At 41.8% G+C, this 60,948-nt stretch overlaps 2 protein-coding genes across 2 annotated transcripts; one reads left to right on the top strand and one right to left on the bottom strand.

The window, feature by feature from the left end:
• Positions 1-20,667: 20,667 nt before the first annotated feature.
• On the bottom strand, positions 20,668-23,024 carry LOC130704104 (uncharacterized protein K02A2.6-like). The gene is made up of 3 exons (XM_057525586.1): positions 22,927-23,024; positions 22,538-22,872; positions 20,668-22,445 (listed from the first exon to the last, which is right to left on the bottom strand). Exons 1-3 carry the CDS (start codon positions 23,022-23,024, stop codon positions 20,668-20,670), a joined length of 2,211 nt encoding a protein of 736 aa, XP_057381569.1.
• Positions 23,025-31,295: 8,271 nt separating this feature from the next.
• On the top strand, positions 31,296-32,437 carry LOC130704102 (jerky protein homolog-like). Its single transcript, XM_057525585.1, has 3 exons — positions 31,296-31,598; positions 31,650-31,921; positions 32,173-32,437. Exons 1-3 carry the CDS (start codon positions 31,296-31,298, stop codon positions 32,435-32,437), a joined length of 840 nt encoding a protein of 279 aa, XP_057381568.1.
• The last annotated feature ends 28,511 nt before the right edge of the window (positions 32,438-60,948 follow it).

The raw sequence follows: 60,948 nt of genomic DNA, 5'->3' as shown, positions 1-60,948 counted from the left end.
TCGGCTGCTATCACAGTTTTTATTCGACATCAATATTGGACTGTTTGAAATGGGTTGCATGTAATTTCAGGATGTATTTGAAACGTCTGGTGTATTATTATTTCCACTGCAGCCTACATAATAAACAGCGCATAAAATCGGAATCCAAAACATAAAAACAGAATATATAAGTTTGAATAGTTCATACTACCATTGTTTGTTCCTAACTCTATTTCCCTAGTACTGCGTAAATTCTTGCCATTGCCAGCTAATAAAGGTGAAGAATCACGCAATGAGGATGCCGAGCGCCTAACTAGTGTGTAAGCGGAACTGCTGGGAATACTGAAAGAAAAGATTTTTTGTTTTCTTAATTATGTTCATGTTACTTAGTTACCTAGCATGTTCATTACGTATAAGGCACAAACCTTTTGAAGAAAGAATCCACACGGTGACATAGAAAACAAGGAAGCTGATGAAAGATCCAGTCTTTCTAGTGAATTCCCTAGGTATACATGCCCTTTTTATTTCTAATCGATAGCTAATCGTTTCTAGCAAAGTTCTAGACAGCCTATTTCCAGAGGAACACGAATCCATGTCAGAAGCAATTTCCGAGTTACATCTAAATCTATTAAATGCATCGGATCATTCGGAAAATCAAAAACCATGTCAATATCAATATTTTCCAAAGTTGAGTTACCATTGTAATGCTCTTCATAAATGTGGTTGGGAAAAGAATAATTAGTTCGAAGAGATGAGTCATTTTCTTAAAAAACATCCTTCCTTCATAACCATCCTGTAGGATACACCTTGAACACCCAAAATACGCCGTGTGACCTTTAATATTGTCACGTGGATTCGGGGGACATCCACGTGTTAACGATGGACACGGAGAGTACGAGGACATCCACGTGCCGGGGACGCCTCGTGCATCAGCCCCTCAACCCTTTCCTCTGCTTTCACTTCCGTAAGGTCAAGTAGAGTTATCTACTTGACCATCGTATCGGAATAGCTTACCCCTTCCCAAGCGCTTTCTAATCGACGGTCACGTAGAGGTTACCTACGTGACCATCTTCTTTCTACTTCCCGCGTCACCCTTGGCGGGTAACGATCTTTCCTTTAAATAGGAGAGCCTACGAGTGACACGGGGCTCTCAGTAGACAGTTGGATTTGGAGTGTTGAGTGTGGCAGAATCAATACATCGGGTCCAAAAGCGCTGTAGAGTCAGTTATTTAGTGAATTACGGCAGTAGCCGTCATAATTGGTGGAGAAGCAGGTCGATCCCCTAAATAAACTTAGTAATTTTGATTCCGTGTTGATCAATCGCACTTCCCGTAGATTCGTTGTTTTCTGTGCATCACATTTTTTCGTTTACCGCAAACTGGTACGAGCGGTGGCCAGCAAGGCGGAAGTTGTTCGTTGGGAAGTGTCCCATTCGAGACTATTTGGGTTCTCCAGTGTCGCGTCGATTGATGAGTAAGCAGTCAGGGAGATATCCTACGTGCGACCGGGCGCCAAGCAGACGGTTACATCCGGAACTATTCGATCAATCTGAACTGGTGGAAGTGCCTAATAGTAGTGTCATTGTTGATTTAACACCTCCCACACGTGACAGTGCGACAGTGCCTATAGAAGACGTTCGTGGGGTAGAGCTTGCAGTAACCAGTGAACCACGAATCTCGACCCCAGAACAACCTCGACTCAATTTTTACACACGGCCCAACAACATGGCGGTAAGCGTACAAAAATTTATAGCTCCGCCGATTCTTTCGGCAAGCCCGGGGGAAGACCGTATGGATTGGCTAGAACGTTTCGAGCTAGTGGCAGCTTACAATCGATGGTCGGATGCAGACCAAGCTCGGAATTTTGTTATGTATTTGGAAGGGGCAGCCAGAAAGTGGTTTCTGGTGCATCCTCACCCTGACCACTGGGAGGATCTTCCGTCCCGTCCGAACCCCGAAGACCCAACGCGGCCCAATCTGCCAGCAGCGACAGGGCTAAAAGCTCAATTCATAGCGGCCTTTCGACAAGCTAATTTCACGCTAGTGCAGGAGAGCAAGCTTCGTCAACGAGTACAGGGCGTAGAGGAAGACATAGTGTCGTATTTTTACGACGTAACTAATATGTGCAGGTTGGTAAACCCGACAGTGTCACAGGAACATCAGCTAGAACATCTATACTGCGGTCTAAAACCATCGTTATTGCAAAAAATTTACCCACATAAGCCGGCTTTTACGGCTTACTTTCTAGAACTGGCCAAGTTACACACGGAGGCCATGGCTCTCGCGAACCAGAAAGTGTGGGCTCAATCTTTGATGGCACTAGCTGAGGAGCCGGAAAATACGAAACTGAACAAGAAGGTGACTCAACCGACATTAACAGCAGAAATTACGAGTGTGCTGCAACAACTAAACGAGACAGTGAAGCAGCTACACTTATCTACAGGACCAGCATTCCAAATGACAAAAATGGGTCAAAATAAAATCAGTAATAATGGATTCGACAGAAATAGAAGGATGACCGAAGGAAGAAACGTATGCGGATTTTGTTCAAAAATAGGCCACCTTGACTATAGATGCTTCCAGAACCCAGCGTCAGCATTATACAAAGGCCCAAGACAGAATCAGATGAGGCAGCAGGGCGAACAACAACATGTCAGGCAAGGACAGTATCATCAGTCGGAAAGACACAAGCAAGCAGGAACGGTGAACAGTGTGACATTACATTCCAATGCAGAAGAATTACCGAACTTGGACCAGCAATTTTATGTTAACAAGATTAACATGCCTAACAAAACGGACCAGGGAGCGGCACAGACAACGCAACCATTGTCAACACAGGAAGATCAAGGTGGCGAAGAGGCAAGCGGGATTAAAAGACAAAAGTTGGAGGAGAAGGTACCAATACTATTGTCGGACATATCCCGTTTAATCAAAATGACGGTGGGATGTGGAGACATCACAGCGACGGCAGTGGTGGACACGGGTGCAGCAGTAAGCGTCATATCGCCAAGATTGTTGGGGCGCACACAGTATGTGATGGAGGATTGGAGCGGCCCGGATATTGTATTAGCGAATTGTTCAAAAGTGACGCCACTAGGAGCATCCCGGGTAACAATAACCCATAAAAACACAACAGGTCAAGGAAGGGCAGTAATTATGGAGATGGACGGAATCGAGTTGTTGCTGGGTAATGATTTTTTAAAGCAATTCGGAAAACTTCAAATTGAATACACCGGTGATACAACGCGAGTGACATTGGGAGAACTACCGTTTAAAGATGATCACGATCAAGAAGAGAGCCGTCAGGTTCGCAATAAAATTAGTAGCACAACTAGTTACATGATTCCGGCATTTTCGGTGATAACAGTAAACACGAGTCCTGACGAGAACAGCCCATCAACTGGTTTGTTCTCTCCTTCGACAGAGTTGTTGGCATCTAAAAGGCTATCGACAGGTCACGCTATTCTGGCGGCAGATTCGAAGTGCATACCAGTGGCCAATTTATCGGCTGTGCCAGTGTGGCTAAAGGAAGGATCAACTTTGGGAACGTTACAGCCATATACAAATGAGATAGTGAGGTGTGAGTGGGAGGAGCATCCACAAGAAAAGGACGGAAAAATCAAAGGCAAGCTGACATTGGAGGAGAAAAACCGATTGGATAATTTAGAACAACAAATTAATGGTGAATTAACAGACGAAAATCGAAAATCGCTACTAACACTACTTAAAGGACACCTATCGTGCTTCGCAAAGGATGACAAAGATATTGGAATTTGTACGACAGCAGAACATCAAATCAATATCAAAGAGGGAGCGCTGCCGGTATATCAACGACCAAATGCAAGCGCGTGGAAAGCGCGGAAAATCATACAAGGATTATCAGAAGACATGATAAAAGCTGGCATCATAGAAAGATCAGAGAGCCCCTGGGCAGCACCAGTGGTACTGTTTAAGAAAAAGGATGGATCATGGCGGTTTTGTGTAGACTATCGGGGATTAAATGAAGTCACAGTTAGAGATGTATATCCCCTACCCCGTATCAACGATATTCTAAGCAAACTGGAAGGTGCGGAATATTTTTCCATAATGGATTTACAATCAGGATATCATCAACTCCCATTGCGGAAGGAAGACAGAGAAAAAACGGCATTTATCACAGCAGACGGATTATATCAATTCAAAGTCCTGCCATTCGGACTAACGAATGGGCCCAGTGCCTTTCAACGGGCAATGGACGTCATTTTGGGAGGACTGCGTTGGAATTTATGTCTAGTTTACCTAGATGACGTAGTGGTGTATGCACCAGATTTTCAAACTCACGTGCATCGCTTACATTTGGTATTATCGTGCTTAGCCAAAGCAGGGCTTAAACTGAAAGGAAACAAATGCCAATTCGCAATGACGACGTTGAAAGTCCTAGGACACGTGGTTTCTAAACAAGGCATATCACCAGGTCCGGAGAAAATCGCAGCAGTAGCAGACTTCGCAGAGTGCAACGAAGGTAAAACATTAGTAGAAAAAATCAGACGCGTCCAAAGCTTTGTCGGGCTGTGTTCGTACTACAGACGCCACATAAAAAATTTCGCCAAATTAGCTCAACCTTTGACGAGATTAACCAAGAAAGGTACACCTTTCATTTGGGAAGAAGCCCAGCGAACAAGTTTCATAAAACTGAAACAACTGTTAACAGCGGCCCCGATATCGGCTCACCCAGATTATGAAGCACCGATGATGATCATGATGGACGCGTGTGGATACGGCATTGGGGCGGTATTGTCACAGTCCAAGGACGGAAAAGAACAGCATTGGCTTACGCCAGTCGGCTGATGTCGAAAGCAGAAGTGAACTATTCGATTACTGAAAAAGAATGCCTGGCTCTCATCTGGGGTTTGAAAAAATTTAGAAGTTTTGTGTGGGGCTGCAAAGTAGTAATTGTGACCGACCATGAAGCTCTCTGCTGGCTAAGGACAAAGAAGGATCTAGCAGGGCGACTAGCGCGCTGGAGTTTTTGTCTGCTAGAATATGACGTAGAGATCAGATATAGGAATGGTAAACTACATTCCAACGCGGACTGCCTGTCTCGCCACCCAATTCCCATCACAGAAACAGAGACAGAGGATCGGTGCATAGCCATCGGAGCACTGCAATATGACCAAGCAGACTTTATGTCAACAGACACATTATTGGATCTGACACAGAAACAACGTGGAGTAAGCAAATGGAGAAAACTTATTGAAAAACTGGAATCACAAAGATCGGCCGGAAGGTTTTCTTTTCACTGGATGAAGGTAAATTGTATAAAAAGAAAACGAAATGGGGAAAACAATGGCTACGATTATGTGTCCCCCCTGAGTATAGCCACATGGTGTTAACAGCATGTCATAATGACCCGTATTCAGGACATATGGGAAGCCAGAAAACGCTACAGAAAATTACGCACCGTTTTTTTTGGGAGGACATGGAGAAAAACGTGATGGAGTACGTCAGATCATGCCCACAGTGTCCAACACGGAAAAGCCCAAAACTCATTCCAGGTGGGATGCTGCAATATATCAAAGTAGCCAGACCGTTCCAAAACGTGGGGGTGGACCTCCTAGGACCGTTTACGTTATCGGATTCAGGGAATAAAATGATTATCGTAGCAGTGGATTATTTAACAAAATGGGTGGAATTGAAAGCTTTGCCATCGGGCAAGGCAGAAGAAGTCACTAGATTTCTGGTGGAATACATTGCACTACGTCATGGAATGCCTGAAGCCATAATGACGGATCGGGGCAAATGCTTCCTAGCGGAGGTTACGCAAACCATGTTTCAAAAGTTGGGAATCAGGCATAAGACAACATCAAGTTACCATCCGCAAGCAAATGGACAGGTGGAACGTATGAACCACACTTTAGCCACAATGATGTCAATGTACGTCTCAAACGACCAAAAGAACTGGGATGAACTATTGCAGCACATTTGTTTCGCGTATAACACAGCACGTCAAGAATCCACGAGATTTTCGCCATTTTTCCTATTATACGGTAGAGAACCAGTACTCCCAATAGACTTATTAATAGGAGCCCAACCAAATCCACGACTGTCAGCGGACTTGGCGAAAAAGACATATGTTGAACAACTAATGAGTGACTTGTCAATCTCAAGAGACGTCGTGCGTACACGATTACAGCACGTACAAGAGAAACAAAAACGGCATTATGATGCACATCACCGCATGGTAACATTTCAGGCGGGAGATATGGTACTGGTATACAAGCCAATAAGGAAAAAAGGACGTTCGGATAAACTACTACATCGATGGATAGGCCCTTACGAAGTTCTACGTCAAACCACGCCAGTTAACTACGAAGTTCAACCAAAAAGAAAAGGCAGCAAAACAGAAATTGTTCATGTCGTCAGTATGAAGTTATTTCATTAAACGAGCACACTTCAGGAAGGATTTCAACAAAGATCGTCAGCGGATAACGCCCAGATGAAACATCAGGAAAACGGGAATGAATTAGCGAACACCGAAGACAAAACAACCGAGGTAATAGAGAATGAGGAGGAAGAAGAAATGTCCAGGCAGAACAACCCAAATGATCAAGCAAACCACTCTATGGAACAGACCCAAGACCCATACCCAAGAGAGGGGCCTTATACGGCCATTACGGAATCGGCGCAAACCCGATTTTTTCAGGGCAGGGCTAGTTCAACTACTGATTATAATGGTACTTGGGTGCACATGCAGTACCTCAGCAATGGTGGTCAGGGACACAATAATATTTAAAGAACAATCGGGTATTGCAATCAGCGAATCATCATGGACAGTGGCCACGGATGTAATTCTGCAAGATGCAGAGAAGGCTGTTACGATAGTAGAAAAACACTTGGATGAATTGTCTTTACTGGCGGCGAAACATAGAAAGGACGGTGTGACACTTGAAAAAGAAGGCGGACACGCGGCATGGAGGGACACCACAAGTTTCATGACAGCAAATAAAATAGAAAATAAGGTACTATTACTGGGCAGAACATTAAACATATCCAAAACAAGATTGACGACATGTGCGATGACCCTGACAGGAGCAGCTCGAGCGAAAAGAGGAGTGATAGATTTAGGTGGCACGGCACTTAAGTGGTTATTTGGTGTCGCCACTCGGGCGGATTTGGTAGAACTAAACAAGAAAATTCATGCAATGGAAGGCCAGAATCAAGAAATATTTCATGTCCTCGACCAACACGCATCGATCATAAACGAGAGCCTGCAACTGACACGATCTAATTTAGCATTGCTGCAGGAACTACACCAACAGTCTATGATACTTCAAAAGAGAGCGGATGACATTTTGGACCACATTCAGGCGTATGAATTAGCGCACATATAACAAGAACAATACTTCGCAGAGTTAGACTCGATGTTCGAATCATTGGAGCAAGTGATCGGAGGATTACAACAACAAATTGGGGACTGGGAAATAGGATTAGCAACCATGGCAAACGGACACTTACCACTGCAAATCTTCCCACCTACAAAACTTGAGCGAGCGGTAAAAGAGATAAACAAACATTTACTATTGGGCTGGACGATACCGGCAGATGACTTATGGGTCATCTATCGGGAAGCACGGGTGTCGGTCGCAGCTACCCAGAATAAGTTCCGCCTCTTTATAGAAATCCCCATTTACGACCACGCACAACACTTTAATTTGTTTAAAAACACACAATTTGTTTAAGCTAGTTAAATTAACAAAACCAACCGCCAACGGCACACACGGCGTACGAGTAACTAACTTACCAGACTTTTTGGCGATAACGGCCGATTTAGACACGTTTGTCGAGTTGTCAAACAACGAAATCAGTAACTTTCGGCGACTGGATAAACAACTCTGCAAATTTCATACGGGATTCTCAAAAAGGGGCAAAAGGAAATCGTGTGCGATTGCGCTGTTTAACAACGAGGAAGCACAAATCAGGTCTTATTGCCAGAAACAATTTATACAGTGGAATGGCCCGGAAGTAGCCTACCTAGGCCAAAACCAATGGGCATTTTCAGCAATAGGTCCACACAACGTGGTTTTTTCATGCCCCCCGGACAGTAAGCAAGTACCATCCCAACGTCTACAGTTACCGGCAGTAGGATACTTTGAAGTCCCACAAGGATGCACAGCTCGCACGGAGGATTGGATATTTCCAGCAAGCCTGGAAGGTACCACAACAGCCGCAGCCATATCAATTCAGATGCCAGACCTACCGGAGTTCCGTCCAAACATCACAAGTTCAAAAACGGCAACGGTTATACGTTTTACGTCATCAAACGCATCACACCTCGACAAGTTGAGCAGCATGTTACTACAGCAAGAAAAACTGGAAGCACTAGCGACGTTGACACATAACCAGATTTTGACCCTGCTGGATGCGCCGCCAACGCCAAGCCATACGGTCTATCCGTATGAATGGATAATAGCATTTATGATCATACTACTCAGCGTATCCGGGTTGGCAGGATTTACACTACGGCTCGCACAACGCTTAGACTCTCACATCAAGGAATGGCATGCGGTTGTACGAGACAATGAATTACACACTACGTGGTGCGGCCGCGGAGGAACGACTTATTCGGACACAAGACACGGACCTTTGAACACGAAGACAACATACGTTACATTTTTTCTTATTTACTATTACCTTTTCGCTATTACTATAATCTTTATATGCTATGGCAATCGGTGGCGATCGCCTTCAAACGGGGGGACCTGTCACGTGGATTCGGAGGACATCCACGTGTTAACGATGGACACGGAGTGTACAAGGACATCCACGTGCCGGGGACGCCTCGTGCATCAGCCCCTCAACCCTTTCCTCCGCTTTCACTTCCGTAAGGTCAAGTAGAGTTATCTACTTGACCATCGTATCGGAATAGCTTACCCCTTCCTATGCGCTTTCTAATCGACGGTCACGTAGAGATTATCTACGTGACCATCTTCTTTCTACTTCCCGCGTCACCCTTGGCGGGTAACGATCTTTCCTTTAAATAGGAGAGCCTACGAGTGACACGGGGCTCTCAGTAGACAGTTGGATTTGGAGTGTTGAGTGTGGCAGAATCAATACATCGGGTCCAAAAGCGCTGTAGAGTCAGTTATTTAGTGAATTACGGCAGTAGCCGTCACAATATTTAATATATATGAACGAGCAGGTATGTTGCATATGAAAGATGATACGCGAAAGCTATGATGACGGCCCTTCAATGAAAATCCACTATCCGTAAGAGTTCCTGTTTCGGTAACAAAAACAGCAACATAGTCGTGACAGAAAAAAGGGCTTTGCACTGCCATGGTAAAGGCCAATCAAAGACACATGTCTGTATTTTCCGTTACTAATTATTCCCAGCATAGGCCAAAATTGCTCCCCACTACTTTTGGAAATAGGAAGCTCATCTAAATTTTCAAAAATTTCAACTGTTTGCGGAATGTGTCGTCGATTAATACAAAGCAAAAATATTTCATTCCCTTTTTGTATTCTAAGTGGTAATAATTTCCTGGAGGATAATTTTTTACCGGAACCTTACGAGGTGTCTTTATCAATGATCGGCAGTATTTCGGAAAGTTCGAGCCCCATGAAAATAAACGAAAACCTGATAAGAGAGCGTCAACCGCATTTTGATTAATTCCTTAGGTAACTGCACATACACCAAATAATCGCGAAAGTTGGGAACCCACACCAAGTCACCGACATCAGAAGAATTACTTGAATGAACAGCAACCACAGCTGAATCATCATTAAGTTCCCGGATATATTCGATATCTTATTGCATTCGTTTCCTCTTATTATGTCTAGCCCTAAGTTAATATTATTTGAAGCTATGGTAAATAAAATCGACAGCACAACGTTAAAAATCCAGTTGAGAAGCGAAATTGTCATTTGGCTTTCCCAATGAGGAGGATGATGACTTCTGTTGGTGCGTTCTTAAACATTTTCGTATCTCGAATGTACTCTTGTGCATACTATCCATCTTTGTGCGAATCGCCGTATTTTTACTATTTTTGAGAAGCGCGTTCAAGATGACCGGGCTTCTGTGGTGAACGGCGACCATCAAAGCCGTTTCGGATCTTGGTAGGAATCTCCTGTTGGCATCAACTTCCCGCCTTGGGGCACACGCAGTTATAGTAATTACCTAATTGTTAAACTGAGCTGCATAGTGTAACACAGTTTCTGTTGGATGACCTGATTGATTCATGACTAATGTTTTCCAAAGAAAGCTTATGCTCTCTCTAGTTAAAAGCAATGGCTACCATATCAGTGGTTGCCTTCGATGCAATACCAAGTGCGCAACTTAAATAAAACCTGAACAAACGTAGTAGTTGTGTGTTGTTAGTTGAGGCAGCCCGGTGTGTTATCATTTGGCCATCTTCTAAAATATCAGGGTCTGCTCTAAATTCTAGTAATACATCCGTTACGTCAAGACGTCCTTTCACTACACTCCCATGCAAGGGAGTTTTTCCAATTGTAAAAGAGCATTTCAAAATTTTTCTTTTTTTTCTCCTTCCATTCTTTTTCTACCTTCTTCTGTGAAACGAATTCGCGGATCCAATTGTAATTTTTTAGCCAGGACTGTCCTACAGTTTCCGTTCTTATCCTTCCTGCCCTTCTATTAGATAAAATTGGTACTGCCATCATCCTGCAATTATTGCACTGCGTATTGGCTCCAGTTTTTCTCCTGACTCGTCGTCAGGGTGCTTCCCTTCTGTTTCTCTTTGCTGATCCACTTTGAATGCCAGATTGTATTGGAATATGTATTTTTTTTCATGCTCAGTTTTTTGGTTTCCCTCTTCTGATAAAGTAAATTCAATGTGCTTTCAGTGCAGCCACTGTATTTTATTCCATGGTCTTCACATATCCTAAAGTTTGTTCTTAGGTAATATTGCTGTAGTTGTTGCTGTCCGACTCTTTTTCCACTTTAATGTTGATCGCCAACAAATTTGGCATACCGTTGATGCTATTGTCGCTGAATGCCATTTTGTTACGTTCGTTGCTATTTCGAATAAAATTCATCTGATGATGTTTTAAATACAGCAGAGAATTCATTCCATTTAGTCAAACATTGCCACTTTCATCGCATTCTTATCTTTTTTGTCGCATTAGCGTTCATTCAATTATGTTAGTTTTATCCAGTATGTCCAATTTCTTCAATTATTATTATTATTATTTTTGTAGTTCTTATTCTCATTTTCCAACTTTTATTCAGTTATGGGGAAATATTTTTTGTCCTAGCGGCACTTGGTTTTCGTGTTTGTGCCCTGAGGTGGATACTATTAGAGGTAACGTTTCAAAATCTCTTGTAAATGGTTGTTCTTGCACTACATCTGCATCATCAATTATAAGCAAAAAAAACTCCGCTCCACTTTTACTGTGTTGACACGTTTATTTTTTAGCTTTCCAAAGTCTTTTTCACGCAATTTTCGCGCTTCCCGCCTCAAACCGTTTTTAGCTTTCACTGAGTGCAATCATGGATTTCGCCACTTCTCCGCATAGCGAAGGGTCTTACTCCATAGACTCGAGAGTTAATTGTGAGGATGTTGTGAGGAGAAATCTTCCGTTGCCTGGAGCATCTAGACTATCAAGATCGCGATCCCGTTCCAGACGGCACGAACCATCACGTTCGCGGGATCGGTGTGAATACGGGAGAGGCAGGAGCAGGGAAAGCAGTCGGCGCGATCGATCGAGATCAAATCTTCGGCATCGCAGGCGTTCACCCCGACGGGATTCAAGGAGCCGTGCAAGATCTAGACGCAGAGAGCGTAGGTCAAGGTCTCAGCGGCAGTCGCCAAATCATCAACGATTTAAATCAAAAATGATTTAAATCATGATTTAAATTGAATTTTTATGATTTTGATTTTGATTTAAAAATCATTTTTAAAATGGGGATTTTGATGATGATTTTATCCTTCACACAAATCGATTCCAAATCAAAATCAAATAATTTTTAGGTTTACTTTAAGTACAGGCCCATTAGCCATTGTTCTTATTCCCTTTTGACAGGATTATAACAAAACATAGTGCTTATAGTAAAGTATCTAGTGCTAAAGTGTTTGTGAGGATAATAAAAACATGGCTTCAAACGAGTCGTTAGAGGAAATTGATTTTGAGGACAATAATGTTGTTGACTTAGAGCATAGTTCGACTGAAAAGTCTTTTTTTGTGGTTCAAGGTGGGTATTTTTGCCCTGTCTGTTTTTCCAAAAGATTTGACTGATTCAACTCCACCTTACAACCAAAACATTCGTGGGAAGTATGGATTATGTAAGAAATTGATTTCTGGGCGTCGAGGTGCAAATACTAATTTTTCGAGACACTACGATCAGGTACAAACAATTTTATGCGAAAAGTATTGATTCTTTATACTGTGCTATTTAGATCCTCTCGTCTGAATATTCCACGTTCAAGCTTCAAAATGAAAAGGATAAATTAGCAAAGAAATCTGAGATAAGAAAACGGGTAGAAACCTCTGCCAAGACTAAACTTACTGATAGCCAGAAAATTGCAGCTAAAGCTAGGGCGAGTGAGTTTTTTGTCCGACCTCCACTCCCAGAAAAAATCAACCAAAGAATTCTAGATTACATCATAGCCGACGCTTTACCCTTATCAACAGTGGATTCCTATTTTTTCAAAAAGATGTTGCAGGCCTTAAATTCAAAAACTATTTTGTTCTCGTCCAAAACTCTTTGCTCTTTGATAGCTAAAAATTTCGCCAAATTTCATAGCAATTTAAAGGCTACATTTAGCAAAGTAGCTGTTGTTTCTTTAACTACCGATATTTGGAGTTCGAGGCGCAGAAGTTTTCTGGGTGTGACTGCCCATTGGCTAGATGGAATTACATTAAAGCGCCACTCGGCAGCAATAGGTTTAAAGAGATTCATAGGTATTACTTTATACAATATATACATTATGTCATGATTTTTTTCCATAACTTACGTTTACTTATAGGAAGTCATACGTATGACAAAATCGCAAATTTCATCCATTCCATCATTCTCGACCACGAACTTAAGGAAAAGTCCAACACATTGTTACAGACAATGGGTCTAATTTCGTCAAAGCTATGCGGGTTTATTTTGCCCCTCCCTACATGGCTTCTGCTGATGAAAACAATAGCCAAGAAATCAGTTCTAATGTTTGCGTTGAAACTATAGAAACAGACAAAGACATGGAAGAAATTCCAGAAGAAATTCTATCCCAATTAGCTGGAGAGGAAGTCGATGGCGTGTCAGTGAATGACAATATCGAAGAAATTGATTCTTACGAGCTTCTTAGTTCTACTGTTTGTGACGACGATGAAGACAGAAATATTTGGCTACCGGCTCATATTCGTTGCGCAGCACATACTTTAAACTTATTGGCAACAACTGATATGGAAGCTATCTTAAAATCTAACTCGTCTTTTAAGGTTTTTTTCAATCGAGCTTTGAAAAGAGTTACAGATCTATGGAACAAGTGTGGCAGAAGTACCAAAGCTAGTGATCTGGCAAAACAAAAACTAGGTACAATTATTGTGTCAAAATCATATAACAGTATAATTTTCATCTCTTGAAATCGTTCGGTTTGCCACCATATAGGTCGTTATCTCCCAACTCCTTGCACAACGAGGTGGAATTCATTGTTCGATTCTTTGGCCGTGGTATTAAACCTTGACCATAAACTCCTGATTTCCTTATGCGAACAGCTTGCCATCACATCTATAAACGAAGAAGATCTTGAATACCTATTTGAATATTTTGCAATAATGCAGCCTATTGCAATTTATCTGGATCTTCTTCAGGGTGAGGACAACTGTTTCTTGGGCCATGTTTTTCCGCTGATTCAGCGGAGACCTACGCCGACACCCGTTCTGGACCGGGTCTTTCCGAAGGAAGCGTCGGCGCAATTAGCATCATGGATGTCGGTGGGGCAGCAGCCTGCCAAAACTAGGGAGCTAAGAGAGATTTTCAAGCCCGCGTTTGAGGACGAGAATTTTCTGTTGTCATGCCTCAAGATAGACGACGTAGTAGAACGGCAGATAAACCGTAACAGGCACAGCAAGTTCATCACGCAGAGAGAATTGATTTGGAAATTAACCCAGCTCAAGGTACTGGTCATCGTAAGACCGCTTATTTCGCTTTGGAATCGTCTTGCCCCGAACTCGGAAGAAGGAACTATACTAGAGAGCACGATCCGTCTCTGGGCAGAAGCACACTTTTTCATTTAAAAAAACAGGAGGGCCAACGTTATGAATAGCGTTTTTCCACGTTTCAAGACCCTTTTGAAGGATCCGGCTTCTCTCCTTCAGAAGTGGCACAACTTTTTGGACCGACTTTTACGTCAGCCCTACTGCAAGGAACCGACGATGACGCAAAATTGCAAAAGGTCGCATCGACCGGGCGGGTCAGTGGAGGTTTTAGCCATAAGACGCCACAAAAAAAGTCGGAAAAGCAGGAAGAACCGTGCCCCGGGACGTCGACGCAAGCGGAACCAGCCGATAGACGTACTTACCAGACAAGGTATGACAAGTATCCCTCTCCTTTAGTTCCATTTTTTGGGGAGAATTTCGACTAGGGCTGGGCGGCGTCGGCCGTGGTGAACAAAAATGTAGGAGCTAGACTTAAATTTTTTTCCGCAGAATGGCGTTCCGTAACCAAGGATCCCTGGATCCTTGGGATCATAGAATCCGGTTTCAAAATCGAGTTTGACTCTAGGCCGTTTCAACAGACAGAACTGGAGGAATCTGTTATGAATCAACAGATGGAATTAGTCTGCGACGCTGAAGTCTCGGATTTGCTAAGGAAGCAGGCGATTATCAAAGCCCCTGAAACGCCGGGGTTTTACAGTATGTTGTTCGCCATCCCTAAGACAGCGGGGGGTTATAGGCCGATAATCAATTTGAAAAATCTTAACCGTCATGTAGCGTACAAACACTTTAAAATGGAGGGTTTGGACATCGTTAGAAACTTACTAAAAAAGGGGGACTGATTGTCAAAACTGGACTTAAAGGATGCTTACCTCACAGTACCGGTGTGCAACGCCCACCAACCATTTCTTCGTTTTCGTTGGAGAAAAACCGCCTACCAATTTACATGTCTGCCTTTTGGGATGGCGCCGGCCCCGCGGGTCTTTACAAAACTGCTAAAGCCCGTAATGGCGGCCCTTCGCTCAAAAGGAGTGAGGGTAATCATTTACCTGGACGACATGTTATTTTTTAATGAGAGGAGGGAGGGGTTGTTGGCGGACTTCGCTTTGGCCTCAAGTCTCCTACAAGATCTAGGTTTTTTCATCAACTGGGAAAAAACGCATCCATTTCCCCACCCAAAATTTGGAATTTCTAGGGATGGTTTTGGATTCCCCGTCGCTGGCTTTCATCCTTCCGGAAGCTAAGAGAGAAAAGACTCGCAATCTTTGCGTTCCAGCCCTGTGCAGAAATAGAATAAAATTAAGGGACCTCGCGAAGGTAATGGGTAACTTCGCTTGGGCCATCCCGGCTGTACCGTTCGCTCAGGCTCACTACAGAAAGTTCCAGGGCGATTTGATAAGAGCCCTTCACAGGAACGTGGGGGACTTCGAAAGTTTCATGACCCTTTCCGTCGAAGCAAAAGCCGACCTTAGCTGATGGATCGCGAGTATGGACTCTTCAAAGGGTAAAGTCATTTTTTCCGGTGACCCAGATTTGACTATTTTTTCGGACGCATCACTGACCGGATGGGGGGCAGTATGCAATAAAATCACCACCAGAGGCCCATGGTCGGTTGAAGACGCTTCACGGCACATAAGCGAGAGTCATCCAGCATTTCCGTTTCGCTCCAGCTAGATAATACACCGCAGTATGTTACATAAACAGAGGAGGAGCGACCTATTCGAGATCCCTTTCCAAACTAGCTGGCCAAATTTCGTCATGGTGCGAGTGCCGTCACATTTCCATCCACGCAGGTTACTTGCCGGGACACCTGAACGAGATCGCCGACAGAGAATCGAGGGCGAATCTAGACAGCAGCGACTGGGCACTCAACCAAGACGTGTTTGCAGCGTTAAACCGAATTTGGATATGCCAAGTGGATCTGTTCGCGGCCGCCTGGAACAGCAAGCTGCCGAAATCTTACGCTTGGGCTCCGCAACCAGGAGCAGCCGGAGTAGATGCGTTTACGACGAGCTGGAAAGGATTAAAAGCTTATGTCTTCCCCCTCTTTGGCCTTCTTCTCAGGAGCCTGGCGGGGATAAGCAGAGAAAGCGCTTCGGTGGTTCTTGTCACGCTATACTGGCCCAGGGCCCCGTGGTATCTGGTCCTCTTAGAGAGGGCGGTGGACGTACCAAGAGTAATGAGGCCGGGCGCCAAGCTGCTGACGTTGCGAGAGCGTAATCACACCCGCTTCCGTTAACCCTCATCGCATGGAAGTTATCAGGCAACGTTTCAAAAGCCAGGGCCTTTCGGAGACGGTGGTCAAACTACTGCTGGACGGGACACGCAACTCCACACGAGCTGCTTACCAGTCTGCCTGGAACAACTGGCTCGGTTGGTGCCGCAGACGGAATCTGGATCCCGTGTCAGGTTCTGTGAACTCATTGCTGGAGTATTTGGCCGAGCTGCATGCAGGGAAGTGCTCGTACAGCCTTCTCAACATCAATAGGTCGATGCTGTCGACCACCTTAGAACAGACGGGTTCCCTTCCGATGGGGCAGCTAACATCGGTCAAGCAGCTGTTGAGAGGGGGCTTTAACCGCAACCCACCTCGGCCGAAATACTCCAGCACCTGGGATGTGAGCCAAATGGTTGCTTTTCTAGCAGCTTGGAGTCCTAATGACCAGCTCAGCCAGACTCATTTGTCTAAGAAGCTAGCTACGTTGTTAGCGCTAGCATCTTTCCTCAGAGTCTCAGAGTTTAGCTCTATTGTCCGTCATTCAGTAAGATATTCTGATGCCGGAGCCTCATTTCCCCTCAGCAAGCCGAGAAAAGCACAATGCAGCGGGGCGCCCCAGACGATACGGATCAACAGATTAATGATCCGCTGATTTGCCCAGTCCACTGCTTGGGCGCCTACCTTCTCGCTACCGACGGGAAAAGAATCGGAAACAACAATAGCAATCTCCTTTTGGGAGTAATTTCACCATTTAGACAAGTGTCTGCCAGCACGGTAAGCCGCTGGATCAAATCGGTCCTAATAGAGGCAGGTGTGGAGGTGTCTTTTACAGCCCACTCAACAAGGGGTGCAGCGGCGTCTCGCGCGATAGCGCAAGACATCTTGATTGACTCTGTTTTGGCAACGGGCAATTGGACAGCAGAATCGACCTTCACACGCTTCTATAGGCGTACGGCACACGCTAGCACTTCGCTTACTCAGGCGGTTCCTGAACCCCATTTTTCCGCTCAAGTCAGGCTTTGAAGTCACTGTAAAAGTGGAGCGGAGTTTTTTTGCTTATAATTCTTGAATTGCTCGAGGGATCGCGTTAGCGATCCAGCTGAGCAATTGTAATTATAAGTGGAAAAACGGAGAGAAACTTTTACAGTCTATTTCCCTCCCAAAAAAAAACTAAAAAAAAAATTTGTTTTTGTTTTTTAAAAGTCTCTGGTGTTCTGATATCCAAATGCAGGAGCAGGGGAGGAGGTCAAGGAAGACAGGGACCTTTGAGGCAAGTCAAGGAAGCAGCGAAATAACAGACTCGAAGTACCATCTGTTTGCCCCAGTCAGGCATGCCGTATTAGCAAGAGAAAGTCTTCCAGAAATTCCCATTATTTCTGTTATATCTCTTTCAATTCCTACCTTGTGTTCCTCCCATCCCTCACCTGTGGATCCGCACTCAGAAGCTAACGGGTCTGAGGTAAGAAGCGCGATAATGGCGCGAAAAAGACTTTGGAAAGCTTAAAAAATAAACGTATCAACACTGTAAAAGTATCTCTCCGTTTTTCCACTTATAATTACAATTGCTCAGCTGGATCGCTGACGCGATCCCTCGAGCAATTCAAGAATTGATTCTGAAGCATTGACTCTGTTTCATTTAGCTCCTTGTTTTCCTTTTATTTTCACAATTTTCTCTTCTTCTCTCTTTATTGCATACTTCGTGAGAAAGGGGTTGCAGAACACGAAATCTATCAAAGGAAAAATCGGACGGATGCAACAAAGGAAAAATTTCTATAACGGATAGACATGTTTTAAAGACTGTTGAAGTGGCCGTGATCAAGATGCTGTTCTTGAAACAGTTATTGGTGGTAGTCTTATATGGCGGAAGAGAAACGCATCGGTTACCGCTTCTGGGGGATGCGTCTGGCGCTGTAAGAAAGGCTATGTACTCGCCATCAAGAAATACGATGAATTACTCGAGGAGACTACAAGGACGAACGCAGCGAGAATGGAAGAACTCCGTTAGGACAGTACGTCTTGACAAAGTACACGAGCAAAACATAAGAGCTGAAAGATGAGCCGACTAGGTCAAGGGTACTGCCTTGGAAGCAAGCGAACAAATGCGAAAAGGCGAATATAACAGGAAGCTGAAGAAGAAAAATCCGATCCGCTGTTGTGTGCGCATAGCACGCTAATTTGTCCAAAGAAAGAGAAAAAGGAAAGGCAAAGTTAGCAAAACCTGAGGTGGAGGAGCATAAAGCTGCATGCGCTGTGATTGGCGGAGAGGTCCAATGGCTGAGCCAACCAATGGCAGTAATCAGCACCCGAACAAAGGAATTTCGATTAGTGGATGGCTGGTTGAAGCGTTAATGGACAAGGGGACGACTACTTCACTGATTTCACCATCGCTAGCCAGTAAAAAAAGAAGAGCCACATGGGATGGATCAATGGTTTAGACAGCCGATGCCAGCAACGGGATAAGTTTCCATAAATGCAATTAATAATTAGGCGGAGAAGCTGTCGTTTTGAAAACGTTTCTGAACCAGATTTCATCATTGGAAGGAAGTAATGAAAGTTTTTCGGTAGCGCACAATTTGATTTTGTGATCCGCAGTGGTGCACGGAACGATCAATATCGGAGCGATCTGCTGGAATGAAACAAAGACAGTGATAGTAACAATGCGTGCTTCAGTACCGAAAAGGAATGCGGTGCCGATTCCTAGGTGAAAGGACAATTACACGATACGCACGGTTCTTGGGTAAGGTATATCCGCATATAGACGTGATTAAGCAACTGCCAAGGAGAAGGGGAATGGCGGGAACGGGAGCTGATCAAGGCCGAGGTAAGATACTAAGACATGGGGCTATTGAACCTGTTCAAAGCCTTTAGTCGTCACCAATCGTCCTAGTGAAGAGGAAGGACGGAAAATGGTGATTTGGTATCGACTGCGGACTTCTAGAGGATATGACGCCAAAAATTGTTTACTTGCTTCTGTATATAGACGATTGGCTGCCCCAATTGATAAGAGCGATACTGATCAGCGTTGTGGATCTATAGAGTGGATACTCGCAGATACCTGTCGCGGAAGCAGATAAACCAAAAACAGCTTTTCCAACACCGGGCGGCATTTACCAATTCCGTGTAATGCCGTTTGTGTTATTCTCGGCACCAAGTAAGTTCTAACGGCTTATGGACGTAGTATTGGCAGGATTGAAGTGGAATGATTGCTTAGTGTATATGGACGATGTGGAAATTTTCGGAAACCATGCGTTAAAGCACCTGGAGAAGCTTGAAAAAATCTTGCCTTGCTTGCGGAAGGCCAAAGTTGAAACCAGAGAAGTCTGTGTTCGGGAACGACTGGGTGTAAATGTTGGGTAATATGGTGAGCAAAGCAGGAATTAAACCTGATCCCGAATACTGTAAAGCCATTGGCAAATTACTAATCTGTAATGTTTTGCTCAGATAAAGCGTTTTGATAGCCGGATGTTGATTAATTAACTGGATACCCTGAGATAATTGTGCTGGTACGTTTATTGGGACTACTACGCAATCATTCCTATTCCAAGTCACTTTCCTAACTAACTGGGCCCCCCTAGGTCAAAGCCCTCTAGTTTCCCATTACAGTGTTAGGGGTGACCTCAAATGGTCAGAATCGCTTACAGACACTACCCTCCTCCCAACGTTAAACAAAAGAGTACAACTCTTCACAATTAACACTTCACTGCTATAAGTTCCAAAAATGGTTCGGTAGAAAAACAAACAATCGGCTTAGGCCCACATATCTGATGAATAAGCCAAACCATCAAGACACAGAAACAAAAGAAACAAATATTATCAACTGATGCCAGCTTGGAATCTCTCGGGCATCACTCCACGGTTCCTCCGGTTGCTCCGACGCGGTTGAGGCTCCATTTGCTGATTCTGTTGGCCCTCTCGTTGTTGTACGGGTTGCGCCTCTTCCAGATGATCGGGATGATCCTCGTTGAAAATTTCCATCTGGGTTTGTCCCGGATCCTCTTCCCCTTCAGGATAATTTTTTTACAGCAACTGGCTGTCTCTCCACCTCCTCTTCTTCCTCGTCAGGCAAAGAAATCGCAACACTCCCTTTTTCTTCCTCCACTGCAATTTTTTGAAACATGACGAATTTAGCGTTATTACATGCTTTGACTTTTTGAACTTCGCTGTAATCATTGTTCCCTTGACACAGGTCACCTTCGATGGTGTCACTTCGTAAATGCTTTCCGACTTTTTCAAAGAGCTTTTTCTTTTCTAACGATAACCGTGTCTCCAATCTTCAACTGATGTTCCACGGTCTGCCGACGCTGATCTGCATATTTCTTGATCCGTTCTTTATACTCTGCGTCCGTCAGGCAGCAAAGTTCTTGGTTCCCGTTCCATCAGGATGCTGTACGGTGATTTCTTCAAGGCGGGATGCGGCGTAGCTCTATTATTCCTCAGGAAACGGTATAACTCGCGTCTCCAATCTTTGCATTCAATTTCTGCAGTCCGAATCACTTTAGCGACTGTTTTCATAAACCGCTCTACCAGCCCATTGGCCTCCGGCCATCTTGGTGTTATTTTCCGATGCTTGAATCCTAGCTGTAGACTGAAATTATAGAATTCCTTTCCATTAAAAGGTGGACTATTGTCCGTGCGAATGACCTCAGGAATTCCAAACGACGATAATAGCTTGTCCAGCTTTGGAATAACATGGTGACTAGCTGTAGACGGAACGATTTCAATTTCTGGGAATCTTGAATAGTCGTCAATCAAGATCATCAATTCTTCACCCGATGGCAAACTAGAAAATTCTAAACTCAGCTGTTGCCAGGGATAATCTGGCAAAGGAGACATCTTGATCGGGTGCCTTTTTGGTGGAGTTAATGTCGCAGCTTGACACGGAAGACAGTTTTGGACCATTTTCGCGACCGCTTCGTCCATCCGAGGAAACCACAATCTAGTTCGTAACAAAGCTTTAGTTTTGTTCATGCCCATATGTCCGTCGTGGGCTTGGTTGAGAACTTGTTTCTGTAGAGACGGTGGAACACAAATTCTTGTTCCCCTCAAAATTACACCATTCTCCGACACCGTCAACTCTTGCCTAATTTTGTGATAAGCTTTCATTAAGTCCGAAGTCAGGGGATACCACTTGCCCGTGATAATAGACTTCTTGATCAATTGAAAATCCATATTCTTGCTAGTTTCTTTGGAAATTTCTGCCGCAGAGAGTGCCACTGGTAATGCTTGGCAGCTAACAAAACGGACGAATTCCTTTCCAACTTCCGCTTGTTTACAAAGACAAGTATTCTTCGGATGTCTTGATAAAGAATCCGCCGCGTTGTCAGCACCTGGCTTGTACGCAACTGTAAACTCAAACGGTTGTCTTCGCAGCACCCAACGTTCTAGACGAGCACTTAATGCCGATGTCGGGTTATTAAAGATGCTCACGAGAGGTTTGTGGTCAGTCACTACTGTAAAATGAGATCCAAGCAAATAGATCTGAAAATGGTCACAACCCCAGATTATTGCTAAAGCTTCACGTTCGATTTGTGAGTATCTTTTTTCCGTTGCGTCCAGTGCTTTACTAGCGTAAGCAATGATCTGACGTTCCCCTTTATTATTAACTTGGGCCAAAATTCCATCCAGTCCCTTAGGACTCGCGTCCACTATCAGTTCCATTTTCAACTCTGGGTCGAAGAATGCTAACTTCCTGGTGTTGCCCAACGCCTGTTTCAACTTCTGAAAGGTGTTTTCATATTGCTCATTCCACACGAATTGAGTCTTTGCTTCGTTCGTTGTAAGTCTACGAAGTGGTTCTGTGAAATCGGCATGATTCTTGATGAATCTGCTACGATAGCTGGCCATGCCAATACAACTCTTCCCTTCTGACACTGACTGTGGTCTCGTAAAGTTTTCAATTGCCGACACTTTTTGTTGGTCAACCTCAGCACCTTCAGCACCAATCACTAGGGCAAAAAACTTCACACGTGATTGCTTAAGCTTTTTCTTCTTGCCATTAATTGTCAGCTGTTTGCTCTCCAACCGTTTGATCACCTCAGCATAGCGGTTATCATGTTCTTGTTCAGTAGGCGCATGGATGAGGATATCATCACTCACGTTGAACACACCTTTAATTCCAGATAACAGCTTTCTGATGACGTTATGAAAAACCTCTGCCGCTGATGTGACGCCAAAAACAGTCTCTTGAATCGACGAAGACCCACATGCGTCGAAATAGTTGTAATATATCTCGAATCTTCGTCTAACTCCAGCTGATGGTATGCTTGTTTGAGATCTAACACCGTAAAGAATTTCGAGCCATTGATGTCAGCCAAAATATCTTCCATTAAGGGAATCAGATGTCGTTCACGCATAATGGCTTTGTTCGGTAATCTCATGCCCACACACAATCTGATTTCACCGTTTTCTTTCTTTGGGACAATCACCACTGGTGATACCCACGGAGTCGGACCGGAAACTTTCTCTATGACGTCCAGCCGCTCCAAACGTTCCAGCTCATCTTCTACTTTCTTGCGTAGATGAAACGGAATACGCCTATGTTATAGAGCTATTGGTTTAATGTTCTTGTTGATGTGCAATCGGACTTGCAGTCCATCGTATTTGCATAGAGGCTGCTCTACTCCTTGTTGATTCTTCGTTTGCAGCTGAATCAGTCGAACCCGCACAACTTTTACTTCTGGGCACATCTTAATGCAACCCAGATCAATAGCCGCCTGGTAGCTTAGCAAACATTTCGTTGCTACCACTGATAAAATGATACTTTACACGTACAATCTTCTTTGTGCCCAATATTTTAGTGTCAGCTTGGAATGTACCTAATAACGGCAATGGTACAGTTGACTGGTAAGCGTAGATCTTCTTTGTTGAACGCTTCAAGGTCGGTGCTCCTAACTTCTCATGCGCCCGTTCGTTGATCAAAGTAACAGACGCTCCACTATCAACTAGGAAATTGATCGAGCTATCTAAAACTTCTAGCTTGATAGTAGGTTGATTTTTGTTGTCAGCTGCTGCTCTGTTGGTGAATTCTTCTACATTACTCTAATCCTCATCAGATGTATCCTGAAACTTGACATTTTGGACTCGCTTTTTCTCTTTTGACCCACTTGATGAAGGATTGAGATATACACGAGCGAAATGGCCTTGCTTATGACATTTGCCACAAACAAGACCCTCTTTCTTCGCAGGACAATACTGCAGTTTTTTATGCCAATTTCCTTCACAAAAGGTACAGGTCTTCGAGTTATTTTGTTTCACAGATTCTTTTTTATTTGGTTTTTAGAAGTTTCCTTTGTTAAAATTCTTTTTCTTTGTGACAACTTTATTAACTGTTGATGTTCCGCAGCCTTCTTCAATCTGCTTTGATTCAAACTTGTTCAACTCATATGTTGTACCCTTTTCAAGCAACTTTTTCAAGTCCCACTCAGAATTTACCAATGCTTCTGCTCTCAGCTTTGTTGATCTGCAAGTTAGGATAATTTTTGATTTGATCTCATCATCAACATCACGAAAGTCACAGCCTTGTGCCAATTCAGAGAGTCTGGTATGGAATTGGTCAAGTGACTCATCATTAGCTTGTTTTGTTGATTTAAACTTGTGCCTGTTGTATGTTATTTTAATTATTGGGTTGAAATGCTCGTTCAATGCACGTTTTGCTGCAGCATATTGTGTTTCAGCTTTCAAGCCAGTTCAGCCAACCAAGTTTGCTTCTTGGTTAGCTACTCGAGGTGTTGAATTGAGCTTCACAAAAATTTGATGCACCTTCTTCCCAGCTAATTGTAAAAGCAATGCTTTTTTCCTGTTGTCATCATTGATAGCCATAGCTACAAGATAATTTTGAAATCTTCTAAGCCATTCTGCCCATTTTGTCGACAGAGTTGTTTGGTCTCCATCATAGACAAATGCTTCCATAGCAACAGACAAACTCATCTTCACGCGTTACTGATGCCAGACAAATGATTAGTAAATTTAACTGTTATAAAATTACCAAATTGCAGCTAGTAAGTCACTACTCGTCGTCAAATGTAATTTCTTGCTCAGATAAAGCGTTTTGATAGCCGGATGTTGATTAATTAACTGGATACACTGAGATAATTGTGCTGATACTTTTATTGGGACTACTACGCAGTCATCACTATTCCAAGTCACTTCCCTAACTAACTGGGCCACCCTAGGTTAAAGCCCTCTAGTGTCCCATTACAGTGTTAGTGGTGACCTCTAATGGTCAGAATCGCTTACAGACACTACACTTATCCCAAACCTTAATGCCAATAAGAAAGCAAAAAATAGTGATTAAGATTTTTGAAGGACTTTGCTCTATTTATCGCAAGTTCGTACCGAACTTCGTCAATGTGGTATACCCGCTAACGGCGATTGAGGACAAAGGAACTTTTCGCTGAGGAAGACGGAGTGGAGCTGGTTCTTGGAGCTAATTGTGGCGCTGAAGAAAGCAGTGCAACAACTTGACCGTACATTTATGGCGCAAAAGTTGTATAAAAAAGGATCCGAACGTACAGCAACGGGTCGAGCAATGCTTGTCATGAAGTATCACCATATTTTACAGTAACTTTCTGCTAAGAGAGGGCTTGTTGTAGGGAAGACCGGACCCATCTTGGACAGTTTCGGTTTTACCCCATTATTGACCATCCCACTTATGCAAAATTTGCGAAATTTGTCAAAAATTAATTTAGAAGTTTTCCGCAACCCCCCTAAATTTTTTTCAGAGATACAATGTAGTTTTTTTAGATTTCATTATGATTTTTATTTTGAGACGAGCTTAGACCGACACGGGGTGACTTTGGACTGACACCTGTACCACTTTGGACGGGGTCAAAATAGATAGAATGAGTTGTTTTAAAATTTTAATTTAATTTGTACTTATTGCGCTTAAATTAGTGAACAATTTAAATGCAGTCTGAATAAGATATTCGAAGAAATAAGAGACTTTTGTTATCCCTGAAATATTTTCATTTTACTGATAAGGAAGACATAGAAAGAGGTGGGGCCAACACGGATTCGATAATTTAGCTATTTCAGTTTTCCAGTCTTTATTCCTTGATTCTTTATTTGTAATGTCGTGGCTTCGTCTGCTGGCAAAACTTTGAAAACGTGAGAAGTTATGAACAAGACGTGTAGTTTACAGTTGAACAATACAGAAAGGAATTACATTATTTTTCCAAAATAAAGCGCTTTTTTATTTAGAAAACAAATTCAAATAAACCTTAGCTATATTCTAAATTTTCCGTCAAATTGAAACATTTCAAATATTTGCGCTTTGACTTGACTCCTCCCTTGCATCCTTATTTCGTGTCCAATATCACCCATGCCCTATGTTCAAATTGGCCCCAAAAACAGTTTTCGCAAGAAAACTGATGTGTTTTTTTACTTTTAAATATTATTAAAAAATGTCTGCTCTACTTACTTTCATTATCAATAAACGTATAATCTTAAGATAACGTAGAAAAAAATAACCGATAAGGAACCCAGGAAAATGCAGACATTTTTTCTTTTCTTTTTTTTTATTTAATAACTCTATAAATAATAAGGACACGAAACTCAAATTATTTACACTATTTAAAAAAACCAGTTTTAAACAAAATGTGGAAATATTATATTATTATTATGACAACTTATATTTTTCGCAGCACTGTACAACTTGATACAGTGTCCAAGATGGGTCTGGTCTCCCCTACTTGAAAACGATCATATTGGGACAAAAATTCGACCGACTCTGTGTGCCAAACCGCAGAAATGAGCTATGACGCGGATTGATGACAAACCTATTGTAGGATTGGAGAGGAATTGACAGAGGTTTTGTTTGCCGAAAACGAACCGAGTGGTCGCCCGTTATGTTAATGCATGTATGAGTTGCCAGATACGGAAGCGGGATTAAATTAGGATTACGGGACTAATGGAAATAACGCAGGTGAGAAGATCCTTTTAATAGATTTGTATCAACGCCCATGGCGCCTTCTGGACATCATGCAACGAGAATAAAAACATCATCGTAGGGATAGACTACTTACAAATTGGATAGGGCAGGGAACCGTACCGGAAACCACAGCCTGGCAGATAGCGCAGTTCTACGTTGAAGAGATTGTGTTACGGCATAGAATTCCACGGGAAACGACGTCCGATGAAGGAAAAAGGTTTACGGTAGCAACACGTGGAGTATTTGCCCTTCTGCGACTACTTACAAATTGGATAGGGCAAAGGGAACCGTACCGGAAACCACAGCCTGGCAGATAGCGCAGTTCTACGTTGAAGAGATTGTGTTACGGCATAGAATTCCACGGGAAACGACGTCCGATGAAGGAAAAAGGTTTACGGTAGCAACACGTGGAGTATTTGCCCTTCTGCGACTCACGAATTGGATGACAGTGCCGTACTATCAAAAAGCGAACGGCCTTGGGAAAAGCCAGACCAAGACACTAGCGACAATGGCCGGAGACGACTGAGGAAGCGGACAGTAGCAAAAGCTTACAAGATGAAGGGGAACCTAGAGCCAAAGAACAGGAAGAAGCCGCATCGCCACCGGGTTGTCCTATCCGAAAAAAGATCAGACCACCATGGTAGATGAAGAACATGATGCTTTTGCCAACGATCTGTGTCCTAGGCCAAATGTGTGAAGCGCTTGAGACGAAAGGCCAGTTCGTTGTGAGCGAAGTAGTCGCTTCCATCGAAAAGAAACCTTAGTGATGGGCGATTCAGAATACATCGTTGCCGCTTCTATGACTGCAAACGTACTCTCCCAAGCGCTTGTGTCAGCTCAACAGGCATTGCCGTGAGGATGGGAACGTTTACTGTCAAACGGCAACGTTCGATGGCACATTAATTTACCGGTTTTTGAGTTTAATTAAGTTTTCCAAACTTACATTGCTTACCTTATGCTGGTGGTCACCAGCAAACAGCAAATTGTTTTCCATTCGGCCGCAGGGTTTGCCCGTATCTTGAACTGTCTCCGGATCGCACCCTGTTTGTTCAGCTTAACGGGAATGAAGCCTAAAAATGCGCACCGTGTGCCCGTTCTTAAAACCAATTGACGACGACGTTGGTAAAGGGCGCAATGAAATTGGTTCTGCCAGCATTAGTGGTCATATAAATCCCGAAACTATATTCGACGACCTAAGACAAGTTTGTTCTACTGGCGAGTTTTCAGCGGATGCTGCTAGGGAATGTCACTAATGTTATTGACTAGCAAAATTGTAGAGATGTTGAACGGCTTGCTGGTGGTAGAGAAAACGCAACCGTTGATAAAATAGCTAATCATGGAGGACTCACCAACCACTCCTCGACAACCAACGCGTATAGACACAGTGGGAGCGAGTTTACATCTGAAAGCGGTTAACGACTACGACGAACATTGGAAGAAGATGGGAACGTCTAACGCTACCCATTTGAGTGGGTGATTAAGTTCATGTTCCCCTTGGATCTATTTGTTGATTTGATGTTTGAAAATCGGAGGCTGAGGAGTCACTTTGACGCCCTGCTATTCTTGTCTCACAGAGGTGCGAAAAAGAGACGAAGAGGACCGAGCCCAGCCCGACTAAAGTACAATTTCTTCGATGTCACCTCGGTATGCAAGAATAAGATCGTATATAATAATCAAATGTAGAGAATACGGCTAGCTTATTTATGGCCCAGTAGAGACGTACAAGTCAAGCATGTAGTTTTTGTACTCTTTTCTTGTTACGTTTGTCAACCAGTTTAGAGGCCCCGTGTTTTTTGGTACCAAAAGGAGGTGTAGCGCCGTCAGGGAAGAACGTGAAAACTTGAATGGTACCATTAATCACTAGACTATTGAATAGTAATTACAAGGAAAACACCCCGGTCCGAAAATATGCTTCCCTTTGGGCTCCTGAAGAGTCTTGGCCTCGTAGCTTAGACTCCCCGTAAAATGTGAATTGCTGGCGCACACTCCCCTATCAAGATGCGCAGATTGCACTTAAAATGAAATTCGAAGACGTCCAGGGATCGTCTCAGCGGATAGCACTGAAGATGAAAACGATGCACTAATTAGGGGCGTTCTTTGTCACTAAATAAACAAGAAGACTATAGCGTCATCTAATCGATTCGTTGTTGGATCCCGTCGCTAAATTTTAGTATCTTTGGAAGGGTGTTTACTTGCATTCAGTACATTTTCTAGTTTTGTGTTCACCTCTCTGTTTGTTCGTAACTCAAACGACTAAGGTCAATTTAACATGTATCTTATGTTGTCCGATGCATAACACTCTCTTTCTTTTTGTTATCTGCCCTTCTCTTCTCCTACATTCCCCTTTATTTCTCTTAAATTAGCTAATGTTAGTTGTTCCCCTTCCCCTCTTCGCAGCAGCTGGTTAGATCAGGAGTTCTTGATTTGCCGGAAAGAATTGAATGTTACAAAATGTCCAGATAGGCCAGCTTTCAGTTTAGTTCTCGAGGTTGTGTTTTTTCTCCTCATTAGCCTTAGGCTCGTGTGTATAAACGTTTTCATAACCAAGAGTCTTTCAGGATGTGAGGAGAGAAACGGCAGTGTGTGACCTTGTTGAATGTTTATTGTTAACTTTCCACATCAATATCATTTGATCCCAAGAATGACTGTTGTTTTTATAATAAGTAGAATACGACTAACAATCTTCCATATTTGTTATTTAAAAAAAAAAAGAAAAGTTAAGAAAGTTAATTAGGAAAATTTACGACAAACCAATACATTACAGCAATGTCCTGCCTGCTAAAACTAAAACTGCAAACGACAGCCTTTTTTGTTGATTAATATTGTAACGAAATAAGAAAATGTTGGTTTTCTTAAAACGAAAAATAAAAATAAAAATAAAACTAGAAATAAAAAGTCATTTGAAGGTTGCCCTAAACCCTTCGGAGTAGTCGATTTATAAACGAACACCCGGAAATGTACGTGGATCCCGGGTATGATACAAGATTGTCGTCGATCCTGCATCAGTAGTTCTTAGCTCTCGCATTGGTGGATGAGAGTTTATAAAACGGTAGGACGAGAAGTTAAGAAAGGCGATTCTGCTTTAGTTTGTTTGTCGGTATAACGCTAGTTTGGCGACGAACTGTTTTTTCCCAGGCGGTGTTGGTCTGAAATATTAAGTGTTTCTGTGTGGCTTTCTTTTCTTTTGGATAGTGTAGAGGCCTGGTGGCCTGACGTGTTAGATTTCAGATCTGTGATGAACTAATATCAGACCGAAGAATAACTATTGAGACTAACCGGTGGCCAAAAGCTGGTCAATCCCGTTACAAAACGGAAAATATCCCCGACGTATTGTCGGTTTGTGTCCGTGTGAGCGTTACAATATTCATTTTGTATGTTTCTTCAACCAAAAAATGCGTTTTTCTTGCCGAAATTGCCCATTGGTTTGGTCCAATGCATACAACTTCTGGACCTTGCCAATCAGTAAATTTCTTCCGGCACTGCTTTTTGATTCGGGGTGCATTGTTCATGAATACTGCTATGGCACTAGACTTCCAAGTGTTTCATTTGCTGACTCCCCTGCGGAATTTACATAACGGGTGGCCTAGTTTACTGCACTCCCGAACGTCATCCTTGGACAGTTCCAGGAAAGTTACGAGGTCAGCAGCTTGAATTGCGAGAAAGTTTAGCAAGTTGCTAAAGCTGACGCTATGCGTTCCGCAGCTCCTGGCAGGGTGATAATCTGAAACAGTTTTTACTATTGAGTAGTGTTGTCGACTATCTAAGCCTGAAAACGATATATCGATATTTTTAGATACTTTTTAGATAGTCGACTTTTTTGGATAATTGCTGTATCGATACACTCCAAATAGATCTCACATTTAACAATAGATGGCGTGTAGTGCAAATGAAAAAAAACTATAATAATTTAAAAATTTTCACCTCTGCCTAGATTTGAACTCCGACGCTTCGTGTTACGAGCGCCGACTTAACCCACACCGCTAAACCAGTAAAAAACTATGACATGGAACAAGTATGGTTTTCGTTGGCGAGTATCGATACAAATATCATAAAATACAATATTTTTATCGTCTGCTTTACTTCACAAGTCTTAACAGATGATTTTAGTTATACAGTAAGGCTCCACAAAACGGGACGCCTGCAAAAGGGGAAATCTCACAAAACAGGAAGAGGGGCTGCTCGCACCAAATTTCCACTGTAGGGCATTTTCTCAAATCTGTTGGCGGGAGGCTTAAATGTCTGGTGGTGCACTACAGTGCGAATGAATGTGCAGGCCAAAAATAAACTGACTGCAGTTTACCATTTGTCTTATTTTACTGTTTTCTTTCAAGTACGATGACGCATCGCAACATTTTCCCTACAGGCTTTAACAACATGCTTGTTAAGATTAACAAGGTCTAGCATCAGGGAAATAGGGGGATGTAGCACACTGCCGTACTGAACGAAACATGCACTGAAATGACTCAGTTAAAACTTAAAATTCGAAGAGTGAGCTACAGAGCTTAAAATGGGGAACACAAAGAAAAATTGTGAAAATGAAGATCCTAGTGCCATGTTCAGGTCTCGGAAGCGCTACCAGCGATTGTCGTTGTTTAATAAAATGCAAGCTATTGATCAATTGAAGAACGGTGAATCTCAGACAAACATTGTGAAAAATCGAGGTTTATCAAAATCTCAAGTCAGCCGAATAAAGATTTCAAGTGAGATGCTACTTTCGATAGCAAGTGAAAAGTTGATAACATTAAAGTCTAAAGTGTCAACATCGAAGAGCAAGTATCCACAAGTTGATGAAGCCGTTTATGCATGGTTTTCTCGCATGCTGAATCCACTTGGCAGGTGTAAACCGTTACCATTGAGCCGAGAAGTCATACAATATCGTGCGTGACGCGATGCGTCTTTGCTAGGCTTTGTGGATTTCAAAGCATCCAACGGATAGTTTCGCAACTGGCTTTGGAGATATGAAATTGGACCAAGCATGCGCCTTCACGGAGAGGCTGATGACGTTAACCTGGCAGAGGCGGAGGTAAGTATGATAAAATTACGCAATGAACTCTCTAATTTCGCTCCCGATCATATTTTCAATATGGATGAAACGGGATTATTTTATCGTTGCATGCCTAATCGGAGCTATGTTCTCGATCGGGGTGACAAAAGGCAAAAAGGGAAAGGAACTAAAGCCATGAAATCCAAAGACCGTATAACTTTAGTTTTATGCGTCAAGGCAACTGACACTTGTAAGATAGATCCGTTGATTATTGGGACGGCAAAAACCTCTCACGGTTTCCGTGATAATAGGTGTCCCCTTCCGTACACTAACCAGTCGCGTGCATGGGTAGATAAGCCAACATATAAGCATTGGTGGGATAATGTTTTTCTTCCTCAGGTTCAATGTTTTACAAATAAAAGAGTTGCGTTGGTGATGGATTCGTGCTCCGGCCATGATAAAACGATCATTGATCCGACTGGCCAAGTTTCAACATATTATTTCCCACCAAATGTGACGTCTATCTACCAACTCCTAGACCAAGGAATAATTGCAGCTCTGAAAACGAGATACATGTCAAAAATGCTAGCAAAACTCGTCGAAAGCTACGACAATTTTGAAGCGCTACAACTTCAAGCTGAACAAATTCCAAACGGCCGTCGTGGATTATCGTTTGGTTGTAGCGCTCATATATTGGATGCTGCAATTTCATTTAAGGAGTGCTGGGATAATATGCCTGCTTCAACAATCATAGGTTGCTGGAATCGAGCAAAATGCCTCCCCTTAACTGAAGCTGCTGACGTGGTTCACACAGGTCAAAATTACAGCTCTACAGTACACACTACAGCTATTTAACAAATTCGCGAGTTGTTTAAAGGTAAAACTGCATGCTATATTTAAAAATAACACATTGTCAATAAAGGCTTCGTCTATTAGATCTCAGATGTGACAACCACCATCGTCTACAAAAACCTGGACTTGACCATCTAGTCTGTTCAACTTCCGACGAGCGTGAAGAGTTGTTAAGCCAGTGGCTTGACATCGAGCAACACCCAGACTTATTAGCCGCTGAGGAAGCTGAAATGATCGCAGTAGACGATGAAACAGACGAAGTTGATTCAACCAACCTGTCTCTGCCAACTTGCTCAACCGCCAATGAATCGGCCAACACGTATCAGCCGGTTTAACCTTCGCCTGAGGGGTGGGATGACTTATTTTCCATAGTTTATTGTATAGTTTGCCTGATAATCAGTCTAATTTTTATTAACACATAGGCTTATCGAAAGCGATATCGGGAAGGTAATGGATTCAGCTCGTAAAATGTTACAAAACGCACAAGAGTCAGGAAATTTCACATTAATTGAACTGACGCGCAACATATATCTAAAGTTGAGAAGCGATATTGAAACTCAATTTAATGTTACCCTGTGATTCCTGTGATAATTATTTACCTAGTCAAAATGCAACAAAGAAGCTTTATAAAATATTTGTTAAATACAATCAATTTTTTTTTCTCAATACATTGTTCATTAGGAGAAGACATGGAGTAAAGAAGACAGAAAAAAACATGGGTTTTGCTTTCAGCTCCCTATCGGGTTCTGAAACCTTAATTTTTATCCCATTGCTTGTCTTTGAAAAAAGCGTTGAAAAAAACAGGTATAAAAGGGTTGGCGAACCCCGACAATGGTAGCCTTATGGCAACCCGAAAAATGGGAAAATCCGCAAAACGGGAAGGGTCACCCCTCGGGCGACTTGTCCCGTTTTGTGGAGCCTTACTGTACATATCAGTGTTGCCTTATGAAATACAATAGATTTTTGTTGAAAATTTTATTACATGAATATAAAATGTAAATAATAATTTAACATTGTGCAAAATGTATTTATCGTCAGCGTATAAGAATATGTAATTTCAAATTAAAAAGAAACGTCTCGCAGACGGATTAGAACTTCTGTACTTTGTATTGCGAGCGCGTAATTGATCCATAGATCCCATTAGATAATCGCCAACACTAGTTTGACGTTTACATGCAAGTCCGTTTGACGTATACAATACTAATCATCAATAAAAAAAAGTCCTAATGTCGATGGCACATGAGTCCTCTTGTCGGAAAGTATAGCGCTCGTTGGGTTCAGCAACAATTTACTATTGCGCCTAAACGTCGGGGACCAGTAGTCCAAACGTTGGTGGACAGATGTCCTAACGTCGGGTTTCCAGAGTCCAAGTGTCGGAAACCTGCAACCAAAGTCGGAAACCCTGGAGTCATTTTTGTAAGTCGCCCAAAAGAGTACATGCCGCACAGGCCGTTTGTGTATGAGGAGTATTTGTAGAAGAAAAACGTGCACAATAAACATGACGCAGAGTCCAATACTCGAAAATGTGTCCTTTAAGCGTTGAGTCATATCGCTGGAAAGACAAAATACGCAAAACTGTTTTGGAGTTAAGCTAAATCCTATTTTCCATGCAAACAGTCTACGCCTAATTTGTCATTGACAGCCATATTTACTAAAAGTTGATTCGAAAATATTTATAATTTGAAATTAAACGGTATATTTTCAGTGTTCTCTGCATCTCAGGTTGAGATTTCAGCAGCCGTCTTTTTTGAACGCAGGTTTTGTGAAAAATGTCAAATTAGGTCACTATTTCAAATCTTGACTTGAGCCTTCAGGTTTGGGAGGTGAAATTTGATCATTTGGTTGGGCTGTGTGCTTATCTGTGTCAACACTTTGTTGACAAAGTAAGGGGTTTTTAGTCAGAGGTATAGCAGGCGGATAAACGTAGAGCAAAGGGGCTAATGATTGCTCCGTATTTGAAACAGATGAAGCGGGAGTAAAATTATGAGCTAGGTTAAGGTAACTGGGATCAGGAGGAGGGTAATAAAGGGGATAACCTGGAGGTGGAAGCATGTAAAATGGATTCACTTGGGGTTGCACTATTACGGGATCTTGACCTCGAGTACGATTGAACTTTGTCTGGCGTTTCTTGCATGGATTTGTTGACGCTTCTTCAGTATTAGTACGAATGAGAGCCGAAACTAGGAAAAGTCAAAACAATTAACAACGCTACACTGAAACCATGGGAGAAATTCGTCACCAACCTCGATGCGAAGAAACGAAGCAAAACCCTATGGACCTTCATGAAGGCAATGTCAGGCAGAGGCAATTATCACTCACCAACGAACAACGACACAGAAGTAAACATATCTTCGCCAAAAGAAAAGACGGCAGCCCTCCTCAACACTTCCTTCGAAAGCCAAGACTCCTACTACGCTACTAATGCCGACGTAGAAAAAAACAATTAAAAAAGCCATATCATCAATTCACCCTTCACCCATCAACACACCGATAACACCAGAAGAAATAGATGAGGCAATCGAAGGACTTAAAAGCAACGCCACCGGACTAGACCTCACTTACACTTGCTCAGGGAAAAAACCCACAGGACTGGAAGCAAGCAGTCATAATACCTATCCTAAAACCTAACAAGCCCCCGGATAACCCGACGTCTTATCGCGCTATCTTCCAAACCTCTTGCTTGGGAACATTGATGGAATGCAATAATCAAAAACAGAATCAACTGGCACCTCGAGTGGAACCGTCTACTACAACCCACCCAATCTGGCTTTCGCCCCGGCAGGCGCAGTTGGGCACATAGTAGCCCTATAAAATTTCGCAAAAAAAGGTTTTAGCAAATGACTGCCACACACGCCGTTTTTCTAGACATTACCAAGGCATTCGACCGCGCAAAACATAACAGCATCCTCTTCTAATCGGCAAACTTTGGGCATAAAGGGACAAGCCCTTAAGTGGATCCAATCGTTCCTGTGAAAATATGAAACTACGTTTCTGGCACAAGAACCATCAAGAGAGGTGTGCCATAAAGGGCGGTACTAAGCCTACTTTTGTTCAATCTCGTAATGAGTGACCTTCCCCACCCAACTAGGTGCCCATAGGCTGACGATGTCGCAGTTCTCACCTAAGCAAAAAGCACCATCGACGCAGAAGAGCTGTTGCAACCTTACCTCGACAAGCTCTACAGATGGAGAATCAAATAGGAACTCGAGTTCCAAGCAACATCAGCCTTACTAACACTCACCCGCGCTCGCAAAACACCTCAGAACTCCCTAATCTTCATACACGTTCGTCGCATCACACCAATCAAAGAAGCTAAATTTCTCGGGGTTACCTTTGATCGGAAACTAACGTGGTTCGCGCACATCGACTCTAGTGTCAACAGCTGTCTAAAGAAACCAAATCTATTTAGCATGCTCAACAAACAATCATTCGGACCTAATACTCTAACACTGGTGACCCTATTCAAATCACTCGTCCGCAACAAAATTGACTATGGTATCATAGCCTACGGGGGTTCTAGCCTCACCAACCTAGGCAAAATAGACATCATCTGCCGAGGAATACTTCGGATGTTTCTGGAGCCTTCAACTCCACTCCGGTGGATATCCCATACGCAGAACTTGTACTCGAACCGACCAAAAGAATATATCAATGGCTCATGGCCCGATACCTTATTAAACTGAGCAAACAACCCAACAAGTCGAATTATCAGCCAACCCAGTAGCATCTCAACAATCCCTCAACATGCCCCCCTCCCCCCCAGAAGCATGCCAAACATCTTTTCAATGCTCGGTGAGATTAATTCACTTGACGTTAATCTTTTTTCCGACCGCCCCGGATAACAATCTCAAAGAAAAACCCCTCCGCCCTGGACCACGGCACCTCATAAGACATCCTTTTTTTAATGACGAAATCAGAAGCTACCTCAAAACTATCTAGGTCCCGGGCGACGATAAAGAACGCCTTATGGAACATATCCCAGACCTCCCTCGTCGGATTCACAGACGGATCCGGAACATCAGCCTACATATTCCCGAATTATGGACTCAATAGTGCCTGGCACCTTACCCCAGGGTGCAGCATCCAAACGGCTGAGTATACGGGTTCCTTAAAGCCCTCGAAGCCCTCTACCATACAGAACCTAGACCCCCCTGAGCTCCACATCTTCACCGACTCACAGTAGGCTTTACGGGCAATCAACCAAATCCCAGACTAACCCAAAACCAAGTCCCAATAGAAATATGGAACCTTATCCAAAATCTAAAAAATGCAACCACTCGCACCCACCTCACTTGGATCCCAATCACATTGCCATCCTAGGCAATGAGCTGGCTGAAAAGTTAGCCAACGACTAACAGAACATTCCAATAACAAGCAATATCCAAAACCCTCTCACTGCACTTGAGTTAATAGGAAAATATAAAAGAAAAATGAACACTGAAATACTAAAAAAACTGAAAACATCTGGGAAAACCTGGGAAAACCATCCTCGTTTGGCACGACCATTCAATCAGATTCATCAGCACCCCATTCCATAGACTCAGATCAGGCCACAACAGACTAAAAACCTTCATGTGCAAATTAGATATGGACGGACAACCACTTTACCGCCATGGATGTTCTGTAATTCCTCAACCTGCAGAATGCACCCAAAAAACAACAACAAAATCCGTTTGCCTTTGTGTACAAAACGCTAAAGTACTACAGTTCTTTGTATGTTGGCTTCTGGTGCCGTGTTAATTTCCCTGCATTGTAAAGGTACTATTAGATTGAATTTTTCTCCATGGAAACTTTACGTGCATGTTTTTATTTTCATTTGCTAGTTATTAGACTTTTGACAAAAACATGGAGGTTGAGATGGAAAGTTTGGACAACACCGGAAACAGGTGCTGCAGTAATAACTGTACAGTCATTGATGGCCAGCCTCAAAGTTTACCTATACGTGGCTGTTTAAATCAACGTCCCAGAAGAGGATATTTACGCAGATTTTGAAAACGGATCAGGATCAAATGTGTTGTTGTGGCAATTGTGCCAACAGTTGTCATCGTCGGTATAACACTTTTGCTTTACTACATCATTGGAAATACCTATTTGCCAGAGAAAGACTACCACACCGAATCTCTTATCCTTTGGAAATGGATATTAAACCTCGGGTGATTAAGGAAAGATACCAATTTTATTACAGTTGTTCGAGCAAGCAGTTGATATTACAGGTTTCTTCATGAAATTCTAACATTTCTTTGTAATCAAATTATTATGTGGTCCAGCCAACAAACGCCATTAACGAATTCGAGGAATCTACCTCAGCAACCGTGTTAAATGAAGCCAGAAAGTTTTTCCAGTCGGAGCTTTTCTTTTTCGTGCTATCAAATCTCACGGGCTTAAACTTGCATCGACTGGCGTCAACGCCTAGCATTGGTGGAAACGAAAGTTCATCTGATGAAAGTATAAATATTCATCTCACCTTCTTTTGACAAATTTTTTCTAACAAACACTTTAAACTTGTTTTCTAAGGACCGAGCAATTGAACATCGATATCTAAAAATAGGGTCGTCGAATGATATCGAACCTTGTAAAGACTCCACGTATGAAAATGAGATTTTTTGTTCTGACTTCTCGTGAGTTTTTTGTTTCCGCAAGTGGAAATTGGTTTCACGCTAGCAAATCAGTTTTTATACCACGGTCTAACAGGAGAGGTACCCACATGAGATACCCGGCGAGAGAAGCCAGACGTACCAAAATGCCGTTTTGGTACGCAAGACATCTGCTAGGAACGCCCCTGTTCACTACACCTAGCGCTGAATAGCGTAAAGGGGAAAACAAGATTAATAAATGAAATTAAATAGGAAATGACGAAATTTTAGGTATATTTTGCACAAAAAATTCAAATTTGGTAACAGGTCCTTGTTATAAAAAAACCACAAAATAGTTTTCAAATCAATGTTATTGAAATTGAATATTTAATGAGACAGGACGGCTTGTACTCTTTTGGGCGAGTTACAAAAAGGATTCCAGGGTTTCCGTGTTGGGTTGCAGGTTTCCGACACTTGGACATCTGATACCCGACGAAAGGACATCTGGTACCCGACGAAAAGATATCTGTCTACCGATTTTTGGACTAGTGGTTTCCGACGTTTGGGCGCAACAATAAATTGCTGCTGAACCCAACGAATGGTACACTTGACGCCAAGAGGATTCCAGTGCAATCGACGTTAGGGCTTTTACCCCTTTTTTTACTTGATGATCGGGACCATATACGTAAAATGGATACGTATGTAAGCGACAAGTGGATTCCCAATCCACCGACAAGTGGATTCCTGGGTAGCCGGTGAAATAGGACTGAAACGAAATAGGACTGGAGAAATAGGACTGAAAATTTCCAGTCCTATTTCTACCGGAGAAATAGGACTGGGAGAAATAGGACTGACTTTTTAAAACTTTTAGGACAGTCCTATTTCTCCATGGCATCAGTCCTATTTCTCCATAGAAATAGTCCTATTTCATTTACCTTGTTCCTACGGGAACGATGAGCCTCCAATCCGATAGGTAATGTATAATGTAAGAGGGCCGGCTTATATTCATTTCTCTTTTTTAAAAACCGATGGCGTTTACTCATTATTTAAATGGTTCACAAATTTTTTATCTCTTATCCTATTTTAATTTTAATTGCTGGCGAACATGAATTATTTTAAACCTAATAGAGTTCATTGAATAAAATACTATTAGAGCAAAATCAGAATATGTAAGAGCTGTATATAACGAAAGCTGTATGAAATAGTAAAACATTCGTTCAATTGGAAAAGTTGGTTATGACCACATAATGTACAATATAAGTAATAAATATTTCTGTACTACGTCTTTGTACGTATTTTGTTAAATGAACTATATTAAATACAATATAGTTCATGTTCTCCTGTATTTTAAATTAAAATAGGATAAGAAAAAAAAGTTTTGTGAACCATTTACCTAATGAGTTAACACCATCGGTTTTTTAAAAAGGGAAATGAATATAAGCCGGCGCTCTTACGCAATACATTGCCTACCGGATGGGAGGCTCATCGTTCCCTTTGGAACAAGGTAAATGAAATAGGATTATTTCTAAGGAGAAATAGGACTGATGCCATGGAGAAATAGGACTGTCCTAAAAGTTTTAAAAAGTCAGTCCTATTTCTCCCAGTCCTATTTCTCCGGTAGAAATAGGACTGGAAATTTTCAGTCCTATTTCTCCAGTCCTATTTCGTTTCAGTCCTATTTCACCGCCAATCGGATTCCTGATCTAACTACAAATTAATTTTCGGAGTTACTTCACCTAGAGTATTGTTAAATAGTTTGGTAGTTATTTGAGTTAATTGCTGTACAGATATTTTGCTATTATTTATTGGTTTATGAACTTTGGTATTTGTATTGTAAAAAAAGTGTAAATAAAACCATATAAAATTAGCGCCACTTGCAATTATGTTATTTACTTTTAAGCCATGGCTTTTGACAGAAACAAGTGTTATTTACAGTACCCACCAAACGATTAGGTACACCCCTCTTTTTTCAATGCATTTTTATGGCGCTACGTGTCTCGGGAAAACTGAAATTTCTTTTTTACAGTTAGAGCTGGATTTTTTTTCTTTTTTTTCTCTATCAAGAGAAATGACGCGCTACAAGTTTTACACACATGAAAAAATGTAGCAGTTACACTTAGGGCGGTAAAGTATCGTTCACTTCATTAGGTACACCCAAGTAACCCCCATAAACGCCATATTAAAACAGGCGTTTTCTACAATCGAAATAAAATACTTCGGAACAAGTTAAAATGATGTTTTTAGTCAAACGACGCGCTTTTCATTTTTCAATTAGAATTTAATGCGTGTTTTATAACTTGATTAACTAAAAAAATACTTTCCTATACACCTAAGTTGGTACACACTGACTTTATAGAGAAAAAATTATGACTTGTTCTGGCGGAACAAGAGGCGCTGGGGATCAAATAGTACCCTCTTAGTTTTTATGATTTTGTTTTTACTTTAATGATTTTTAGAGTAATAAACAAATGTGTAGGCAGATTGCACCATGATTATGTATTTTATAAATTCTGGGTTGAAATTTCGAAATATTATTAAATCATTAAAACAATGTTAAATTTTTAATATCGCGTATGGCCTCCTTTGGCTAAAATTACAGCTTGGCACCGGTCTTTCATTGTAGCTATGTAACGCTGCACTAACTGAGGAGTTACTAACTGCCACGCCTTCTGTAACTCATTCCATATTGTACTTTTGGTGACTCTGTGTGATTCTTCCAACTTCGATTTAACGAAGTCCCATACTTGTTCTATAGCGTTAAGATCAGGGCTTTGAGAGGGCCAAATCATGCGTTTCAAAATACCTACTCGGTTTGAGAAAAAAAAATTTAAAAAATTTAAATGTTACTCGACACGTTGATACCTAATTTTTCTTTTCTTTCCAAATATCCACGACATACATGGGAGACATGTTTAGGATCATTATCCTCTTGAAAAGGAAAGCCTTCCCCAAGAAGGCTCAGTCCCCCTAGAACTGCCTAGAATGATAAAAACATTTTTAAGTTTTGGAAGTGCAAAAAGATACTTTTCCATAGTTGGACAACCTTTCGAATTAATATTTGATGATACGTGTGTTTTGTCATTATTCCATCTATCCGGTGTAGCAGTAAAACACCTTTAGAACAAATTGCACCCCAGCACATTATTTAGCCACCTCCAAATTTTACAGTCGGGACAAGGCATTCACTTCTATATCTTTCACCGGCTTTTCTTCTCACAAATGTCCGCCGGTGATTTCCAAAAACCTCGACTTTAGTTTCGTCTGTAAATAAAACACTATTTCACTGCTGCTCAGTCCAATTTAAATGTTCCTTTGCGAATTCCAAGCGTTTTCGAATATTAGATTTTCTATGAATGGGTTTTTTACACGCCACCCGGCCATTCATGTCGCAACTTTGTAAAACCCGACGAACAGAAGATAAAGACACTGATTTGTTTGTGGCGAGCCTAATTTTCTGAGTAAGAATGGATAAAGTTTTCCGGCGGTCTCTTTTTGACAATAAGTGGAGATATCTAGCTGCTCGGTTTGAAACTTTTCGTTCTCGCACTTTTTTACTTCACGTTTGCCAAATAAACCAGTTTCACTAAACTTGTCGATTACATGTTTCACGGCATTCACACTTCGACCTACGGCAAGAGAAATATGGCGAAGAGAAGCGCCTTCCTGTCTCATAGTAACAATTTTGCTCTTTTCCATCACTGAAAGACCGCTACTACTACCCATTTTAACCAAAACGATTGGCTTCAAATGATTTTCTAGAGACATTGTCAGTAGATCAATTAAAATCCCGGGCAAAAGAAGAGCCATAATAGTCTTTTCTACCTGGAAAAAGGTTCGACTACCTGAAAAAAGGTTTGACTACCTGCGAAAAGGTCCGACTACCTGAGAAAAGGTTCCACCTGCGCCGGCTCAGCTTAACCTTTTTCCGTTTCCCGTTTTCCCTTTAATTATACATTCCAAACCCCCGCATTCCGAATTTTAGCAACCCGTTTCCATTACCATTGATATATTGACGGCAGATGAAATTCAGCCACCATGATTTGCACAAAAACGTCCTGCTATCATATTTTAAATGAGGTAAGCAATTTCTACATTACATTTGTTTCGAAAATACTGCATTTCTGCTTTTAACGTAATTTTCATTTTAATAGGTGACGTCCAGTCAATAGTTAAGTTTGATGTCTCTCAGCTCGCCCAATCGTCAACTGCTGGATGTATCGAGGTGAAAAAGTTTATTCCTAACTGCACATTTAAACAGTTAACATCCAAGATTCAAATTTGTATGAAACAGGTTCCACCACCCACAAACCAACTGCGTTCCACTTTTTCAATGCCGTTCAGGTAAAAGAGCTCTACATTTCTACTTCGTTTTTTACTTAAATGTGCCGATGCTTAGGTTGACTAATTGACTGTTGTTTGCATTTACAGAAAGACAACGGCTTCATCTGAAGATCACAAATTTCTTTTAGCTTAAATCTGATCCACTCAAAGCAATTTCAACCTTTTTTCTATTTTAACCTTATTTCAACCGCACAGCATTCGATAACTTATGTTTTTATGTAATAAGCCCAACATGACATGTTTAATGGAAAGTCTTTAATGTGCTTATTTCAAAACAGAGACGTCATCGAACTTGCAGATATTAGCATTCAAGAAGTTCCACAACCCTCAGCCAACAATGTTCAAGTTTGTCAGCCCGTTCCATCTGAATGGGCTCTGCACTTCCTGTTCAGTTCATTTTCAACCTGTTTTGGTGGTTTTGTATACAAATAGACTGTTGTTTATGTTTGAAAAAAGACAGGTGGTTTCATATAAATTACAAAAAATTTTGTGATATTTGCAGGGGAAGCATTTCTTGAGTTGCATTCTGCAAATTTCTCAGACAAACTGCGATTGCAACTCCCAACCAGCAACACTGGCCCTTTTAACTGAAGTTCTGACTGCGTTCCAATCTCTGGAAAAAAGTTACAGTGTTCAATAATTAACAAAATAATTTGTGTGTTGCAATTAGGCAATGGTTTCACAAATTCTTGGATCAAAGTCGTTTTGTGCTAAAGATTGATAATAATAATGTGGATTGCGTTTCAAGGTTTTGTGTTACCGTTCCATTATTTAACTTCCCCAAAATTAATTCATTTTTCCTATCCTTCATGCACACATTGCAAAGTAAATTACTCCTGGATAACATGAATATTGCAATAATTGTGGTTCCCAACACTTCGCAGAATTTTTTTTTCTGTTTCTGATTTTGGTAACTGGAATTTAGACTGTGTTCAAAAATTTTCAGGGAAAGTTCCAATTTTCACCTTCAAAGCCACCAATTTTGGTTTTCAAAAGTGTATTGTTCATAAAGATTTTGAAATGCAGACTTTTTGTATTTATTTTTAAGCCTGAATGCTTTACAAGTTTTGGCGGACAGACAACAATGTTACAAGTTTGAACAAGACAATTCTCTGTATTCCAATTAGGGAGCAGTTTCAAAAACATCTGGGAACACATTTATTTTTTGATTGATATTTTTATTAGAAAAACTGATTGTGCCTCAAGGTTTTGTGGGCCGTTCCATGTTTCATCTTCCAAAGAAACAATTAAGGTTTACTCAAGGGAATGCTTTCATTCAAAATTATGCTCTGTAATTTTGTTATTGATAACATTTGTAATAGAATGATTTTGCGCTCCAAGCTTTCACAGAATTAGCCTTTTTCTCACTGACTTTGTTAATACGTTGACTGCGTTCTAAGATTTATATGGTACGCTACATGTTTCACTTTCTAAGCACGAAATCTAGGTATTTGAAATGGAATTGCCATCAAATTGTTAGAACACAGACTTTTTGGAGGGAAATTTAGTGACAGAAAGGCTGACGGCGTAGAATATTTCTGAAGATGGTGTGGTCTTTAAAATCTTAGAACGGAGTCATTCCAGAACGACAGTACAGCACGAACATTGTTTCAAGTTGAATTCTTAAAGGCGAAAATGGTCTTCTGTGGTAATTTGAAAATTTCATTATAAATAATTGTTGTCCAACAAGGTCTTACTGTTATTTCACATAAGTTTATTTTCATTATAATTTTTCTAATTTTGGTAGAAATACGTTGAGTTCATTTCGATTGCCACAACGAAATTATTCCGTGACGCATACTACCGCCTCCTCCGCTTACAATAATATTTACACTTCAATATTCAATTAAGCAAGTATTCCCGAACCTCATCGTCTCCTACCAAAGAGGTTATTGGGTCAAACGCGGCACCGAAAAAACTAACTTCTTCTGATGGTCCTTTTTAAGTTACTATAACACACAAGTTCTGTGCGGTTGATGGTTCGTTGGCAGGCTTGCTCCGAGCCCAAGATTAGGTGAGGCCGGAAGAATGCAGAGCTGGTTACTTCAGAAAAGTCCTTCGATAATTCGTGTTCAGAGACATAGTATTATTAGGTGTTTTGGCAAGCAACGTTAAAAGGTTTAAGCACTCGGATAGTACATTGTGAAACTGTCTGGGACGGTGCCGTGTGGGTATAAAGGTTGTGCTTCTTTGTGCTATTGCTTGTGCTTTCCCTCGAAAAGACCTCTCTCATAAATTATTACGAAACCATGAATTATTTGGTAATAAAAATGCCACCACGCCGTCACTGACGGATGCCGAAGAGGAGGAGAAATTAGAAAGTAAACCGAAAAAAGGGCTCAAAGAGTTGCAAAGGCAAGACCATAAGAAAATAGAAAAGGGCAAAATACCTACATGATCAGAAAAAAACAATCAGGTCGTTTAAATAAAATAGGGCAGACACAAATCGCTGAAATATAGACAACAATAAGGCAGACACAAATCGCTGAAATATAGGCAGACAATAATCGCTGAGTACGGTAGGGCAGACACTTAAAACTAGGCTCTAACTATAACCGTCCTGGGACGGGCCACCATATACTAGTATCGTTATATTCCACAACTCTACAAAAGTGCGAGAATACTTGAAATATTATAACCAGCGCCTCTAGTGGCGCCGGCACAAATCATGATTTTGCCTCGGAACACTCTGAGTGCCCCAACTTTGGGATATAGGGATGTTTTTTTTTCAGTTGGTATAATTTAATAAATATATTTTCTTCAAATAGAGCAATAAGCGGCGCGTCGTTTGAAAAAAATAAGTAAATTTAAGCTTGTTTCGAAGTATTTTATTTGTTTTTTTTTAAACGCTGCTTTTAACATGGCGTTTATTGGGGTTAGTTGGGTGTACCTAATGAAGTGAACGATACCTTACCGCCCTAAGTGTAACTCCTACAATTTTTTCACGTGTGTTAAACTTGTAGAGCATCATTTCTCCTGATAAAGGGAAAAAGAAAAAAAATTTAGCTCTAACTGTTAAAAAGATATTTCAGTTTTCCCGAGACACGTAGCACCATAAGAATGCATTGAAAAAACAGGGGTGTACCTAATCGTTTGGTGGGTACTGTATACAATAGTAAAAAATTACGTCAAAATCGAAAGAATGTCTTGCGCACTTGAAATCCTACACAAAAAACAATAGTGATGTTATGAAAGCTGCAATTGAACACGATTGTGGTAGGTTAAAAGTTAATGCCATATATGGTATTATTTCATCCCTAACAACCCACAGAGGGTAAACGCCGTAAGTTGTTGCTTTTATTCAAACATAATGATTTCTTTTACTAAAATATTCCTTCGTCTTCCTTAACAGCTGTTTGGCAAAACTGAAAGCTACCTTACGAATAATATAGAAGCTATTTTCCCGGAACAAATTAATTTTTCTCAAGCAGGAATTCGTGAGCTTGTTCATTATGTGCTGATGGTAGAGGTAAAACGTACTAATTTTTATTACTTAAATTTACTTATGCTTAGTATTATTCAAGGCACTAAGGTATGGTGTAGCAATACAAACAATTCCCTATAATCTTACTGCATATGCTATTCGAGACCTTGTATGGCACGGGTATGACCACTTCATGTCTGTTATTAAAAAATGTGATTTTTGAAGAAAAGGTAATAACAGGAAATAATTCTTTGAACTCTATTAAGTAATTAATGAGCACATCATTTTTTCATTTACAGTGTGAGCTCATAAGTCTACTGACTCAAAGTCAACAGCCATACTTGATTCGAGTAACGAATGTATATATGGAAAAAAAGTAATGGTAACGCAGTTATTCTTCAAATAATACTCAAGTGAGTAAATGAATTATATTGTATTTACAGTACAAGTTCTTACCTGTGCTGTTGATGAACAGCCAATAACCTAGGATATGTCATTCGCCCAATGTGAACCTGCAGAAAAAGGTAAAGTTAACACATCAAATCTGCAAATACTATTCTGAAATTAATGAGCTAATTGTATTGTTATTACAGCAGAAGATCTTACATCTGCTATTGATCAACAACCAACAGCCCAAATTTTCTCAGTTGTCTAATGTTAATATGCAGTAAAAGGTAAAGCTTACGTAGTAAGTCTTCAAATAGTACTATGAAATTAACGAATGTATTATATTGTTATTTGCATCACCAACACTTACCTTTACTATTGATCAAGAGCCAACAGCCCAAGTTTGCTGAAGAACGAAAAGACAAACAGCGGCATACTCAAATCTGCCATAAATTTGGATTTTACTGCCAAGACTGGAACAATGGTAAGTAAAACATGATATATCATAAGAATCTAGGTTTGTTAGGCTTTAAAAATTGGTTGTGTAAATTCTTCCTGTTTCTTAAAACAGAATGAGATAGTCGGGGAGAAAATGAGCACAAACAGGAGTATCATCAAATGGAAATTTCTTTGCCTTCCAGCCCAATACCCAAAGAAAATCCCAAATAGCCAGGATTACGTTTTGTTGAACAAACTTGGAATAGGTCTTAGAGAAGTTTTAGTTTTCACCGATGCTACTGCGGAAGAATTGCAGGATGTAATTTTCAGGTAAGTTTCATTTTGCCTGCATCTCACTTACAAAAACACTAATGAAGTATGATTCATTATTTCAAGAACGTACCCACCTTTAGCTGGGCACCAATACCAAACACTTTTCCTGCTATTTTGCTACTGGATATGTCCTCGGACATGACCTATGTTCAGGTAAACGTAGTTATTTATTTTCAATTCGTGTGTCTACTAACCAATGCTTCTCCAATTGTAATAGAGAACCAATAGTGCTGTTGGAAGCATAACTTACGTCATACCTCTTGGCCGGAATTTAGAATTCGATGGCGTTGATGTGATCGAATAGTTTTGTGAGAAGCATCTTGCATCTTCTGCATCTTTTCTGAACATAAATTCTTGTAATTTTCGCCGTTGATCTCATTAAAACTTTTAAGTATTGTGATTTGATTTGTATTCTTCACGTACAAGTTGTTTCTGCTTCCATTGTTTTACACTGAGGCAAGTCGTTGGCTCTCATGTCAGTTACCTGTAAATTATGTACAAACATATACAGTACCCGCCCTTAGTATTAGAACACCAAGGGTTTTTGGGGCTTTTTAACATGGTGTCTTATGGCGATAGGGTCCCTTGCGCTAAAGTAAAAAAAGGCCACTAAAAATGACGACAAAAAATTAAAATTTTGCCCTGATGTTAAACAATGGACTATCCAGCAAAATTTTTTTATATATTTTATATATAAGACTTTTTGACTTGCATGCTAGTCATGTATTATCCGATTACTGCGTTGTGCTCATAGGATGCCTAATGATACTACCTCATTTTTTGACATTTTTGTTTAATATAAGAAAATGTTTTCTAGACGCCGCAATTACATTAATCGATAGGATATTCATTAAAGTATATCCCATTTTAGAAGTATAACTTAATATTTACTATTTTGGGAACGGGGATTTTTTTAAGTGAGGACGGTACTAAGTTTTTCCCGTCAAAAATAGTCTATCTTGTTCCCAATTGAGGCGCTGAACTCATGACGTAAAAACAAACAGAAATACGTCTGCTTTTAAAAGAAACTGTGTTAGCTGTCTGAAAAAAGCGTAGTGAGTTCAGCGCCTAATATTTTCATAATAACTGGATAGTAATTTTCACACCGAGGGAATTTTGTGTAAACGGCAATGGAAGGCGGACCCAAATGAAGTTGAAATTTTCCATCGTTGGTTCAACAGGCGATGCGATGGACAACATCAAAATTTTTGGAAATTCATTCGTAAGTAGCCTAATTTGCATTATTTCTTTTGTTATTGTTTGCCTTATTTAATTGTTCTTTCATTGTTAAGGACATTTACAAAAAGTTGAACGGGATGTTCGCATAGACAGCGAACTTGCAGCTAACTACAAAACAATAAGAAGACCTCAAGTTCCTAATCAACGTTACATAGACCACACCGTCATTGCAAATCAAGAATTGTTGGCAAGCGGCCGCGTCACATCTACCATTTCTTAGAAATGAGTTCCAACTTTTTTTTAACCGGCACGTCAGCCGGCTGACAATCCGCCAATGGTACGTTTTTAAAACTTGACACTTACCTTTCCAATAATTCTAACCGAGCACAATTTTATTCAGCGAGCACGAAGACAGCGAAGACCTGGTGTTCCTGGGCGACAACTAGTTGCTTAAATGTTTCCTTTTGGTGCAGTTACCTGTTTGTGTCAATACTGCTACCATACGGGTTTCCAAGAATGTATTGGATGCTGTAAACAGCGATGTTATACATTCGTTAAATTCATAATAATATTTGAAGAAGTTGTGTCTTCTGCCTTTTGCTGCATTTTCACATTGGGAAGTCGAGTAAACTTGAGCTGTTGATCAATAGCGGATGTAAGATCTTGTGTTGTAATAACAATACAATTGGTTCATTTAAATTGTATTGTTGTTAAATTGTAAGTATTGTTTGAAGATTTGATGTGTTAGCTCTACCTTTTCAGCATATTCACATTGGGAATTCCACTGTTAGCCGTTTATTAATCACAGAGGTAAGAGTTTGCGCTGTAAAGAACAATAGAATTTATTCATTTATTTCATAGTATTGTTTAAAGAATGTCTCTGTTAACCTTACCTTTTACTTCCTATTCACATTGGGAACTCGAGAAAACTTGTGTTATTGTTTGTTGATCAATAACAAATGTAAGATTTGTCGCTGGATCGGGAGTCCACTTGTCGCTTCCATACAAATCCGTTTGATGTTTACAGTCCCAATCGTCAAGTAAAAATAAAGAGTCAAAAGCCCTAACGCCGATTGCACTGGAATCCTCATGGCGTCAAGTGTACCACTCGTTGGGTTCAACAACAATTTTTTGTTGCACCCAAACGTCGGGAACCACTAGTCCAAAAGCCGGTAGACAGAGGTCCTTTCGTCGTGAACCATATGTCCAACTGTCGAGGTCAAAGGTCCTAGTGTCAGAAACCTAGAGTCCTTTTGGCAACTAGCCCAAAAGACTCTGTCCCGGACAGGACACCTCTTACTTTTTTCCGTTTTTTATGCTATTGATCTTTATTGACAGTTAACCTCTCCTACTTGTTTAAAAACATAAATTTAAATTTTTCAGGATGGTGTTTGGCTTGGGTTCTAGTGTGTTCTTTCTTTTGTTGTTCGTCTAAATAGTCGTGAAAGTTCACTTTTGCAAAAAGGAAAAGCCCAAAACGAACAAAAGCTCGGCTATTAGCCACGTCACTCTAAAAAATCCTATTTCAACTATCTCACCTGTACATCGATCGATAAGTTTAACGGGAACTAGTATGCTGATGAACAAGTACCAGATCAAATGCAATCAGAACCAAACGTATGGCCTTAGTTTTATTTGCATTACCAAATTAAGGTTACAAAAAACTATTAGTTTCTTTACCGTTCTCCTAAGTTCACTCGATAGACTTCTGCCATCAGTCTTCTGAACCACCTTTGACTGACAGTGCACCGAAAACTCGCTTGACGTCGGCCAAATTTCGAACGAGGTATTAACCAACACAAGTATTTGTCGGTGAAAATGTGCCAATATCATTATTATAATTCGTTAATTGTCATGGACAAACGGATAATAGATTTCTCAATAGTGGCCTGCTTGTAAACGAAACTTGTAGACAAATTGCATAGAAATGTGATTGAAAAAAATAGATTATAAATCATTTTATTTCTAATCGACAAAGAAAACAAAATCCTAGTGATGCTGGTTTCATTAACGACTGAGTACTCGGCGAACGTTGAACACTCCTATCAAATAAAATTAAAATTATGGAATTAAACAGATTTTCATTAATGAGAGACCTTGTTGTGCTTCCCTACTCGTTCATTGCAGGTGTGACCTGGACGCCCCATCACTCAAAAATCTGAACACTCGTGGAACATAATCCGATCACTCTAATCGTTCGGTAGGTGGCTTTATAAAAAAAAAGAAATGGTACCGATAACATTTCGTCTTTTGTACATATGTTTGTTTAGGGTGACTTGCAGTTGTCACATGCGTAACATTGAGGCGTATATAATGAGATAACAAGATCACCTATCAGAGATTGATAGCAAGAAAAATCACAGCACGAACAGATTTTAAATAAATACCTGGAGCAACGCTTGTCCTTCCTAGGCCCACACTTTCAACAATTCCTGCACCTTTGTGGCCAAAAAATGCAAGGAAATACTTGAGGACCAGCTCCTCCGCGGATGATAAAAAAGTGTGGCACACCCCGGATGCGATGATTTTAACACCAACTTCCCCAGCCTTCGGGCTGCTACCATTGGACTGTTTCCATTTTGAACGGTTTAAAGTTAACACCTCATGTCTGCTTCGTCTAGATTTGTACGCTGTGGCATTGGAACTGGAAGATGCTTTTTTTGTCCCTGTTGTTGCGGCGTAGTTGCCTGGAGGTTTAATACTCGAATTCGTTATGTGGACTTGTGCGATTATAAAGCAGACTTGTATCATAACTACGCCCGGCGGGTGTTCCTTGGAAATTCATAGGCAAGGTTGTTCACAAACCCATAAATGTTAACGCTTTCCCGAAAAAGGATACAATAAAAATCTAGAAAGGCATTTATTTGGTTTTTCTCTGGCTACTATAATAAGTTATTATGTATGAATCCTTGGTGTAAAGACGTTTGGGGCCTTCAATGGGCAATATCAATAAAAGTATTTGTTCCCAATGGAACAAACCGTATGCGCATACGCATAGCTTAATTAAAAGCGCGTTGTTGCCCCCAACCCCTTCAGTCCCAAGGGAAGGGGAAGCAGAAAATTCAAGAGAAGAAAGGCCCGACTTGGGTCAGTCTCGTTTTTTTTTGTCTGGAAAGTCATACGACTCGTTCTTGTTACAAGCACTGTAACTTTTTGCTACATGTGTCTCTGGGCACTTTAACGTAGTTGAATTTTCGTTTTTTTTTGTATCGTATCACATCATCATTGTGGCAAATACATCTCATCATCATCACCTCATTGCAAATTAACTTCTCGATACGTCACATTTATGGTGCATCGACCGGGAAATTGTGAATTTGTCTTTAACGAGGTAAGCAGGAATCCTTATTGGTATAAGTTGTTTAGACGTGTTTGCAAAAGACTCGACAGGCTCCACGCCTTAAACTGTCGAGGCATATCACCACAACTTATAATTAAAGATTCTTGCTGTCAATCTTGTCTTCATGGTCAAGCCCCGCTTGACAGAGAAGCACGCTTCATCATTCTCATTACTACCTGGCCCGGCTCTCGATCTCGGTTATCACGCTTCCTCATTTGAACACGACCTGGCCCGGCTCTCGATCTCGGCTATCACGCTTCCTCATCTCATCTCGACCTGGCCCGGTTCTCGATCTCGGCTATCACGCTTCCTCATTTGAACTCGACCTGGCTCGAGTCTCGACCTCGATTTAACGCCTTCTTATTTTCAACTCGACTTTGCTTAACTCGGTCACGATTAACGCTTCGCCAATTTGGTAGGCACCTTTGGTGACTATTCGGTACGGACGGTATTGGAGCTGCTTTCCTGGGTACCAGCAGTTTGGCCAGCCATGGCCACAAAGGAAGAGGAGGTGGTGTCTGGAGTACCACCTAGTTCAACGAATGCTTGCCCACCCATTATGCTTAACCCACCGACTACGCGACAAAAAACGGAAACAGAGGATGAGGAAAATCTGCATTTAGGTAGCTTGTCTGCTGAAGAGCTTCTTGCCCTAAGGAAGGCTGCAAAGAATAAACTTACAAGAACACTTACACGATTGAAGAAACTGTTGGATGAAGAGAAATCCAAATCGGAGATCCGAACGGTGAGAGAGACGTTCATGCAGCTGGCGGACGAATGTATCGACTATAATATTGCATACTTAAACAAAGAGGGCCTACCGGAAAGCAAAAAACAACTCGCGTCTGCTTGGACACGGATAATAGAGGTAGAAGACTTACGAGAGTCATGGCTGATAGATGTCGACAGAGAACTGCGCTCCCGCCAACGTAAAACCATGACCACTGCCTCATCAATTTCAATAGCTTCACGACGAGCAAGAGAGGCGGAGAGGGAGCGGAAGGAAGAAGAAAGGGAAGCAGAGATAAAGAAGAAAGAGATACAACATAAGAGGAGATTGTTGGAATTACAGCACGAAGAAGAAATGTTGGATGAACGCGTAAAACAAGCAAAGCAGCGGGAGCAGGATGCCAAAGAGGAAGATATTCATGAGCTCGACGATTCCCAAGAAGAAATTGGAGACCAGTCTCGGGCCTCCCCAGTAGAGTGGAAGACGTCTCCGAGTGAAAAGGAAGAAAAGTGTGCCGAAAACTTGGGTGAAACTAGAAGACCAAATTAATCCGGAAAGATTTCCCGCAACGCCGCATGCGCTCACATTGGTGAGGCAGCCTAAGCCGCTGAAGCCGTTTAACGGTGACCCAAGAGAGTGGGCTCTTTTCCTGGCGAATTTCAAGAGCCAAGTTTCCAATGGCTTGTTAGACGATTCACAGCGCTTGGTGTTGTTACGCGAATCTCTAACGCCTCAGGTGGCAAATCGAATTATTAACCTCCTCTATGATGGCAAGAATTTTCAAGCAGCACTGGACGCTTTAACGAAGAGGTACGGGCACCCATATCTAATTGCGAGGGCACATCTGGAATCACTGGCGCGGCTACAGACAGTGAAGGAAGAGTATAGTTCCCTGTCACATTTCGTTGCTGAATTGAACTCGGCCGTAGCAGCTTTACAAGGAACGGGTTTCGACATGGAGTTGAAGTCGACCACATTGCTGACCCAATTGTTAGGCAAACTGCCAGTAACTTTACGTCGGAAATGGGGATCCCACGTCACGGGAATTTTGCCGAATCAGCCTACTCTGCTCGATTTCAACGACTGGATTGAAACTGAATCGCTCGGCGAGCTCTACGGCTCTCTACACGTCACGACAACGAAATCGTTGGAAGAGAGGGGGAATCGTGGTAAACTGCCGAAGATAGTGAACGGTTCAACACCCAGACACTACCACACAAACGTCAGACCAAAACTAATACGTAGTGTGAGAAAGGTCATCGGATACAAGATTGCTTTAAATTTAGAGCGCTCCAACCCGATGAACGCACGAAATTTGTGAGATCCAGAGGATGCTGTTACCGATGTCTGGGACAAGCCCACGGAGGTGCAGATTGCACGTCAGGAAAGATATGCGGAATCGATGGGTGTAAATCTGCACACCATCCGGCGTTACACGGCTGCCCTCGCTTGTACCAGAAAACCCCGGCAGAGTACAATACATCCTCACGTTCAAAACCCTCCGAAGGAAACATAGCCTTGACTCAAACACACACACCGAACGTCTTATTAGCCGTCGTACCAGTGCTTCTAAAGACGATTTGGCATACCATCGAAACCTTTGCCCTCCTCAATTCTGGAAGCCAAGTAAGTCTGATCGACGCAGACTTAGCCAAACGTATTGGTCTACACGGAGTACCAAAAACTCGTTACTTTGGGACTTTTTGCGGAATCTCTCCATCCATACGCTCCTATTGCACCAATTTCGACGTGACGTCAACTGATGGAAAGCACGTGTTTAAAGTCTCCGACGCCCGTACCGTGCCTAATCTGAATTTGAGTGACCATTCAAGAACTGGATTATCGATAGGAAAGTGGGACCATTTAAGAGGCTTAACTCTTCCTGTGCAGCCCACAAGTGTCCAGGTCCTATTAGGCATGGACGTGGACGGGGCTCATGACGTCTACGAAACCCGACGTCCGACCACACCAGGGAATGGTCCACGGGCGGAACTTACACCGTTTCCCAGCCATTCGTTATGTCACAGACAACAGGCTGGAGGAGTTAGTGCAATCTTTTTGGTCGACCGAGTCGTTTGGCGTGAAACACTGTCCTGCTGTAATACCACACGAGGATCGACGAACGCTCGACATGCTGAAAGCAAGTACGAAACATGTTGGAGATCGGCACGAAGCTGGCTTGCTTTGGATCGATGGCCCGATCACGTTGCCAAATAATCGTTCGGCCGCATATCGACGATTGTTAATGCTTGAGGCGAAGCTTGCGTCTAATGTGAATTTGACGCATCTCTACACGAACGAAATTGAAATGTATGCAAGATCTGGATTTTCAAGAAAGCTGAAACCAGAAGAAGTGGACGGCAAGACGGGCCCTGTGTGCTACCTTCCTCATCATGGAGTTGTTCATCCTGCCAAAGCTGGAAAGGTACGAGTGGTATTCGACAAGCAAAGTAAAGTATGGCGGTACATCGTTGAATAATGTGGTCTGCAAGGGACCCGAGCCCAACAGTGATCTAATTGGAGGTTTGCTTCGTTTCCGTGCACAGAGTATTCCTATTTGTGCGGATGTGAAGCAAATGTTTCTTCAAGTGAGAGTTTTAGAGAAAAAGGCGTTTTTTGAGGTACTTATGGCGTCCGATCGGAAGCCGCGGAACCCCGGAGCAAAATGTTCACCTTCAGTTTTATGTACGCGATGCGTCGCAACTGCTGAAGACTTCCGCAATGAATTCCCCGATGTTGCCGACCTAGTTTCCACGCACTTCTACGTCGATAATTATTTGGATTCCGTGCCTACCGAAGAAGAGGCCGTAGAACGGGCGAAACGTCTGACTTAACTGCTGCAGAGAGGAGATTTTGCTTGACGAAGTGGATTTCGTCATCACGTAAGGTCTTGGCGGCCTTAGATCCAGCGCATTTGAAGGCCCCAACACTCAACTTAGCAAGAGATGCCCTTCCCACCGAGAGGACGTTAGGAGTGTCGTGGAAGAGCGAGTCCGACACCTTTACATTCGACATCAAAAAGAAGACGTCAGTGAACACGAAAAGAGAGGCGTTGAGTGAATTGGCCAGCGTGTTCGACCCCCTAGGATTTTTGGGGCCTGTGATTGTACCAGCAAAGATACTCCTTCAGCGTTTATGGAGGCTCGAGTTAAATTGGGACGATCCGCTACCTGATGAAACGCGAAAGGGATGGATCCAATGGGCCGCGGCATTGCACAACCTGGTGAATTTACAAATCCCACGATACTTCTCAACGCACTTAACTGCTGAAAGATAATTTCACGTTTTTTGTGACGCGTAGGAACGCGAGTTCGGAGAAGGGGTTTACTGTAGACAGGAATGCTCTAGTGGTACAAAGGTGACGTTCGTCATTTCGAAGTGCAAAGTGGCTCCGTTGCGATTTTTAACCGTTCCACGCCTCGAGCTGCAAGCAGCTCTCCTCGGTGCCCGATTGGCGAACACAGTGTCAGCAGAGTTAAACTCCGAGTCAGCCAATTTTACCTTTTGCTCGGACTCTAAGACGGTCATTCAATGGATATCCTGCACGAATGCTCGTTTGCAAACTTTCGTAGCAAATCGAGTGTCCGAAATTTTGAAGCTTACAAAGCCCAGCCAGTGGCGCCATGTTCCTGGTGAAAACAACCCCGCTGATGACCTGAGCCGTGGAATTCCTTCAACGGCGTTGTTAATTAATTATCGCTGGCTTAGTGGTCCGACATTCCTAAAGTCACCCGAAGCGTCTTGGCCGAATAGATGGTTCCCACCTGGACTTACGAACGACGACCCCGAAGTAATACACGAATGGGTATACCACACGGCCATTGCAAAGGACGAAGACATAGTTGAAGCTTTGTGTAATCGTAACTGGTGCTGGTGGAAGGTGGTTAGGATTGTGGCATGGATATGCCGACCCTTAGTGCGCAAAAGGAGCAGGATGACTGATCAATCGCCACTGGGTTTATGCCCTCTAAGCGTCGAGGAGCTAGCTACAGCCGAAAGAAAATGCCTAATTGCTGCTCAGAAGCTCTCTTTTCCGTCAGAAGTCGCCGCGCTACGTTCGAAGAAGGACTTGCCATCAACATCGGTATTCTTAAATTATCACCCTTTTTAGACGAAAACGGACAATTGAGGGTTGGTGGACGAATCGACCGATGCCCGATTCCGCATGCAAGTCGCCATCCGATCCTGCTACACTTCGCGCACCCAATCTCCCGTGCTATTATTACACACATTCATCATCGTTTCTACCACTGCTCCGCTCATAGGACGCTCAGTGAAATTCTAAAAAAATACTGGATTTTGAAAGCACGCGCCTTGACACGTCGGGTTGTAACCAGTTGTCCGGATTGTCGTCGAAGAACTATTTCACCATCTACACCATTAATGAACGCGCTACCAGCGCACCGACTTACGCCATTCCAGCGACCTTTTACGATCACCGGCATCGACTATTTTAGCCCAAGTTTTGCATCGCCGGACTCACAAGAGGTATGGCTGCCTCTTTACATGCCTTAACACTAGGGCGATTCACTTAGAAATGGCTCACACCCTCGACGCTGATTCCCTTGTAATGGCATTCCACCGCTTTGCCGCACGCCGAGGATTACCAAAAGTAATATACAGCGACAACGGTACCAACTTGACAGCCGGTGTAAGCGAACTGCGGAAGTTCTTACTTGCCTTGGATCAGCCTAAAGTAATCGATACCTTAAGCAAACAGTCGGTGAAGAGGAAGTTTATTCCACCTGCAACACCGCATTTCGGAGGAGTGTGGGAGCGGTTAGTCCAAAGTGCTAAGCGAGCGTTGGTTCGTGTCGTCAATGGCCAAACGCTAACGGATGAAACGCTTAATTCAGCACTGATCGAAGTAGAGGCGTTGTTAAACAGTAGACCTTTGACACACTTAAGTATAGATCTTAACGATCCCGAACCGTTGACACCCAATCATTTTCTGATGGGTGGAGCCACGAACCATGTCATTCCGGAGCAACCGGGACGTCTAAGAGACCTTCGGCGACGATGGCGGACCGCGCAAACGATCGCAGATCACTTTTGGAAGAGGTGGTTAAAGGAATATGTACCGTTCCTGACCCTGCGACGTAAATGGTTGAAGGACAAACCAAACTTAGAAATTAGAGCAGTTGTCCTGATCGTCGCCGAAAACACTCCGCGCGGGAAATGGCCTATCGGCAGGGTCGTCGAGGTTTTCCTTGGGCCTGATGGAATCGTTCGTTCGGCCCGAATCAAAACGACGTCCGGAGAATACGTACGACCGGTTTCAAAACTGTGTATACTCGAGGCCGATGAATCATCCTACGAAGATGACATTTTCTCCCCTGATAGTGGTCATGAAACCCGCAATTGAAACTTATATCCATTGTGTTTATTTTCCTCAATCAGAATATGCCAATCTTATTTCCTTGTCCCTTTCATCTCTCTGTACATTTATCTATGTATTTACAGTTGGTTTTCCCTATGGAAAAACGGGCCCCGGAATGTTCCCAATTGAACAAACCGCATGCGCATACGCATAGCTTAATTAAAAGCGCGTTGTTGTCCCGAACCCCTTCAGCCCTAAGGGAAGGGGGAGCAGAAAATTCAAGAGAAAAAAGGCCCGACTTGGGTCAGTCTCGTTTTTTTTTGTCTGGAAAGTCACACGTCTCGGTTTTGTTACAAGCACTGTAACTTTTTGCTATGTGTCTATGGGCACTTTAACGTAGTTGAGTTTTCGTTTTTTTCCTTTTTTTTGTATCGCATCACATCGTCATTCTGGCAAATACATCACATCATCATCACCTCATTGCAAATGAACTTCTCGATACGTCGTACGCATCGAAGAACTGAAAAAAAGAAAAGCCAGCATTAAGAAAAGGAAAAATGAAAAGAAGGAACCCACACTAATGAAAAAAGGCCAATTTGTCGTATGAATGACCGATACTGATTCTTGAATGAGTTAACTCGTGTTCTATTATGTGATAAACGTCGTGATAGTTATGTATAAAAATACACTGGCAGGCCTTCCATGATCGTGGAAAATTTGAAGAAAAAAATCTTGGATTCATTTTAAAAGGTTTAGTGACTTAATCATTAACATTAATCACAGACGCATCACATTAATCAACTTAACATTAATCACAGACTTTCATAAAAGAAAGGTCTTTCATGGTAGAAAATAATTAAAACTGATTTTTCATTATTAGTAACTTTGTTAGCGTAAAGCGCAAAGCTTCTTTAAATTTCAGTGTAGTATGCGATGTATAATTTGGTAACCAATTGCTCCTTGAAAATGTGCATAAGCGGAAAACAAGACATAAAGCACATCAGAAATCATTTATCAATGCTATTCCTATCAACATTATATATCAAACGATAAAAATAATGAACTAGTCTTCATGTTACCATATCTTCGTTCCCAGAACCAGTGATCGGTCGAATCAATTTGAAATCGGATTGGAATGAAACCCGAATAGAATAACGCTTTCATTTGATTCGAAGAATCAAAAATCAGAATAGATCAAGATTTTTGGTTTAAATCCCAATCAAAAATCAGAATCAAGGTATAAACAGTTAAAGTTAATGTCTGCGTAAGACTGCATTTAGTAAGAGTAGTTATATAACAGAAATTGAAATGAAAGCTAAATTTGTTGCTAGCCTTAGCTTTTAGCAAAGTGTAAAGTTTGCTAAAATTTGTGAAAAAATAAGTCAGTGACTGGAATCGAATCCGGGACTGCCGCATCACAGCCTGATGTTCATCCACAGAACCATTCCGTTATGAGCAGGTTGTAAAACGGTCAAAACTATAAAAGTTTTCAACATAGCCAACTATAATAACGGCCTATCAGCGCGCAACACCTCCAACGCTTAAAACTAAAATTGCCAGAGGAGTATTATACCCCAAATCAAATTCCACTTGCCGCAGCTTCTTTCCACCCATTCCGATTTCCTTGGATTCTGCCACTGAATGGCAAAGGAGGCAATATACTACCAGCTAGATACCAGGCTTTATATCAACAGAACGGGCTAGTGGACAAAACTGCGGATTGCTGAGCGAGAGACCCGAGTTCGAAATTAGCCTCAGTCATTTCTTTTTCCCTTTCCTACGGTAAGTTCCACTTTCCACTGTTTTTTTCATACATTTCAATTCTGCATAAGTTACCAAATATTTGAAAGTGGAACTCGGTTTGGGGTATTATATTATATACGCCCCTCTGGCAATACAGTTTTAGGCGCTGGAGGTATTGCGCGCTCATAGGCCGTTATTATAGTAGGCCATGGTTTTCAGATTACAAATGCAGCGCGTCTGGAAATTCTAATTCGTCTGCTATTTAACGGAGTAAACAAACAGCTTTGTGACGTAGCCCACAATATTATTAAACGTTTCCGTGTTGGAAGAAAGAGCTAATAAAAATAATTTACTTGTATAAGTTTTGTTTAAAAAACCTACAATCAGAATTTAAAAATCAAACCAAATTCTGGGGAAAAAAATCGCAAGAATCAAGCAAAATTGATTGGAATCGCTGATTCGAATCAAAAGTAGATACGAATCAAAATTGATTCGGGGGATCATTTCCCAGCACCCACTAAATGCCCCGCGGAAATCATTCAATTTTCGTCCTTACCATGAAGCTCTTTCCTTTGTCCGCGAGGGGCACTGCAATCAGAATAGGGATTCAGCTTTTTCTGCGTCAAGAGGGATAGAGCTAAAAGCATAGCCAAGCAAGACCACGAACCAGTGTTCTTTATCACAAAAGGTTATCGATGTTCTTCGCCAAATGATATGATATTTTTGGAAATTTACCTAAAGGCTTGGATTTAAATTCAAACATTAACACGATATGTTGTCAGTTTTACGCCCTACCCGATGGAACATGCTACGCACAATGATTTGGATTCGGCAATAATAGGGTATAGGATTCCGCAAATAAAAAGGGTAAAAGCAACGTTGTGTGCTTAATAAACGATCAAATCGAAACAAATTGTGCGGAACCCTTATAAAACATAAGCATGCGACATCGTACAGCTTAGGAACTTTGAACGAGGATTCCGTTGAAGAGTAGGCTACTAGGTAGCAAGCTGTATTACGACACCCTTCCATAAACCAATCTTGGGTTTAATCCCCGGATCGTTCAACTAAAATGGCGAAGTTTTCCTTGGCAATCATGGCAATATGGTTGGTCGGAATGCAGTCCAGGAAAAATCTGTATCGTCGAGAATTTTCTAATTTTATGAAGGCAACGACGACCCATGGGTTGCAACAGTACTCATTTCATGGTTGGTTATTCATATGAATTTTTTCAATATAATTCGTCGTACAGATAATACTAAAAAGAAAGGCGTAATGCAAATCGGCTTTAGAGATGGATGATATTTCGACAACAGATTCAGAAAGGAATAAAAGAAGTCTTGCCAGGAAAGGGAAACAAATATTCGACAACAGGACGAGTTCCCACCACCTCATCTACCTTCTTTGCCTCTTCCTTCTCGTATAGGTTATTACTAAGTTTCATTCACATAATATACAAAACAAAACAATCCTTTCTATCAGTTTTCCCAGTTCCGCTTAGAGTTTTAGACTTCATCTTATTTATGGAATCGGGGTAATATGGTATATATAGAAACAGAAAAATCTGGTCATTAATATTGTCACACTGGACTTTACTTCGTTAATGAATTGTATTGAATTTAAAAGGGGAAAATACAATTCATAGCAAACATAAAGAATAACCACTTTTCTACTTAACTTCGAACGTGAAGAGAGCTGTAGGAGAACTTGAAGGGAACTTAAGAACTTCAGAACTAACTTATGGTAAAAAATGTATGGGCTTTTATACCCTCGTGAAGGATATACGCCCCATCTCTAGGGTTTCGTGAATTCTAGGGATAACCATCACTTACTGGTTATCGGCGTGTTGCAACACCTTCTTTTCAAGGGAAGCTGCGTTTCAAGTAATTCAAACGTTGGTTGTCACGTCTTTTCAGAAATGACAATCACGTCACTATTTTTTCTCCTCGCGACAGGTCCCCCTTCTTCACGACAGGCGACCCGACTGTACTACTAATTATTACAAGGAAATCAAGGGCATAACAAACATTGGGGAAAA

Source organism: Daphnia carinata, chromosome 8 (genome assembly GCF_022539665.2).
Source record: "Daphnia carinata strain CSIRO-1 chromosome 8, CSIRO_AGI_Dcar_HiC_V3, whole genome shotgun sequence".
In the NCBI taxonomy this organism is placed as follows: Eukaryota; Metazoa; Arthropoda; class Branchiopoda; order Diplostraca; family Daphniidae; genus Daphnia; species Daphnia carinata.
Note: the sequence above shows the minus strand (reverse complement) of the source record. Positions and strands in the feature narration are given on the sequence as shown.

Coding starts and splice junctions, on each gene's coding strand:
- LOC130704104 (XM_057525586.1), bottom strand. CDS start 23,024: ATGTGCCCAGAAGTAAAAGTTGTGCGGGTTCGACTGATTCAGCTGCAA. Junction 22,873..22,926: donor CTATGCAAATACGATGGACT/GCAAGTCCGATT, acceptor TCTATAACATAG/GCGTATTCCGTTTCATCTAC. Junction 22,446..22,537: donor AACTATTTCGACGCATGTGG/GTCTTCGTCGAT, acceptor CTGGAATTAAAG/GTGTGTTCAACGTGAGTGAT.
- LOC130704102 (XM_057525585.1), top strand. CDS start 31,296: ATGATAAAATTACGCAATGAACTCTCTAATTTCGCTCCCGATCATATT. Junction 31,599..31,649: donor CTAACCAGTCGCGTGCATGG/GTAGATAAGCCA, acceptor TTTCTTCCTCAG/GTTCAATGTTTTACAAATAA. Junction 31,922..32,172: donor AACGGCCGTCGTGGATTATC/GTTTGGTTGTAG, acceptor TTGTCAATAAAG/GCTTCGTCTATTAGATCTCA.